Here is a 72089-nt window from a genome sequence, read left to right as displayed (position 1 = left end):
TAAATGATTCTTAACTCATTTCTTTCAATCTTTTACATCTTTTTTCAAATTTCATCCTAGAATCTAGGGTTTTTCATGGTGGAATTGGGTGTTTTTGGGTAGAACTTAAGGATTTCAATATTTGGGGATTTAGACATCAAATTGAGGTCAGATTCCAAAACCAATTGTATATCCGTGCTCGAGGTGAATGGGTAATCGGCTTTTGGTCCAAATTTTGGGTTTTGAGCAAGCGGGGCCGGGGTCAGTTTTTGACTTTTTGGGGAAAATATTGGGAAACTTATAATTATGCATTGGAATTGATTTCTTTAGTGATAATTGATGTTATCAAGTTAATTATGACTAGATACGAGTGGATTGGAGGTGGAATTGAGAGGTAAAACGGTAATTGAGCTTTGAATTACCCTTTGGATTGAGGTAAGCGTTTGGTCTAACCTTGACTCGAGGGATTAGGGATCCCCGACTTAACTGCTATGTGAAATTCTATGTGTGTGGCGTATAAGTGTGATGACGAGTACCTATGCGCCGCCAAATTATCTGTTTAGCATGTTCCCTTCCCCGTTCCTAATATATTTTTTTCCTGTCTTAACTGTTACTTTCTTATTGATGCTTCCATGTCTAATTGCTTCCTCTAAAATGTTGTTTTCTCTATTGGAGGTGTTAATTTTTCCATAGTTTCATTATATTACATTATTGGTTTAAGCTGGTTTATTGGTGCTTCATGGCACACTTTGGTTGGTCTCACTGTGTAGTATTAACTATTGAAGTTGCATAATTGTATAGATTTCCCGTTGTTTTGGTTTGAGGCATACATGTTGTGGAGAATTTTGAGCTAAATTATGGAATACTTGTTCATATTTTGTGATTGGTACTGATGTGGTAGGATCGGTTTGCACGCTGCAATAGAAGGAATAAGGGTGAAATGTTATTGTTTGGTGGGATTGGGTTGCACGCCGCAACAAGATGAATAAGGGTGATATATTAAGGAGTAATAAGGGTGGACTGGTGGGATCGGGTTGCACGCCTCAACAAGAGGAATAAGGGTGAATGTCCAAATTGTTATTGATTACATGGTGGGATCGGGATGTGCACCGCATTATTTGTTGTTTATGTATTTTTCTTCTGTTAAGATTCATTATTGTGGTGTTGAAAACTCTCGTAAGGATTAGCTATAGTTGAGTATATGTCGAACGACTGGGTTCCCTATTTATTTAATGCAAGTTACTGTCCTACTTCATTCTGTATTTTCTTTCTGTCTTATTGTAAATTGTTACAGGATATATATTGTTTATGCCCCGCTGTAGCGTCGTCACTACCTCATCGGGTTTAAGCTCAACACTTACCATTACATGGGTTCGGTTGTACTGATATTGCACTTTGCACTTTCTGTGCAGATTTCAGAGTTGGTAGTGGCTCATCGAGAGGTTGGTTGCTGATACTTCATTCAGGAGACCCAAGGTAGTCCTGCAGGCGTCCGTAGGCCCTGGCGTCCCCTCCTATGTTTTCCTCATTTATGTTTTTTTTCCTTCGAGACAGATCTATTTTTCTTTCAAACCCTTACTTGTAGTATTCATAGAATGTTCATGAGTGGTGACACCAGTTTCTATTTCGGTTTTGTTAATAGTATAAGGATAATCAGCTAATTATGTACTTCTGCTTTTATTTCCACTGGTTTATTTTTGTTTAAATTTTAAATCATAAAAAGGTAAAGGAAAAAATTGATCAATTCTCTAACATTGGCTTGCCTAGCGAGTGCGTTGTTAGGCGCCATCACGGTCCCGACGGTGGGAAATTCGGGTCGTGATAAGTTGGTATCAGAGCACTAGGTTGCCTAGGTCTCACTTCATGAACAAGCTTAGTAGAGTCTGAGGGATCGGTACGGAGACATCTATGCTCATACCCCAGATGCTACAGAGTTAGGAAAAATTTCACTTCTATTCATCTTTGTCGTGTGGTTTGATCTCCCAATGCTAATTGAACTCTCTACTCTATTCTTTTGTAGATGGTGAGAACACGTATCACTTCATCAACTGATCAGCAGCCTGAGCCCCCAGTGGAAGCTCCAACGAGGGGTAGAGGATGAGGCCGAGGCCGTGCTAGAGGCTGAGGCAGGGGCAGGGATTAGCCTAGAGCTCGAGCAGCATCACCAGCGGTAGAGCCTCAGGAAGAGTATGATGATGAGGTTTTGGCCTAGACTGTTCCAGCAGGAAAGGCTCAGGTTCCAGAGGGGTTCATAGCTACCTCGGTACTTCAGGATGCTCTAGTCCGTCTAATGGGCCTTATAAAGAGTGTTACTCAGGCCGGTACATTCCTTGTAGCAACAACCATCTCTTGGGCTGGGGGAGGAGCACAAACTCCCGCTACTCACACTCCGGAGCAGATGGCTCCATAGTTTCAGACTCTAGTAGCTCAGCCAGTTGGGGTAGTTCCACCGAGAGTTGTAGCACAGACCGGTGATGGATCAGTTATGTCTTCTGATGCCTTGTGGAGATTGGATAGGTTTATCAAGCTTTTCACCACTACCTATTGCGGTACATATTTAGAGGATCCCCAGGGCTATTTAGACAGTTATAATGATGTGTTGCGAAACATGGGAATAGTGGAGACCAATGCGGTCGACTTTGCTACCTTTTGTCTATTAGGTTCCGCGAAGAAACGATGGAGGGATTATTGTTTGGCCAGACCAGCTAGGTCGCCAGCTCTCACTTAGGACTAGTTCTCTCAGCTATTATTGGAGAAGTATCTTCCTTTCACTCAGAGAGAGGACTATTGGAGGCAGTTTGAGCGCCTTTAACAGGGTTCTATGACTGTTACTCAATATGAAACCAGATTTGTTGATTTGGCCCGTCATGCTCTTTTTAAACTTCCCACCAAGAAAGAGAGGGTGAGGAGGTTTATTGAGGGACTTGCTCAGCCTATCAGATTGTAGATGGCTAAGAAGATAGGGAGTGAGATTTCTTTCCAAGATGCAGCCAATTTGGCTAGTCGAGTTGAGATGGTTTTAGCCTAGGGGACTGGTCAGGGGTCTGATAAGAGGCCTCGTCACTCTGGTGGATTCAGTGGGGCCTCATCTAGAGGTCGAGGTACTTTTAGTAGACGCCATCATCCCTGGCATTTCATTCAGCACTTCAGACATCCCATGGAGCTTTAGGGGGTCGTGGTCCTTATACCTCCTTCAAGGCAGCCATCTTATAGTGCACTGCCAGCTCTTATCAGAGCACCTACTCTTCAGAGTTATTATCGCAGTCAGCTGGCCCGTCAGAGTCAGTCTCAGTTTCCTCGGTCGTATTATTCAGATGGATGTTTTGAGTGTGGTGAGCATGGGCATGTCCGTAGGACCTTTTCGAGATTAGTAGGTGTTCATTCATAGCAGCAGAGCTCTCGTGCCATGATCCCAGCACCGCCTACCCAGCCAGCTAGAGGTAGGGGTCAAGGATCCAGAGGTAGGGGTCAGCTCGCTAGAGGTGGAGGTTAGGCCGTTAGAGGTGGAGGCCAGACCGTTAGAGATGGAGACCAGCCAGTAGGAGGTCGTCCTGGTGATATGGTTCAGGGTGGTGGGGCCCAGCCCCAATGTTATACTTTCCCAGGGAGTCTTGAGGCTGAGTCCTCCGATGCAATTATCACAGGTACTGTTTTGGTTTGTAGTAGAGACGCTTCAGTTTTATTTGATCCAGGGTCTACATACTCATATGTGTCATCTTATTTTCCTTCATATTTGGTTGTGCCTCGTGATTCTTTGAGTTCTCCTGTATACGTGTCAACACTGGTGGGTGATTATATTGTTGTAGATCGTGTTTATCGCTCGTGTGTGGTTATTATTGGGGGTCTTGAAAGTAATATAGATCTCCTACTTCTTGATATGGTTGATTTCGATGTCATTTTGTGGATGGATTGGCTGTCACCTTATCATGCTATATTGGACTATCATGCAAAGACCGTGACCTTAGCATTTCCAAGGTTGCCTCGATTAGAGTGGAGAGGGACTCTTGGTCATTCTACTAGCAGGGTTATCTCTTATATGAAGGCTCGGTGTATGGTCGAGAAGGGGTTTTTGGCTTACTTGGCTTATGTTCGTGATTCTAGTGCGGAGGTTCCTTTCATGGATTCTGTACCAGTTGTTCGGGAGTTCCCAGAGGTTTTTCGTGCAAACCTGCCAGGGATGCCACCCGACATGGATATCGACTTTTGCATTGATTTGGCTCCAGGCACTCAACCCATTTCTATTTTGCCATACTGTATGCCGCCAGAGTTGAAGGAATTGAAGGACTAGTTGCAAGATTTTCTTGATAAGGGCTTTATTAAACCTAGTGTCTCGCCCTGGGATGCACCGGTATTGTTTGTAAAAAAAAGGATGGGTCGATGAGGATGTGCATATATTATCGGTAGTTGAACAAAGTCACCATCAAGAACAAGTATCCATTGCTGAGGATTGATGATTTGTTTGTTCAGCTTCAGGGTGCCAAAGTGTTTTCGAAGATTGATTTGAGATCTGACTACCATTAATTGAGAATAAGGGCATCCGATGTCTTTAAGACAACTTTTTACACTCGGTATGGGTATTATGAGTTTCTAGTGATGTCATTTGAGTTGACAAATGCCCCAGCAGTATTTATGGATTTGATGAATCGAGTTTTCAATCCCTATCTGGATTCCTTTTTGATTGTTTTCATTGATGATATCTTGATCTCCTCCCGTAGCCGAGAGGAGCATGAGCAACATCTTCGGATCATTCTTCAGACTTTGAGAGATAGCCAGTTATATGCTAAGTTTTCGAAGTGTGCATTTTGGTTGAGTTCAGCTGCTTTCTTGGGTCATATCGTATTAGTAGAGGGTATTCAGGTGGATCTTAAGAAGATTGAGGTAGCCAAGGACTAGCCTACACCCATATCAGCTATAGAGATCCGGAATTTCTTGGGTTTGGCGGGTTATTACCGTCGGTTTGTGGAGGAATTTTCATCTATAGTAGCCCCAATAACCAGGTTGACCCAGAAGGGTGCCCCGTTCAGATGGTCGGGCGAGTGTGAGGTGAGCTTTCGGAAGCTCAAGACAGCTTTGACTACGCTGCCAGTGTTGGTGTTGCCCAAAGGTTCAGGGCCATATACAGTATATTGTGACACATCTCATATTGGACTTGGTACGGTGTTGATGTAGAATGGCAAGGTTATTGCATATGCTTTATGGCAGTTGAAGATTCACGAGAAGAATTATCTAATTCATGACATTGAGCTAGCAGCCATTGTTCATACGCTGATGATTTGGAGGCAGTATTTATATGGCATGTCGTGTGAGGTGTTCACGGATCATAAGAGTTTGCAGTATTTGTTCAAGCAGAAGGATCACAATTTGAGGCAGAGAAGGTGGTTGGAGATTTTGAAAGACTATGATATCACTATCTTGTATCATCTCGGGAAGGCCAATATGGTAGTTGATGCTTTGAGTAGGAAGTCATCTTGTATGGGCAGCCTTACATATATTCCAGTCGGTGAGAGACTGCTTGCATTAGATGTTCAGGCTTTGGCCAATCAGTTCATGAGGTTGGATGTTTCTAAGCCGTGTCGTGTTTTAGCTTGCATAGTCGCTCGGTCTTCCTTGTTTGAGCAAATCAGGGAGAGGCAGTATGATGATTCTCGTTTGCTTATCCTTAGGGATACAGTGCGGCACGAAGATGCTAGCCAGGTTACAGTTGGATATGATGGAGTTTTGACGATGCAAGGTCGTGTTTGTGTGCCTAATGTGAATGGGCTTTGAGAGTTGATTCTAGAGGAGACCCATAGTTGCCGGTATTCTATTCATCCGGGCATCGCTAACATGTATTAGGTATTGCGGTAGCATTATTGGTGGAGAAGGATGAAGAAGGATATTGTTGCATATGTAGCTTGGTGTTTGAATTGTCATCAGGTATAGTACGAGCATCAAAGACCTGGTGGTTTGCTTCAGAATATTGAGATTCTTGAGTGGAAGTGGGAGCGCATCACTATGGATTTCGTTGTTGGGATCCCATGGACTTATAGGAAGTTTAATACAGTATGGGTTATTATGGATAGGCTGACTAAGTCAGCGCATTTCATTCCTGTGGTAGTTTCCTATTCTTCGGAGCGGTTGGCAGAGATCTATATCTGTGAGATCGTTCGTCTTCATGGTGTGCCCGTGTCTATCATTTCTGATCGAGGTACGTAGTTTACCTCGTATTTCTGGAGGGTCATACAGCGCGAGTTGGGTACGCGAGTCGAGTTGAGCACATCATTTCATCCTCAGACGGACGGACAACCTGAGCGTACTATTCAGATCTTGGAGGATATGCTATGCACCTGTGTTATTGACTTTGGAGGTTCTTGGGATCAGTTCAAGCCGTTAGCGGAGTTTGCTGACAACAACAGTTATCAATCGAGCATCTAGATGGCTCCCTATAAGGTGTTGTATGTTAGATGGTGTCAATCGCCGGTTGGGTGATTTGAGCCGGGGGAGGCTCAGTTATTGGGTACAGACTTAGTGCAAGATGTCTTGGATAAGGTTAAGATCATTCAGCATAGACTTCATACAACTTAGTCCAGGAAAAAGAGTTATATATACCGTAAGGTTTGTGATGTGACATTCACGGTCGAAGATAGAGTGTTGCTTCGGGTGTCACCCATAAAGGGTGTGATGAGTTTTGGGAAGAAGGGCAAGCTAAGACCTAGGTTCATCCGGCCTATTGAGATCCTTGATTGAGTGGGAAAGGTGGCTTACAGACTTGCATTGCCGCTAAGGTTATCACCAGTGCATCTAGTGTTTCATGTGTCCATGCTTCGAAAGTATCATGGTGATCCATCCCACGTATTAGATTTCAGCATTGTCCATTTGGACAAGGATTTGACCTACGAGGTGGAGCTAGTAGCTATTCTAGACTAGTAGGTTCGTCAGTTGAGATTGAAGAGTTATCCTTCAGTTCGTGTGCAGTAAAGAGGTTAGCCTGTTAAGGCAGCTACCTCGGAGTTCGAGCCTAATATTGGGAGCAGATATTCCCATCTTTTTACTGGCTTAGGTACTTTTCTATGTCCGTTTGAGGACGAATGGTTGTTTTAGAGGTGGAGAATGTGATGAACAAAAAGGCCATCTTTTGTTTTAGAACTCGAATTTTTGTTTCGAGGCCTTAAAAACCTCATTTTATCTCTCCTCGATTTGCATGCGCATTTTCGGAAAGCTTTTATGTGGAAATTTAAGAAAATAATAATTTTTGCATTTAAAAGTTAATTTTTGTTGACTTCGGTCAACGTTTTGGGTAAATGGACTCGGACCCATGTTCCGACGGTCCAGGAGGGTCCGTAGTAAAATAGGGGACCTGGGCGTATGCCCAGAATAGAATTCCGAGGTCCCTAGCCCGAGGAATGAATTTTTGAAGGAAATTGATAAGACTGAAAATATAATAATTTAAAGGACTTGCTCTTGTTGGTATCGGACCCGTATTTTGGTTCCGGAGCTGATACAGGTCCGTTATGATATTTATACCTTATCTATGAAATTTGGTGAAAAACAGAATTGATTTGACATGATTCGGAACTTTGGTTGAGAAAATAGAAGTTTTGAACTATGTTGAAAATTTCATGCAATTTCGCGCTATATTCATAGTTCTAGGTATTATTTTGGCGATTTGATCACATGAGCAAGTTCGTATGATGTTTTAAGACTTGTGTGCATGTTTGTTTAGAGCCCCGATGGCTCAGGTGAGTTTCTAGTAGGATACAGAGTGATTTGGAACTTAGAAAAATAGCTGGTGTGCTTCAGCTGTGTTGCAGGCCTCAGACCTCGCAAATGCGAGGTCAGGGTTCGCATTTTCGATCACTGTGGGTCGTATTTGTGAGGCCTTCATCACAAATGCGAAGGAAGGCTGGGATAGGCAATTTTTAGAATTGCGAAGATTTCTTCGCATTTGCGAAGTAAAACCAGGGAAGGGCAGGGATTGCAATTGCGATCATTTCATCGCATTTGCGCAGGATCATGTTCGCATTTCCGAACTTAGCTTCGCAATTGCTAAGGCAGTAGAAATGTGGAGGACTTCGCAATTGCGATGGTTCTTTGCATTTGCGAGCTTCGCAATTGCGAAGCTCAGGTCACAAATGCGACATCTGCAGCAGATAACTTTGGACTTTAACGGGATTTTTCATTCATTCTCCCATTTTTCAAAACCTAAGCATCAAGAAGCAATTTTGCAAAGGCTAGTTCTTCCCCAAATCATAGGTAAATGATTCTTAACTCATTTCTTTCAATCTTTTACATCTTTTTACAAGATTTCATCCTAGAATCTAGGGTTTTTCATGGTGGAATTGGGTGTTTTTGGGTAGAACTTAGGGATTTTGAAATTTGGGGATTTAGACCTCAAATTGAGGTCGGATTCCAAAACTAATTGTATATCCGGGCTCAGGGGTGAATGGATAACTGAGGTTTGGTCCGAATTTTGGGTTTTGACTAAGCGGGCCCGAGGTCGGTTTTTGACTTTTTGGCAAAAATGTTGGGAAACTTATAATTATGCATTAGAACTGATTTCTTTAGCGATAATTGATGTTATTAAGTTAATTATGACTAGATACGAGTGGATTGGAGGTGGAATCCATAGGTAAAACGGTAATTGAGCTTTGAATTTCCCGTTGGATTGATGTAAGTGTTTGGTCGAACCTTAACTTGAGGGACTAGGGATCCCCGACTTAACTACTATGTGAAATTTCATGTGTGTGGAATATAGGTGTGGTGACGAGTACCTGTGCGCCGCCAAATTATCTGTTTAGCATGTTCCCTTCCCCGTTCCTAATATATTTTTTTCCTGTCTTAACTGTTACTTCCTTATTGATGCTTCCATGTCTACTTGTTTCCTTTTAAATGTTGTTTTCTCTATTGGAGGTGTTATTTGTTCCGTAGTTTCATTATATTACATTGTTGGTTTAAGCTGGTTTATTGGTGCTTCATGGCATACTTTGGTTGGTCTCGCTGTGTAGTATTAACTATTGAAGTTTCATAATTGTATAGATTTCCTGTTGTTTTTGTTTTGAGGTATACATGTTGTGGAGGGTTTTGAGATAAATTGTGAAATACATGTTCTTATTTTGTGGTTGGTACTGATGTGGTGGGATCGGGTTGCACGCCGCAACGAGAGGAATAAGGGTGAAATGTTATTGTCTGGTGATATCGGGTTGCGCGCTGCAACAAGGAGTAATAAGGGTGGACAGGTAGGATCGGGTTGCACGCCGCAACAGGAGGAATAAGGGTGATATATTGAGGAGTAATAAGGGTGGACTGGTGGGATCAGGTTGCAAGCCGCAACAAGGAGTAATAAGGGTGAACGCCCATATTGTTATTGATTACATGGTGGATCGGGATGCGCGCTGCATCATTTGTTTTTTTTGTATTCTTCTTCTGTTGAGCTTCATTATTGTGGTGTTGGAAACTTTCGTAAGGATTGGTTATAGCTGGGTATTGGTAGAACGACTGGGTTTCGTATTTATTTAATGCAAGTTATTGTCCTACTTCATTCTGCATTTTCTTTCTGTCTTATTATAAGCTGTTGCAGGATATATATTGTTTATGCCCCGACGTAGCCTCATCACTATCTTGTCGGGGTTTGGCTCGGCACTTACCAGTACATGGCGTCGGTTGTACTGATACTGCACTCTACACTTTCTGTGTAGATTTCGGAGCTGGTAGTGGTTGATCGAGAGGTTGGTTGCTGATACTTCATTCAGGAGACCTAAGGTAGTTCTACAAGCGTCCGCAGGCCCTAGCGTCCCCTCCTATGTTTTCCTAGGTGGCCCTAGCTGTGACACCAATTTCTAGGTGGTAACTATTTCGGTTTTGTTAACAGTATAAGGATAATTAGTTATTCATGTAGTTCTGCTTTTATCTCTGCTGATTTAGATTTTGTTAAATTTTAAATCATAAAAAGTTAAAGGAAAAAAGTGATCAATTATTTAATGTTGGCTTGCCTAGCGAGTGCGATGTTAGGCTCCATCACGGTCCCAACAGTGGAAAATTTGGGTCGTGACACATATTAATATATACTTGGCATTGGTGGCACTTTTGAACATATTTGATGTTGTCCGTCTCCATAGTCATCCAAAAATACCCTACCCTTAATATCTTCTTGGCTAGAATGAACTCGTTCATGTCAGGTCCGCATGTTCCGGCGTGTATCTCTTCGAGCAACCCAGATTCCTCCTTGGCATCGACACGTCGCAACAATCCCAAGTCAAGAGTCCTATACAAAATTTCTCGGCTTTGAAAGAAATGGTTGGCCAATCTTCGAAGCATGTGCTTCTGAGTATGTGTAGCATTTCATGGGTATTCTTCATTCTGTAAATATTCCTTGATATCGTGAAACCATGAATTTCCATCGAACTCTTCTTCAACATGAGCACAATAATTTGACTTCTTACGAATCTCTATTGGGATAGGATCAATAAAATTCTTGTCTCGATGCTAATGGAAGACAAGGTAACCAACATATCGATGAGCTTATTCTGAACTCTTGGAACATGTTTGAATTCTATTTTTGTGAATCTCTTGATCAAATCTTGCACATAATGCTGATATGAAAATATGGTAGTGTTCTTGGTGCCCTATTCTATAAGCACTTGATATACTAGTAGATCTGAATCTTTGCTTACCAAAAATTCTTAAATATTCACGTCGAGAGCCAACCCGAGTCCCAATATGCAAGCTTCATATTCTTCCATATTGTTGGTATACGAGAATTTGAGCTTTGCGAATACCAAGTAATGTCGACCGATTTATAATACCAAAACAACTCTGATGCCCACTCCTTTGATGTTTTCGGTTGTGTCAAAAAACATCCTCCAACAATCTTATCCTTTGGCAATATCCTCCCCTACCAATGACACTTCCACATTAGAAAAATACGCCTTCAATGGTTCGCATTCTCCATCTACGAGGTTCTTTGTCAGGTGATCGGCCAATGCTTGCCCCTTGACCGCCTTCCAAGTTACATAGATGATGTCGAACTCACATAGTGTTATTTGCCACTTTGCTAGCTTACCCATAGGCATGTGTTTCTGAAAGATATATTTCAGTGGATCCATCCTTGATATGAGATATGTGGTATATGCATAGAAGTAGTGTCTCAGTTTTTGGGCTATCCATGTCAAGCCACAACAGGTGCGTTCCAACAAAGGGTACCGGGCTTTGTAAAGTCTGAATTTCTTACTCATATCGTATATCGCCTGCTCCTTTCTCCCGGTTTTATCATGTTTCCCTAGGAAGCAACCAAAGGCTTCATCCAACACGGATAGGTACAGCAGTAAAGGTCTTTTAGGCTCTCGTGGGACCAACATGAGCGGCTTGGAGAGGTACTCCTTGATTTTATCAAAAGCCTTTTGACTCTCTTCAGTCCAAATCGTTGCAACATCTTTCCTCAGCATTTTGAAGATCGGCTCACATATTTCCTTTGACTGTGCTATAAAATGACTGATATAATTGAGGCATCCCAGAAAACTCATCACATCCTTCTTGCTCTTTGGCAGTGGAAGGTCCTGAGTTGCTTTGATTTTTGACGGGTCTAATTCAATACCGCGGTGACTGGCGATGAAACCTAGCAACATTCCAGCAGGGACTCCAAAAACACATTTCACAGGATTCAACTTCAGATTGTACCCTCGTAGTTAGTCGAAAAACTTCCTTAGGTATGCTATATGATCCGAACTCCTCTTAGACTTGATGATGATGTCATCCATGTACACCTCTATTTCTTTGTGTGTCATATCATGAAAAAGAGTAGTCATGGCCCTCATGTAGGTAACCTTGGTGTTCTTCAAATAGAATGGCATCATTTGTTAACAATATATTCCCTATGGTATGCTGAACGCTATATTTTCGGCGTCCTCTTCGTCCATCCAAATCTGGTGATATCCTACGAAATAATCCACAAAGGATTGGAGTTCATGCTTGGCGCAATTGTCGATCAGTATGTTTATGTTGCCTAACAAGAAATCATCCGTAGGACTTTCTCTGCTCAGATCTCGATAATCAACGCCTCCCTGACTTTCCCATCATTCTTTGGTACTAGCGCAATGTTGGCTAGTCAGGTTGGGTACTCGACCACCCGAAGGACCTTGTCTTTGATTTGCTTGGTAACCTTCTCTTTTATCTTTAAAATCCCATCTGGCTTGAATTTCCTAAGCTTCTGCTTTACTGGCGGACACGTAAAGTTGGTAGGTAGCTTGTGAGCTACTATGGAAGAGCTTAACCCAGTCATATCGTCGTAGGACCATGCAAAAATATCCTCACATTCCTTTAGAAACCTGATGTATTCTTCTTTCCCTGATGGCGATAGATGAATGCTAGTGCGAGTTTCTTTGACTATTTTAGAATCTCCTAAGTTTACTGCCTGAGTTTCCTCCAAATCGGACTGTGGTTTGTTCTCAAAATTCTCTACTTTTTTGACAATTTCCTTAGGTATTATATCATCTTCCCAATATTTCGAATCACTTTCCTTATGTCGTGTTGTCTTATTACATGTCATAGCCATAGCTTCATCATGATATGTAATAATTATGCTGAAAAATAATGCAGAAAGATAATAATATAAATAAAAGAAAAGCAATGATGCACTAATTAAAATTAAAATTGTCAAACAAGTACGACTCGATGTTTCGAGTAATTATTTCAAAACAAAACACTAAAATTTCCTAAATGACAAAACAATTTAAAAATAAATCCTGCTAGTTCTGCCAGAGCTACCCAGGAGCTCGGTGAGCCCGAGATGGTGCAACAATCTAGCTCCTGAGAACAACTCCTTCTTCCACTGTCTGAATTGTAAGGTCTTCCTTCTCCTCCTACAAGATTGCACTGCAGTCTATATTTTCCTCATCCAAAAACAGCTTCCTCATACCAGCCAAAACATTATCTTCCTTAGATCCTTGAATCACATTAGTCTGGCAGAATGTCTGGTGCAATATTGATATAGGTTGTTCCACTGGATAGTAAAAGTCACACCGTAGTGGTATATAATAATTATATTCATGCACGGTTTATTCATATTCGAGACCAAAGGTTGTGCCATGATACTGTGGTAGTATTGGTTCTATGATCCCTTAAAGCTAGGGCTGAGACCTTGCCTGATTCATATCCTAACCATATCAGTATGCTCTCTATCTTGTTTCTCCACCATCTCCCTTTCTCGATTGTGTTTATCTGATCAATGTTGTGGTATGTTTCTCCTCCCAATTCCCTCCTATTCTCGATAGCTAGCACAGTTTGGTTGGTGCAGATAGGGTTTCTTCCATCTCTGTGGATAATCACCTCTTGATGGTTCCACTCGAACTTCACAACCTAGTGCAGAGTAGAAGAAACTGCCCCAGCTGTGTGTATCCATGGTCGTCCCAGTAACAAGTTATTAGCAGCAGATATATCTAATACCTGGAATTCAACGTCGAATGAAGTCAGGCCCATCTGCAGATCCAAGTTTATCTCTCCGATAGTAGACCTTTGAGACCCATCAAATGACTTTATGTTCATACTTCCTATACGTATCATATGTAGGCCTATACACACTCTTTTCAAATTAGTCAGGGGGGCAAATGTTCAGACTTGAACCCCTGTCTATTAGAACCCTAGCAATGAACATGTCTTCATATTGCACAGTGATGTGCAATGCTTTATTGTCACTCAATCCTTCCGATGGTAGCTCATCTTTGTGAAGAGTAATCTTTTGACTCTCCAGTATATGCCCCACCATATTCACCATTTTCCCCCTAGTGATACTGGTAGGTACATAAGCTTCACTTAACACTTTCATCAAGGCATTCCTGTGCGCATCTGAGTTTTGCAATAGTGATAAAATGGATATTTGGGAGGGTTTTTTTAAGTGATCAACAATAGAGTATTCCCTCGCTTGTCCTTCCTCCAAAGATCATCAGTTCCTATCTCCACGACAGGTGGTTTCGGTACGGTTTCTTTACTTGTTCCTCCAAGATTTTCAGGTGTGTAAGCCCTACCGATTCTGGGCATTCCTTGCGAAACACCTGTCTCTTCCATATTGGCTTTTCCTTTTCTACTTGCCTCCGCCACATAATCACATGGGACAACATCATACTTATAAGATGGTGTTGGAGCTACCATCACAGTGAAGAGCGTAGCTACCTCGACCTCGAATGGCGCTTGTGTTTGCACTAGAATCGGTGAGAGGGTGAAAGGAGATGTTTTGGGAGTGTCTCCCTCTCGGATAGGCCCGATAGATCATTCCTGATCCCATTCTTCACTAGTTTCTATCACGTTCACTCCCTTTCCCCTATGACCGGAAGAGGGTTAATGCGGATATTTGGTGTGGACTCTTTTTCTTGTTTAACTTTTGTGTCATCAGCATCTGGATCTTGTCTTCAGCAAGTGGCATTCCTCAATAGTATGACCTTTCATGCCTGAATGGTACGCACAAGTCTTGTTGGGGTTAACCTATTGGGAAGGATTTTTAATAGCAATAGCAGTGATGGGAGTGACATAACCAACGGCCTATAGCCTCTCAAATAGTTGGGCTATGGGTTCGGCGATAAGGGTGTATTGTTCGGGAGTTCTGCTGTCAAAGTTTGGTATGGCTTTGGGTAATTTTGGCAAGTGGGAGGAGGCAAATGGTAATATGCAGGTTATTATAGGTATGGTAGGTAATGGCAAGGTATGTGTATTTTGGAGGTGAGGGAATGATATGTGGGTGGAGGTTTTTGATAGGTAAGGGGAGACTTAGGGCCCTGAACTGCCATCACGACGCCCACTTCCTTCTTCTTCGAAATACCTCCTGATTGTAAGGCTTTGTTGGTGGCTTGCAGCACCTCAAAATTTGTCACCATATCTCTTTTGATTCCTTCTTTTATCCTTTCTCCCAAATTGATGATGTCAGAGAACTTGTGATTCTCTATAACTATCAATCTTTTATAATACTGTGGATCCTAAGCTCTGACAATGAACTTGTTCATTTGCTCTTCTTCTAGTGGAGTCCTTCAATCTCCAGCGAGTAGCATACTCATGGAAGATTTATGTTTGCTTCTTCTTGAGATTTTTGATATAGAAAACGTATGGCGCATTTTCTGTGTTAAACCTGAATTTATCCATGAAATCGGATGCCATACTTACCCAGTTCTTCCACTTCTTTAGATTCTGGCTAATATACCAAGAAAAGGCATCACCTGTAAGACTTCGCATGAACAACTTTATGCGGATTTGCTCATTCTTGTTCACTCTACAAACTTTTCATAGTAGGTTCTTAAATGCACCTTAGGATCACCGGTGCCATCTAACATTTAGAACTTAGGAAGTTTTGTAACCCTCCGGTCGTTCCACTTCTGGCTGGATACACAAGTCCTTATAATTAGAACCTTCAACACATTTTCCACCCTCAACACTCTGGACTCTTCCTTTGTGTTTCGTTAGTTCGGGTATGTATAAGGTTTACTGCGGGGTATGTGGTAAGGTCTCCACATATATTAGGTTGCATTGGTGTTTTCTTGGGACTTGGGTGTATGGGTGATCATTGATTGAGGTTTAGGGGGATCAGGGGTAAGTTGTGGTGCGTTTTGAGTGGCGTGAACAGTAGTGGTTTACGGATACTGGGTTGGGTGATAGTGTTGTTGTGAGGGGTTTGTACTAGTGGGGGGTTAAGGTTTTGAGGGGTTGTAGGGTTATGATATTGATGCATTGCAGGAGGATTTTGTTGAGCTATAGGTGGGGTGGTGCTTGATCCTGGGTGGTGGTGTTCTGATGGTTGATGTCGGGAAACTCAAAGTAAGGGAGAGGTTTTCGAGATTTCGGGCATGCTCAAGCTCGCCTTGTAGTTCTAAGATCTTTTGTTCCAACCATAGGACCAACTCATTTTGTCCTAGCATACTCCTTCCGTCTGAGGTTTCAACAGTTTTTGTAATGGTAGAGTTGTCCGTTTGATTACCACTTTGATCATCCATCATCCCTTTGCCTTTTACTTTGCCTTTGCTTTTAGGGCCGCTAGGTGGAGAACCTCTGGATCTGGTATGGTATCACTAACCATACTTTGGGAATGCGAATAATCAAACTAAGGAAAAACAAAAGGTAAGCAAGTCAGTAAGACGAATTAAAAGAGTGTTTGCAATATTAAAGAAAGTATCATGTAAGGTCATGCAGTAATTCGTATCCTAATTTAGGAACGTCAGTGTGCCCGATGTAGGCCTAAGCGACATATAGACTTGGAAAAAATTCATGCTAACATTGCCTTATTCCATTAACGCGAAAATAAATCAAATCAACCTTTACTAAATCGAAATAATAATATGAAGTCACTAATGGCATGGAGCCTTATTACATTGAAAGCTAACGAAATCTAATCTAGAAAGCAATAAAGAACATTATCTCTTAGTTTATTTGGTCCCAGAAAGACCTTCTCCATGCTTGGCTCTTTTGACTCCATCAATCACACTTCCCATATCGCGCTTGTCGAGTAACAAGTAAGTCATTGCTTGCTTCCCTCCTTCATCATAGCCCGTACCTTGACAATCCCAAAGCCTCTTTCTCATCTTTCCCTCTAGCTCCATCAATCCTTGCTCTAGGTGCTCCAACCGCTCTATCGACTTATTTGCAATTTCCTTCCATTTTTTGATCGCTTCCATGTCCACCTAATCCTGCTCCAGATACTTAGCTTCATATTCGAACACTCTTTTATGTAACCTCTTATACTTTTCCTATGCCATAGACAACTCATATTATGATTCTATATTTCAAATTGATCCCCGGTTTGACATCCCCCGTTATTTTGTCTTGCAACCATGAGAGTTAGTAGTAAATATGACTTGCGTGATACCTGTCTGGTTCAATAGTCTCCCCATCCATGATGATCTTTTGGTTCCATATGTGTTGGGCCTCAAATTTGAATGGGATAACATCTCACTTGAAGTATTCTTTATATTGAACCATGTTGGAAACCCGAGGTATGACTTGCTTCCTCTCAGCTTGCCTCATTACCCTGTAGGAGCTTAAGGATAGATGCCCCGCAACCTGATCACTACCAAGTGAGTGGTTCCTTTGCACATGATGATCAACTTGCTACTAGAAAACCACTCTAACATCCAATGCACTTGCTCGTCTGTTTGATTACTGAAGAAACGCACCGAGCCTACAACATTTCCAGGCTTCTCAAACCTATCTGGAGCGAATGACATCTTCTTTGGATGATGACTGGCTATTGATGATGTCCACAACACTAAGAGATATGATACAGTCGTATGCATTATAAATTACATAATTATGAGTTGGGGTCGAATCTATATGGAGTTATAAGAGGTGTTAGGAGTATATACTTGAAGAAAGAGAATGGATTAACCGAATTTGCACTCCCACAAAAAGTCCTTATTTCTACTTCTACTATTACTCTATCAATTGTGAGCTAAGGAACATAAAGTAGAAATAAATGATTGTTTTTGGTATTTTTCCAAATAGTTTAAAGCCTAGGGATGTGACCATAACCTAGGTGTTGGCTTAATGAGATAAAGACTTCAAAACATGTTTTGCTGATTGGGGTGTATTATAGCTCTCAACTATACATTATCCACTCAATACCTCTCGATCAAAGAGTGATTTGTCCAATTTGACTTTCTCATGTCCAAATGGATATAAAACAAAACATTTGATATGAGCTCAAGTCGGGCTCTTACTATATCTAGTTTTAACCTTTTACTTAGGCTAATCAAACTCTCAATTACACCAATTCCTTGTTAGCCAAGTTATCCTATACTAGGTCGCTCTTTCTCAAGTAGAGACTAAGTCAAAAAGGCATGAATCACTATTTGCAACCATTAATTCTAAAATTGAAGCATGAATCAAGCTAAATAATCAACACCCAATAATAAACAAGTATTAAATTAAATACCTATAAGGTTTGTACACTAGGGTTGAGTCATAACCCTAGTAAAGATCTAGTTACCCATAATAGGAAATGAAGAAAATAAAGAAGAAAATCAAATTACACTCTTAATCAAAGATTAAAATGATAAAATATAATGTTTAAACACTAAAATAATCACAAACTTCCTAAAATGGAAAAAGGTAACGGCTACAACAACTTTTAACTTCAAAACTGACCTAAAATTATGAAACTCGTCTATTTATAGTGGCCCAAAATTCGTTGACAAGAATTCCCCTCTGGATGTTTTACGGCCACATAATTCCATGTGCGGTCTGCAGATTCTTCAGTTGGCAGGAGATGGGATCTTGCAACCACACATTTCTGGATTGCGGTTGCGAAGCAACTTCTGCGGTCTCGCTATATTGTGCGGTTCGCATTTCACTAAGGCTTTAGGACTTGGACTTTTGCGCACTCTCTGAACATGGAATCATTTGTCAATGTAAACCCTATTTTGCAGCCACACAATTCATGTGTGGTCCGCACATTGGTCAAAATCCTGTTGGGTTCATTCGCTTGGTTTGCGGTCGCAGATGGAATTCTACGGTCCACAATTTTTTCTGTGGACCGCACTTCTTTGCTTTTGTGCCTTTTATTGCCTTGTGCTTCAGAAAACTCCTTTTTGAGTCGAATTTCATCATGGGAGACCAAATTTCCAACCTTCCTACAATTTGAACGATTTCATTAGTTTCGGGAACATAAATCAATACTTTTGGACTAAAACAAAAGCAAAAAGGTGCTAATAAGTAGTCAAAATCCCCACTTATTAGCTATGTAGTAATTCAAAGGCCTATGCAAGAGCTCTAGGAGGTAATTTCCCCTCTGAAAGTGTTCTTGCATCCAAACTTGTAGTAAGAGGTTGCAACCCTCGAAATTCTCAAACACATGCTTGCACCGATCCAAAGCGTGGTACATCTCAGCTAGGATTATAGGTATAGTGGTGTATTTCTGTCATGACCCAAGTTTTCCCTCTGTGAACCATCTTGACGGCACCGAGTCTCTACAACTGGTAAGCATAACATTTGCAAAAAAGGGACGAAAACATGAAAAACTAATAATTTGACATGTAAATTAAATTAAGAAATTTAGATGTCTCTCGATATATGCAATAATCACTCTCGAGCTGAACATAAGAACTCCCAATACCCGGAATATCATGAGTCACAAGGTACAGAAGTAAATAGTGCTTCTAAACTCTAGAAACTTTCAACGAAGAAAAATACATGAAATTATTTAACTTAAGGAAGAGTAGATAGGGACTCCTACGTTTGCGGACGCGGCAGATATACCTTGAAGTCTCTACAGTCATATCGCCTCACTAGAAATGTGGCTGGTAAGAAGTACCTGGATCTGCACACGAAAAACATGTGCAGGAAAAGGCATGAGTACACCACAGCGGTACCAGTAAGTGCCAAGCCTAACCTCGGTCGAGTAGTGACGAGATCAGGTCAAGGCCCTACTGATATATATATATATATAAAATAAAATAAAATAGTATGAAATATCGCAGTAAAGATGAATACTAACATTTAGCGAGAATAAAATCACAGAAAAACCATAACTTAGTACACAAAGATAGTAAATAGGGGATCTCCCGGGATACCGTCCCGTAGTCCCAAACGTAAATGTGCAGAGGACCTCCCGGGATACCGTCCCGTAGTCCCAAATGTAAATGTGAAGGGGGATCTCTCGGAATACCGTTCCATAATCCCAAAATAAATATCCAGTACAGGGGGATCTCTTGGGATACCATCCCGTCGTCCCAAATAGAAACGTGCAGGGGGATCTCTCGGAATACCGTTGAGTACTCCCAAAGTAAATATGCAACTCAATCAACATAAACAACAGTTTCAACAAGGATTTCTACAGTTTAGACGAAGTTCATATCAAGGAAGACAGATAATTTCTCACTAATCATGTTGCACAAAGTTCAGACAGGCATTTAAGGCAGTTAAAACAGTTAAGGCACGTAAGCATGCTCTCCTAAGCTAAACAGGATAGTTACATATACTAGTGTTGCTCAATTAAAGGAAAAACAAATATTTTCTTAATGAAAATGGGGTTTTTAGAAATAGCCCGTGTACGCACTCATCACCTCACGTACATGGCGCTCATATATCAAACAATATCAAATCCTAAGGGAAGTTCGCCCACACAAGGTTAGGCAAGCCACTTACCTCAAACCAATCCGAAATCACGCTCTTGCAACGAGTATCCAACTCTGAGTGACCCCAATCTAGTCAAATCAATTATATAATGTAAATATAGCTACAAACAAGTAATTTAGCTAATGAAATCAAAGCTAAGGTGAGAAAATAGAAACAATTTCAAAATCCTCCCCAGGCCCACGTCTTGGAATAGGGTAAAAGTTACATATGATGAAAACTCATTCACTCACAAGTCTAACCATACAAAATTCACTCAAATCCGATACCAATATCTCAATCAAAATTCCAAAATTCCTCATAGAAACTTTTCTCAAATTTTCCCAATTTTCACCCCAAATCCGAAATTAAATGATGAAATCAAGCTTAGATTAATGAGATATAATAAAAAGGAGTTAGGAATCATTACCCATAAACTTCCTCAGAAATCTCTCCAAATTTTGCCTTCAACCGAGATCTCAATCAAATATGGAGTTATGAACTCAAACCCTCGTTTTTGAACTTTAAAATCTGCCCAGTTACGTCCTTCTTCGCGAATGCGACCACCACCTCGCGTTCGCGTAGAACAAAAGTCCACTGCTCTATTTTGCTCTTTCTCAGACATGAGTTCCTTCCCACGAATGCATAGCTTCAGCTGCCAGAACCTTCGCGAATGCGGCCCCTTATTCTCGAAAGCGTAGAGCAAATTCCTGAGGTCCCAGCTGCTCCACCTTTCCTCTTTGTGAACGCGTTCAGCTCCTCGCATTCGCGATGCTTCCACTGGACAACCTTTGCAAACGCGAGCTCCCCTTAGAGAATGCGAAGAACAATCCCTCTTCCTGACCCAGCTCTTCTTCGCGAACGCGATCTCCACTTCGCGAATGTGAAGAACAAAAGTCTACAACAGAAAAACCAGCAAATCTGCTATCCTTCTAAGTCCAAAAATGACTCGTTGAGCATCCAAAACACACCCGAGGCCCCCAGGACCTCAAACAAACATACCAACCACTACTAAAAACACCATACGAACTTAATCGAGCCCTCAAATCACCTCAAACAATGCTAAGAAACAAATCACCCTCCAATCCAAACATAATGAACTTGAAACTTTAAATTTGCACACTCGATGCTGAAACCTATCAAACCACGTCTGATTGACCCCATGTTTTGCACACAAGTCATATTCAACACTATAGACCTACTTCAACTTCTAGAATCGGATTCCGACCCCGATATCAAAAATTTTACTACCAGCCCAAAACTCCAAAAATTCAACTTTCGCCATTTCAAGCCTAAATGAGCTATGGACCTCAAAAATACAATCCAGACACGCCCTTAAGCCCAAATTACCCAACGGAGCTAACAAAATCGACAGAATTCTATTCCAAGGTCGTCTTCACACTTTTTCGACTGCGATCCAAATTCTAAGACTTAAGCTCTCATTTAGGGACTAAGTGTCCCAAAACACTCTGAAACTCAAAACGGATCATCCCAACAAATCACAACAGTAGAAATAGATGCGGAGGAAGTAGTTAATAGGGGATCGGGGCGTTAATTCTCAAAATAACCAGCCGGGCCGTTACATCCTCCTCCTTTTAAAACTTTCATTCATCCTCGAACGACCATAAAGACATACCTGAAGTGGTAAAAAGATGAAGATAACAACTGTGCATATCTTGCTCGGTCTCCCAAGTTGCCTCCTCGACCGGCTGACCCCGACACTGAACCTTTATTGTTGCAATGCTCTTTGACCTCATCTTTCGAACCTTCCTGTCCAATATAGCCATTGGCTCCTCAACATAAGATAGATCCTTGTCCAACTGGACTGAGCTGAAATCCAACACGTGAGACAGATCACTGTAATACCTCCGGAGCATCAAAACATGAAATACCGGATGAACTCTTGCTAGGCTGGGAGGTAAGGCAAGCTCATAAGCAACCACCCCAACATACCACAATACCTCAAAAGGACCAATAAACTTTGGACTCAACTTGCCCCTCTTTATGAATCTCATAACGCCCTTCATATGAGAAACTCGAAGTAACACTCCCTCTCCAAACATAAATAAAACATCGCGAACCTTCCGGTCTGCATAACACTTTTGTCTGGACTGAGCTGTGCGAAGTCTATCATGAATCACCTTAACCTTCTCCAAAGCGTCCTGAACCAAGTATGTGCCCAATATCCTAGCCTTGCTCGGCTCGTACCAGCCCACTGGGGACCGACACCACCTACCATACAGAGCCTCGTACAATGCCATCTAAATGCTAGACTGATAACTTTTGTTGTAGGCAAACTCCGCTAGTGGTAAGAACTAATTCCAAGAATCTCCAAACTCCATCACACACGCACGAGCATATCCTCAAGAATTTGAATAGTGCGCTCGGACTGTCCGTCCGTGTAGGGTGAAATGTTGTGCTCCACTCCACCCGAGTACCCAACTTATGTTGTACGGCTCTCTAGAACAGTGATGTAAACTGCGTGCCCCAGTCAAAGATGATAGATACCAGCATGCCATAAAGTTTGACATTCTCACAGATATAAACTTGAGCCAGCTGCTCGGAAGAATAGGTAGTCAACACAGGAAGGAAATGAGCCGACTTGGTCAGCCTATCTACAATCACCCAAACTGCATCAAACTTTCGCTGAGTTCGTGGGACTCCAACAACTAAGTCCATAGTGATCCGCTCTCATTACCACCTCAAAATCTCTAACTTCTGAAGCAATCCACTAGGTCGATGATGCTCATACTTCACCTACTGGCAATTTAAACACCGAGAAACATACTCCACTATGTCCTTCCTCATTCTATGCCACCAATAATGCTGCCTCAAGTCCTGATACATCTTCGCGGCACCAGGATGAATAGAGTACCGTGAGCTTTGAGCCTCCTGAAGAATCAAATCTTGCAAAGCATCTACATTAGGCACACATAGCCTGTCTTGCATTCTCAAAGCACCATCATCCCCAATAGTAACCTCCTTAGCATCACTGTGTTGAACCGTGTCCTTAAGAAAAGTAGATGGGGGTCATCATACTAACGCTCCCTAATACGATCAAACAGAGAAGACCGGGAGACCACACAAGCCAATACTGGACTAAGCTCAGAAATATCCTATATCACAAAATGGCTAGCTAAAGCCTGAACATCCAACACCATGGGCCTCTCTACTACAGGTAGATAAGCCAAACTCCCCAATCTCTCTACACGGCGACTTACAGCATCGGCCACCACATTGGCCTTCCTCGTGTGGTAAAAAATAGTGATATCATAATCCTTAAGCATCTCCAACCACCTCCTCTGACACAAATTAAGATCTTTCTTCTTGAACAGATGCAGAATCTGGTGATCAGTATAGATTTCACAAGGGACACTGTACAAATAATGCCTCCAAATCTTCAGGGCATGAACAATAGGTGCTAACGCGAGGTCGTGGACAGGATAGTTCTTTTCATGCACCTGCAGCTATCTGGGTGCGTAGATAATCACCATACGGTCTTGCACAACACCGCGTCGAGGCCAACTCGCGACGTATCACAATAGGCCGTATAAGACCTACGAGCATGTGATTTTTGCCCTAGATGAAATACTCCTATAAAATACCAAAGAAAATAGGTTTTCTATTAATTATTTTGCCATTTAGGAATTTTTGTAGAATTTTCTTAATTATTTGCATTTTTCTGTGCATGTTTAATTTTTATTTAAATCATGAAAAATACAAAAAATAGCATGCATCGCATTTACATTTTTTGTCTTTTAATTTTTAGTTTATTAATTTCAATCTTTTAATTTAGAATTAAGTATTGTTGATAATTTTTCTAATTAGTTAAATAGTTTAATTTCACATTTTAGATAATTTAGGATTTTTTATTAGGATTTATAATTAAAAAAAAAAAGAAAAGGAAATAAAAGGGGAATTAAAGAGTTTGATTTTGCAGATTGGGCTAATTTAACCCAAACCAGTCCCAAATTGCCTCAAACCCATCCAAAATACCCAAGCCCAATCTATTCCAAACCTGGTCCAGCCTTCCCTTGCCCCAAACGACCTCGTTTCATCTTAACCTCATCCTGACGGTTGGATTCCTTTGATCCAACTGCTCTGAACTAGTCACTCACATTAGATATAACTATCCGAATTAAGTACCCCCCCCAAACTAAAAATTCATCTCATTTTCTCTGTATCTCACCCTCACCCAACGTAACCCTAGGAGCCCTCATTTTCTTCACCACCTCCGCGGTAAACTACTACCGGAAATCGCTTTATGGCAGTTCCGACGGTCTAAAGCCATCCAAATATACACCATAGAACCCTTATCCCTTCCTCATTACAGATCTCCAATCAATTTTCCTCGAATCTTTGCCAAATCTTTTGAATATCAAATCGAAAATCCGGCTAAAAAAACCCAAATGTTCCAAACCTCACCATTTTAACACCCCAAACTCCCCTTCCCCTCCTCGTCTTAGATACCCGACTAGTTTTTCCAAAATCATCGCCTAATTGTTTGAGTTGCAGATCTAAGAGTCAAACAAAAAAAACCTAATCTCCCAAAATCAACCCCAAAGCTCCTTTGCTTCTCTTTTCCTTCAAAGTTAAGGTTCCCAGAAGTCTTTTCTTTCAGGGAGATCCAGTCAAAGTCATGCAAGGCCAGATCCCTTGAAGAAAAAGACCTTTGTTGGTCAAGGCGAAGACGGACCTCCAAAGGCTTCTGTCGTTTGTTTCTTCCGGTCCCCATGGTAAGGCATCATTCATTTTTACCACTCCATTTCTTTTCTTATTTCTTTCTTTTTCTTGTCAAGTCAGTAGTCTTCATAATTTGATTTTCAGTTTGATTGTTCTTTGGACATGTTTAGTTAGTAATTTTGTTCTATGATGCATTAGTTTGTTCGTTTTGGTTTTTCTGTTCAAGTTTCACTTGGATTGTTGATTTAGTTTAGCTCGGGATTAATTTAGCTTATAGAATAATCAGTAGTTTCAGTTATCTCTTTTCCGTAGCTTAGTATGAATGCATCGTTTAATTAGCTTTTAGTTTGGTTAATGCATGTTGATTCAGAGTTTATTATGAATTGTTTTCATGTGTCAATTGAAGCCTGTTTGAATATTGTAGTTTAATTGCATTAGACATAGAATAATTAGGGTTAATTTTAGAGGTCTAGATAGCTTGATTGCTCTTTTCTGCTTCATGTTGCTATTTGGTGTTTAATTGATGGAAACATGCTTGAATCTCATAAGTTAGATTAATGTTAAGTTCAAGTCTGTTTAAGGTCTTTTCTTAGCCCATTTTGGTAATTTGGTTTAATTATAAAGGCTTTAGTCATTCTAAATTTAGTTTAGGTTCAATTAAGAGAACATCTCTCCTCATGGATTGATTTAGTCTTAGTTCTAGGTGGCAGCCTCAGCTTTTTCTAGGCCTTTTGACTAAGATTTCTGATGTCTTTAGGTTTTTTTATGTTGGTCCTAATCTAAAAATCATTCTAAACTTTAGAGACCTATTTGAATTGAAAAGGTTTAAGTTAAAGCTGAAATAAGCTGTAATTTGAAGGTTAAAAATGGTTTTCCACATAGACTAAAAATCAAAACTTTCATAGAAAAGGTACAGCTGTCCTAGCTGTTATAAAAAGATGCTGAAATATAGGACAACTGTACCAAGGGCTGTAAAAAAGGACAGTACTATTATTCCCTAGGATAAGGAATATGCTTAAAAGATACCCTCCCCAAGGCAGCCTATATATAGGTGCACACACTCTGAAATTGAGGGGATATACACAATCTTTTAGAATTGATATTCATTTTCTGTTTTTTTGAGCTTGTGTGGTTAGCTGATTATGATGTTAGCCTAGGAATCATAGCTTTTTGGATTTGAAGTTAATTGAACCATGGGTTAGTCTGAATATTTGCTGCATTTGATCATAAAGTCTGTGATGCATATGTGTTAAACCTCAATATGTTTGACTGCTGAATCAGTATACATACACTTATGAAAGATGTGTTCAAAACTCCTCTCTTATAGCTGCACAAAAGGAAAGTGAATCTGACCCTTTAAATGGTCAGATTCATCCCTTAATAGTGCATAATAGTATTGATTTGTTTAGTATATGCCTATGTTATTTCCCCTTCTTCTCTTTCCTCTTTTACTAAAATGAGAGCCATGAAACAAATCATGGTTTAGGAAATCACTGTTTGTCTATAAGGCTGACCTTCAACATGGTTAAACTTACGAACAACATTATTTTTTCCTTTACTCATTTTTTGTATTAAGACTAACTTGGTAATATTGTAGGTCCCTACATTTGAAGATATCTTGTGAATCTGACCCTTATACGTGGTCAAATTCATGAGAATCTTGACTCATTTTAAGCTGGAGCAGCAGCAGCCTAGGAACTCCCTTTCATTTTTTCTATGTAATCTCGTTTAGGGCACTAATGGTCTATATTTGGTACTTTGTTCAATTCTGGAATCTGCAATTAATTGGACTGGACTCTGTAATTTATATACTAGTTAATGTAGTATGTAGCTATATTTTAAAGTGTATTAGTATGCTCTGAAAAAAGGGGGGCAAAACTTGGTTATTGGTTTTAGTTTGGCTATTTGACTCCAGTAATCTCAAAAGCTTGTTCATCCACGTTCAAAAATGGTTTTCTTTTTCTTAGTTTAGGACTCAAGTCTGATTATGTGAAAATGCTTGATAATAAATTAAGGGCTCAATCGAAACTGACTTGCGAAATGAGTTTGAACTTGGGCCATTGGGCTTGGGCCCTAAGCACAAACCCAGGTTTTTACCTCATAGGTCATGGCATGAATGTAATTTTTCTTGCAAATCGTATGTAGTATGATTAACATTCAATTTTGTAGTTGTGAATCTGAATTTCCTTTATTTTGAAAAGAAAGTTCACTTGTAGCTCATGATTTATGTGTATACCATGGCTAAAAATACAAAAAGGGTGGATAGGCCTAGCCGGTGAAACGCACAACTAGGCCCGCCTAAATTTTAAGCCCAACGTGGGCTGGTTGTTTCAGATTCAACAATGTATTTTGAGGCCTTTGAATTTTCGGGCCGAATAGTGAGCCCAATCATGCCTTTCAAGCTGATTTTCTTTAATAGGCCACATCTAGATTTTGTCCAAAAATGATTAAAGTCCCAATACATGTACCCTAACACCCGTTTATAATCTTTAGATCTCAATAAGTTTAAGTTAGTTTTCAAATAAGAATATCCTTAGATGGCTTTAGTTAATTACTTTTCTTTTAAAATCATTTGAGGTGTGCCATGCCAAATAAAACACCAAAGCCCTCATATAGTTAGTTAACTATTGTAGAAAATTTGAGGTGTGTCATTTTCCCTTTAATAACCCATGGCCCTCATGAATTTAATTCAAACCTTTTAAATTGAGGTGTGACATCGATTAAACTCTCATGGCTCTCACAAATGTTGTTAATTTGAACCTTCGTAGTTGCTTTAGGCGTGTTTTTTAATTAATTCAATCATAGCTACGGGTACGGTTCCCGTGATGTAGTTGTGATTTCTTTTAATTTCGGGTGTACATTTCATGTAACCCGAGTTCAATTTCTCAACAATGTTAAATAGAACGTGTTGCGAATCGCGGGTGCATTTCATGTAACGTGGTTCAAGGCATGTTTTAAATAATGTGAATCTCCCTAAAAGTGATTTAATATTATTAAAAGCATTTATAGAAGTTAAAATCCACAATAGGTTTAAAACATGTAGTTAATCAGATAATTAGGCCAATTTTAATAGCTTAAGCGACTATGCTCAAATCACGGAACCCGGGAATGCCTAACACCTTCTCCCGGATTAACAGAATTCCTTATCTAGAATTTCTGGTTCGCGGACCTTTAAATAATGTTGAAAACTTCCTCGGTTTGGGATTTTAAAATAAACCGGTGACTTGGGACACCGATAATTATTCCAAGTGGCGACTCTGATATTTAAATAAAATAATCTCATCTCGAATAATGTCACTTTAATTGGAAAAACTCTCATATACACTCGGGGTGTAAAAAGGAGGTGTGACAACTCTGGCGACTCCGCTGGGGATCCAAACCCAGAATCTCTGGTTAAGGGTTCAAGAATTCGAGCTTAGAATAACTGTTATAGTTGGCTTGTTTTTATAAGATTTTTACATGTTGAGCCTAATGTGCTAAATGCCGCTTTTTATCGCTTTGATATTGTTTGAACTGTATATAAATTTCTACGAAACCCTCTTCTCTCAGAGTCTTCTAAATCATCTGGGAAGTGTGCACTTCGTGTAACTTCTTTTCTGTTAGAGTCATATCCCAATTTTAGAACGAGGTTCGGACAAGTTGCAAAGCTGGTGAAGCTTCTGTATTCCCTGTACGCTGCCCCCCCCCCTCGGCTCGAGCTGTCCGCTCCGGTAAGCCAGGTATAGAACAATACACCCAGGTTTTTAAACCTAGTATAACAAATCCTCATGTTGGATCTCTAGTAGGAACGCTTTCTTGTATCACGTTCATTTGACTTTGGAGACTCAACACAGGGGTTGGGTCTGTCTAGGACAGAAGTACCCGTAATGAAAAAACCATCCTGATGCATTCTACTTGCTACTTGTGCATTTATTTGCTTCGGATTTCATGTTCACCAGCTTACAAATAATAGAGAAAAGTTTGAGAGAGAAAAATCAATTTGAGGGCTGAAAGAGATAATTACCTGTCTTTGAAAAAACCCGGTGTCCAAAAAGTGCCGAAACTCTGCCAAAATTTTGAAAAAAAAAGAAAAGGAATTATTGCTTCAAGAAAATATTTGGTATTGTTTTTGTTATGTCAAAATTGCCCGAACTACGCAAGTTTGATTCTCACCGGATGTGGGATACGTAGGCAACCCCCAACGGGTCCAACTCCATTTTTGCAAAAATAACCCAAAAAGAACAAAAATTTTGTTGTTTTGTCATAAATAAGTTGGGTGATGTCGTTCTTGTCTAAATAGCCAAATGTCCCCAAAAGGGCACCGGAAGACTGATTTTACAAGAATAGCCACCTATGGCTACTTTTTTCAAGTTTTGGCCAATTAGCAAACACAACCCTAAAATCTTCTTTCCTGAGGTGCTGAAGGGCCGTATTTTCGAAGGCGGTTTTTTGTTTTGAAATGGAAATTTGTTTGAAAAAACTGATAACTTTATCTGGAGTCAAAATAAATCATGATTTCTTAATCAATCACTCTAATAAATGTGCAAGATGAGCACAATTGAAAATGAACCCTTCACAGTCCTTGAAGAAATCCAATTAGGACTCCACATGTGGTGGAATGACTTAGGAAAAGTCAGCAGAGATATTGTGGTAAAAGTTTTGGGCGGCCTTATTGGTCTTCTGAAAATCACACCAAGGTTGGATGTAATCGAGGCTTGATACCCTATTGGGACCCGACTCATAATGTGTTCCATTTTTCTGATTTTGAGGTAACCCACACGCTAGAGGAAATAGCGGGCTATGCCAGTCTTAGTGGGAATCTCAGAAGTCGGTACCCATTGTCTCCAAGAACAGTGACTCCTCATAAGTTTTTAGACCTTCTAAGCATCAGTTGGGAGGTTCAAGATGGAAATCTATCTGAAGGGTTTTGCACATTCTACTTCTTGTACCAACGTTATGGCGATCCCCACGATTTTGAGGCACCAGATACTGGCCTAACTCATTCAGGAAACAAAGATAAATGGGAAGCACGGCGGGGACTGGCTTTTATAATAGCATTATTGGGTGTTTTAATTTGTCTAAGAAATGATGGAAACATAGAATTGGGTCTTGTAGGAATGGCCGACGTCATGATTAAGAAAAGCTAATGGCACCCTTGTTCCAATGATCTTAGTGGAGATTTATCGAGCTCTAACTATTTTCCGAGAAGGGGGAAAATTCTTCGAGGGTTGTAACATGCTACTACAACTTTGGATACAAGAACATCTTTGTCACCGCATGGGGTACATGAACTACGGTATGACTGGTTTGAATTGCATTGAAGAGCATGAAAACCGAGTGGTGGGTGGTGAATTTCCATAAGGTACAAAGGCCTGGTTTGCGTATTTGAGTTCCTTAACTTCAGAAAAAATTGAATGGACTTTCGGTTGGCTCCCTATCACAGAGTTATTTACATGTCAGTTGAGGTGTGCTATCTTCTCTTAGTGGGTCTCCAGAGCATTCAGCCATACGCTCCACACAGGGTGCTGCGTCAACTGGGCAGGTTCCAAACTACCCCACATGATGAAGATCTGAGCCGACAAGTCATCAAATTAGGTCCGAAAGTTGTATTCCAAGAAGGAAAAGTTCGTCAGATTTGGAATGAGTGTAGATTTCTAGAGCCAAGGACTTAGGCGCGGGATCTATCTAAAGGCGAGTTAGACCGTAATTACATGACTTGGTTTGGTAAAAGGTTTCAAGTTCATCAGGAGCCCGAACGACCTGCTAAAAGACCCCACGTCCAGCAATTCATTAATGATTCACGAGAGCAATGGGATTGGTTGGCGAAAGAGGCAAGCTACAAGTCTAAGATAAGCAAATTGGGGGGACAAATCAGGGATCTCAAATTTGACAATATTGTACAAGCCGCCGCTGATAAAGGAGAAAAGAAGAAACTGGCTCAAGAAAATAAAGCCCTTCGAGCCCAGATCCAAATAAAGAAGATAGCTGCGGAGAATCAGGAAAGAAGCCGAGCAGATGAAAGGCTCATAAAAGGTCTTAGAAGGAATGTATCTGAGTGTCAGGATGACTTGGAAAAATCCAAGGTTAATCTAGCAAGAGCCCGAGCACAGCTGACAAAGAGCGCAAAGGGACGGGCGGAGTTTGTACGATAGTTGAAAATGAAATATGAGGGAAAAGTCACAGAGTTGAAGAAAAAGCTAACTAACCTCGAAAATGAGATGGCCAAACAAGTTAAGTACTTTAAAGCAGAAAGGGAACATTGATATGCATTAATGTCCCAGCTAGAGGAAGATATGCAACAACTGTAGGGTCAAAACCATCATGACACCCAAGTGCTGGAAGCTAGATCTCAGCAAATAGGGCGTTTGCTCGAGAAAAGGGTATCATCAGGGAGAGGGTTAGAGCAATTGCTGATTACATCGTCATTAAGTGCTATGAATGTGAAGACATGACTATAACCACTTTCTTTGCTGCGGTAATGACCTTCTTTTGTCAAATAATGAGTGACCTGGAGCGTCTTCAAGGGGATCTTGCACGCAGGCCCGTGGCAAGACCGACTGAAGTCCCACGGGCCCCTGGAGTAGAAGCTCTTATGTACTCTTGATTTTCTTTTTTGAGTCTGTACTTCAGTTTTTAGTCTTAAAATATTTTTTGAGTCTGTTTGTATTTTTAAATTCTTAGAAAGAGTATGATGGAGTATTTTGTAATAGAGAACAATATAGTTTTTATTAATTAAAATTGGAAAATCCCAAAAAAAAATTGTTTCCTTATTTTTTGCATTTATTTCTTGAACTACGTAATGATCTGATTCATACGATGTCATGATACGTAGGCAATCCTCATCGGATCCGGTCATGATTTTCGTAAATAACATAAATAAAAGGGAATGTGGAAAAGAGAAAGCCAAATGAAAAACCAAAAAAAAAGAGAAAATGAGAGTGTGCAAAAAGAGCAAGAGAGAAAATCGGGGATATAAACAAAAGCTGGGATGAGACATGCAATCGTTGCAAAACATGTAGAAACACTTTTAACTGCATAGGTGCATCACACCCCTAACGTGCGATTTCCTATGTGTTAATTGCTTCAAACTAACTGGTTTGTTATTTATTGTTGAGTATTAGGTTCTACTTTTAAGGTGGTTGGTTTGTGGTAACCTAGCTTCACACCCGTACTTCACAAGATCAAAGGGCAGCATAGAAATGTCGTCAGAAGGTCATCCACTAACGATTCCCATCTTAGAGGATAGCACATTATCGGGTATCCCAACCTTAGAGTCAGCAGCAGCTGAAGAGAATAGGGCACTGCGCCTCTGCATGTTAGAAATGTGGGATGCCTGGTCCAATGGTAGAGAGCCGCCAAGTGCCATACTCGATTTCCCCGAGTTACTTCCTAGAGCAAGTGGAAATTCCAATGTCCCCGTAAATTACCCAAATACCCCACTTGGATAACCCACCATCTCAACTCACTTTACCGGAACACCTTCTAAGGTTCACCTCCAGGTGGTTTTGGGAGTGGCCTCCAACATATTTACCGCACCACCAACCTCGGCTGCGGTGCAACCCACTTTACCCAGGCCAAGCTTTGATCCATCATCGTTCACTTTCCAAGTACCATCTTTTTCACCAAAACCTACCCAATTCACCACCAATTCTTACCCTCAACAACCCCGATACGAGTTCACCATGGGATAAGAGAAAGCTACAAAGAACCCCGAGCAAGAGGAAATTACCCAGAAAATGAGGAGCATGGAACATAACCTTAAGAATATACAAGGTTTGAGCGGACAAAAGAGCGTATCCTACGTTGATCTATGTATGTTCCCACATGTGCATTTGCCACTGGGTTTCAAGACCCCAAAGTTCGAAAAGTATGACGGGCATGGGGATCCCATAGCCCACCTCAAGAGATATTGCAATCAATTAAGAGGGGCAGGTGGAAATGAAGAGCTCCTAATGGCCTATTTCGGAGAGAGTCTAGTAGGCATCGCATCTGAGTGGTACATGGACCAAGACATGTCTCGTTGGTACATTTGGGATGATCTGGCCGAGATTTTGTCAGGCAGTTTTAGTATAACATAGACATAGCTCCTGACAGGAATTCTCTGTCAAATCTCAAAAAGAAGTCATCAGAAAGTTTTCTAGAATATGCTGTTAAATGGCGCGAACAAGAGACCAGGGTCAAACCTCCCATGGATGAAACGAAAATGGTTAGTGTTTTTCTACAAGCCTAGGAGGCTGACTACTTTTAAAATATGATGTCGACAATGGGGGAAATCGTTTGCTGAGGCCATCAATATTGGTGAGATGGTCGAGAATGGTCTGAAAACAAGGGACAAATTGAGCCAATCTACCATAAAAGCTACATCCCAAGCAATTCAAGGCGGGTCTGGAGGTGTAGCAAGCAGAAAGAAGAAAGAAGAGGTTGCAATGGCAACTTCAAGTCTGAGAAACCCCCGTCCACCCAGAGGTTACTTCCCTCCAAACACCCCACAACATTATTATCCTAATTAGGATGTGGCCTATGCTATGGAACCTCAATCGTATGTGGTGATGAATGCCCAGTCATACGCTCGGCCACAACAACAGTTCACCCAAAACCGAGCTCCATTTCCTAGAAAAAACCCTCCTTACCAAGCTCAGTATAATCCCCGACCTCCACAAAATAACTTCCCCTATAATGCCCATGCTCGAGAGCCACCCAGGAGAACAAACTTCATGCCTATTGGTGAGTCATACTCTAGCCTTTTCCCTAAACTGGTCCAAATGAGTCTGTTGCAACTCGTACCCCAAACTAGGCAAAACCTGGAATCGTCCTCCTACCGAGCCGGTGGTCGATGTGCTTACCATTCGGGAGTGGAAGGGCATGACACTGCAGACTGTTGGACTCTTAAAAGGGCTATTGAAAATCTCATAGAACAAAAGAGGATAGTGCTAAAGGATGAAGAAATTCCTAATGTGACCAACAGCCCATTACCGGCTCACAACAACGGGCCAGTTATTGGAATGATTTACGAAGATAAGGAGTTTGATCCTGCTTTGAAAACCATCATTGCAATTGCTGATGTCGAGAAGAAGCCAAAGGCCAATGCAAATCAAGACAAGGAGGAGGAGAAGAGTAAATCCACCCCTCAAAATACAGAAAAGGCAATGAAACCAAAACTGGGGCAACTCATCCAAAAGATGCCATTCTTTATGTTCCTCGGGGTCACAGGAAAGAACAAATTACATTGAGCCCTCCAAGAAAGTTTGAGTTGAACAAGGGATCTAAGATGTACGTGCCTAAAGGGGCATATGTGGTACGGGGGCCAGTAATTTCACCAAGGCTGAATGAGCCCATGGTTATTGGCCGCACACTGCAGAAGCCCATGACAGACGCTACTGCCATCCCATGGAACTACAATAAGTCGGTAGTAACCTACAAGGGAAAAGAGGTCCTAGGAGAAGCCAATGAAACTAACCCAGCTGAGAAATACCTTAATGTGGGAGAAGTGAACAATGCCAAGCAGAAACGCTTCCCGATCAAAAAGCCAGTTAGTGCCGTAGAAGCAGAAGAGTTCTTCCGAAAAATAAAAACTGCGGACTATGAGATAATTGACCAACTCCGAAAGTCTCCTGCTCAGGTCTCTTTTTTGTCTCTACTAATAAGCTCAACTGAGCATCAAAAAGTGTTGATAAAAACCCTCAATTAAGCTTATGTTCCGATTGAAACCATTGTGGAACAACTGGAAAGGATGGCGGAAAGATTCTTCACAATTAATCAGATTTTCTTTAGGAAGAACGATTTGGCCCCGGAAGGGGCCTCCCACCACAAAGCCCTCCATCTGACAGTTAAGTGTGAGGGTCACTATGTAAAAAGGGTCATGGTGGATGGTGGATCGGGGGTTGATATCTACCCTCTCTCAACTTTGCAAAGAATGGAGATTGGTTCTGAGAGAATCAGGCCTAACAATGTATGTGTGCATGCCTTTGAGAGCATCAAGAGAGACACCATAGGGGAGATCGATTTGATTTTGACTATTGGTCCTATGGATTTCGAGGTGACCTTTCAGGTCCTAGACATGGACACTTCTTATAATTTCCGCTTGGGAAGACCTTGGATTCATGCGACAAGAGCCGTACCTTCCACTCTCCACCAGATGGTGATTTTTAAATATGAAGACCAAGAAATTGTGGTTCATGGAGAAGACGAGCAGTCAATTTACCAAGACCCATCATTCCCATGTCTCGAAGCTAGGAAGGTAGCGAGCATATAGTTTATCAAGCTTTCGAGGTGGTGGTCGCAGATCAAGGTAAGGAGGGAAGCCCTTGTCCTCAGCCTTTTCTATCAAATGCATACATCATGGTCGATGCTAAAATGATCAAGCATGGTTATAAGCCTAGGAAGGGACTCGGGGCATCATTGCAAGGTATCACAGAACCTATCACTTTACCTACCAGCGAGAAGTTCTTCGGTGTGGGTTTTCACACCACAGAAGCTGATGTGACATGGGCAAATGAACAAAAGAGCAATAGTTGGGTTTTACTTCAGCCGGTTCCACATCTCTACAAAACATTCGTTAGGCACAAGTACAATGAAGCAGAAGAAGATGAGGCCTTCACGACCGAGGAAATTGAGGACATATGTGGAGCCATGAGGCAGATGTTGTATATAACCCACATGGTCCAGCCGGGAGAAGGCTCGATCATCGCTGAGGTGCTGTATATGGGGCTCAATGCCATGTTGCAAAACTGGAAGGCTACTCCATTCCCAGTCAGGCGGGAATCCCGGTAGTCCAGTCTTGCCACCTATTCAACATCACAGGTTATTTTAGGGTGTAACTCGGATGTTTCTTTTAGTTTATTGTCTTTAAGTTCCAATGTAAACCCTATTATCTTCAAAATTCAATGAAATAAAATCAATATTTCATCGTTCATCTCTCTTTATTCTTTCTGATTTTTGTTACTTATTCTTATTTCTTCTTTCAGTTCTAATAATGCGGCTTTAGATAATATTACATGCTTGCAGACTTCATGCCCAGATCCAAACATGCTGTCAAATTTTGAAATAATGAACCAAGAACCAAAATACGATGAAGGATAGGCTTTTAGGGAAATAAACCGAGAATTGGAACAGTTTGAGAATAAACCTAAGCCAAACTTAAATGAAACCGAGCCGGTTAATTTGGGTAGTTCTGAAGAGGTCCAAGAAACCATGATAAGCATTCATATGGATGAAAGAACCAGGGATGCATTGATCTAACTTCTGTTCGAATTCAAGGATGTGTTTGCTTTGTCATATGATGATAGTCAGGCCTAAGTGTTGACTTGGTGGTCCACAAGTTGCCGACTTACCCCGATTACCCCCCTGTCCAGCAAAAACAAAGGAAGTTCAAAACTGATATCAGTGACAAGATCAGGGAAGAGGTAACAAAACAGTTGAAGGCTTTGTTGATCCGAGTGGTCCAATACACCACCTAGTTAGCTAATGTGGTTCTCGTGCCAAAGAAAGATGGGAAGACTCGAGTGTGTGTTGACTATCGAGATATGAATAAAGCAAGTCCCAAGGATAACTTCCCTTTGCCAAACATCCACATCCTTGTTGACAATTTTGCCAAACACGAGATACAATCTTTCGTGGATTGTTAAGTAGGATATCATCATATGTTGATGGATGAAGAGGATGCGGAAAAGATAGCCTACACCACACCCTGGGGCACCTATTGTTACAGAGTCATGCCTTTTGGTTTGAAGAATGCCGGGGCAACTTATATGAGGGCCATGACTGCCATTTTTCACGACATGATGCAACAAGAAATCAAGGTGTATGTGGATGTTGTGATCATCAAATCCCGAACACAGGACAATCATGTTCGGGACCTGAGAAAGTTTTTTGAGCGGTTGTGCAAGTATGATTTGAAGTTAAATCTGGCTAAGTGTGCATTTGGGGTTCCATCTGGCAAACTCTTAGGATTTATAGTCAGTTAGAGGGGCATCGAGCTAGATCCAACGAAGATAAAGTCTATTCGGGATTTGCCCCCTCCGAGAACCAAGAAAGAGGTTATGAGCTTGCTAGGGAGGTTGAATTACATCAACCGATTCATTGCTCAGTTGACTTCCATATGTGAGCCCATATTCAAGCTGTTGAAGAAAGATGCGGCGATTAATTGGACGGATGAGTGTCAAGAAGCCTTTAAAAAAATCAAAGAATATCTGTCGAACCCGCCAGTCTTGGTCCCACCTAAACCTGGGAGGCCTTTGTTTTTGTATTTGACAGTCTTGGAGAATTCCTTCGGATGTGTCCTCGAGCAACATGATGTGACCGGAAGGAGAGAGAAAGAAATCTACTATCTGAGCAAGAAGTTTACCAGTTATGAAGCCAAATACAATTTGTTGGAAAGGACTTGTTGCGCTTTAACTTGGATCGCTCAGAAGCTTAGGCATTACTTGTTGGCCTACACCACTTATCTCATCACCCGGTTGGACAGCATGAAGTACATATTCCAGAAGCCGATGCCCACAGGGAGGTTAGCAAAATGGCAGATCCTGCTCACTGAATTTAACATAGTCTATGTCACCCTCATGGCAATGAAAGCCCAGGCTTTAGCAGATCACCTAGCTGAAAACCTTATTGATGATGAATATCAACCTCTAAGTACTTACTTTCCGGATGAGGAGGTGAATTCAATTGAGGTAACATCAGAAGACACCAATGCTTGGAAAATGTTCTTCGATGGAGCTGTAAACGCAAAAAGTGTCGAGATTAGGGCAATTTTGATCTCACCCACTGGTCAACACTATCCAGTCATAACCCGACTTCGATTTTTCTACACAAACAACACGGCCGAATATGAAGCCTGTATTATGGGTATGAATATGGTAATTGACCAAGATGTGGAAGAGTTGTTAATCATGGGAGATTCAGATCTGATTATCCGACAAGCTTAGGGAAAATGGGAAACTCAAGATGTCAAGCTTATTCCCTACAGACAACATGTGGAAGATCTTAGCAAGCAGTTCAAATCAGTCGAGTTCAGGTACATTCCTCGTTTTCACAATGAGTTAGCCGATGCACTCGCTACTTTGGCCTCGATGTTGCTGTATCGAGGCTATCTCCACATTGACCCGTTGGAAATCCAAATCTGAGAGAGGCATGGTTACTGCAATACGGTTGAGGTGGAACCAAATGTTCAACCATGGTATCATGATACCAAGAGATTTCAGAAGACAAAAGAATATCCAGAACAGGCCAATGGAGACCAAAAGAGAACCATTAGATGACTTGCAAGCGGTTTCTTCTTGAGCGATGAGGTCTTGTACAAAAGGACTCTAGATCTCAACTTGTTAAAATGTGTTGACACCGAAGAGGCAGGAAAAATCATGTATGAAGTGCCCGTAGGAGTGTGTGGACCCCACATAAATAGATACGTCCTAGCAAAGAAGATCCTTTGAGCAGGCTATTACTGGATGACTATGGAAAAAGATTTCTTCATTTTTGTCCGGAAATATCATCAGTGTCAGGTGCACGGTGACCTGATTCATGCACCACCTATAGAACTGCATCCTATGTCAGCACCATGTCCATTCGTTGCTTGGGTTATGGATGTCTTTGGGCCAATCGAGCCAAAAGCTTCAAATGGGCATAGATTCACACTGGTTGCCATTGATTACTTCACAAAGTGGGTTGAGGCAATTACTCTCAAAGCTGTCACTAAGAAAGTAGTGGTAGACTTCGTGCACTCCAATATCATCTGTCGTTTTGGTGTTCTTTCAACCATCAGTTCGGCGATGATCCCACCTGAATGGTTCCAAAGTTATAATTCGATCCAAACTCTTTTTACCCTAAATCCTGTTCAAGTCCATCTGATCAAGCGATGAGACGTTCAAAGAATAGGAGAATGTGGCTGCTTAGATCCAATACAACCAAATGAGAGAAATAAAATGAGAGAGTTTTATTGGTGAAAACCCACACGGGCACCGTAAGGCAATGGAAACCAGAGAAATTGAAAAATGAGAGAGTCTTGTTAGTGAAAACTTGAAAAGAGCACTATAAGGTGACGACGAGAAGAGAAATGAGAGAGGTCAATTGAAAAAATCCCGCAAAGGGCGCCGTTGGTCGAAAATAAGAAATCCCTTACAACCTTTGATACTGAAAGAATCCTGGCAAGGTTTCCCGGTTTCAAAACACAGGTCATAATGGGTTCATGAGATAGTTGCACAGATCGGGTATACATTCTAATAAGCATGTCATGTCTACTGAAGTCTACATGCACTCCAGATAAGTCCTTCTTCCCCTCCCTAAAAGGGACACTTCACTTTAAATTCATTTTCCTTTCTTTACTTTTCTTTGAATCCCTTTCGGTTTAATTCTTCTCCGAAACTAATACAAAGAAAAGATGGCAAAATTGGCTTACAGGGTTTTGCTTGACAAGTCCGAATGCAAAGAAAAGCACCCAGCCTCAGCAGGTGCATCAAGTCGATCCTGACTGGCCGTGTTGGCCGATGCTCCAAAGTCAAAACTATTGAAAATGAAAGAAATCCAAAGTCAAGTGCCCACAAAAGCAGAATAAGATGAAAAAGACAAAAGTCCCACACGGGTGAACCGTTATGCAAAATTTTGGAAAGTTAAGGTCCTCGGTTTTAGAAGAGAGATCGATCTCCAGAAAGACGGCAAGCAACAGAGGTGCTCATTAAAAGAGTTGGGCCGAGATCAAGTGATCAAAAACAATCAAGGCCACAAAACCAACCACTGTTTCAAACTAACAATTGTTCTTTGTTTGGAAACCTGAAATAGGTGCAATTCAAAGCAACATTGCAAGAAGCAGGTGCAGCCAAAAGAAACTATTCAACGGCTAAAAACAGCTCTACAACAACGATCCATAAAGGGAAGTCCCCTCCAAATTCTTTCCTCCATTTACTCATTACATGAAATAAAAAGAGAGGAGAAAAAAAAAGTTATGAAGAAAAATTCAAAAAATGGTAGCCTAGGGTCCCCAATCTCTACTTACATTTTTCCAACATAGGGTCTCCATTCCCTGGTTGATTTTATTTTTAGACATAGGGTCACCACTCCCTAGTAGCCTTCCCAACATAGGGTCTCCACTCCCTAGTTGGGTTTATTTTTAGACATAGGGTTCCAACTCCCTAGTCATTTTTCCAACATAGGGTCTCCCTCCCTAGTTGAATTTATTTTAGACATAGGGTCCTCACTCCCTAGTCGTTTTTCCAACATAGGGTCTCCACTCCCTAGTTGAGTTAATTTTTAGACACAGGCTCTCCACTCCATAGTCGCCTTTCCAACATAGGGTCTCCACTCCCTAGTTGAGTTTATTTTTAGACATAGGGTCCCCACTCCTTAGTCATTTTTCCAACATAGGGTCTCCACCCCCTAGTTGAGTTTATTTTAAACATAGGGTCTAAACTCCCTAGTCATCTTTTCAACATAGGGTCTCCATTCCCTAGTTGAGTTTATTTTTAGACATAGGGTCATCATTCCCTAGTCATTTTTCCAACATAGGTTCTCCACTCCTTAGTTGAGTTTGTTTTAGACATAGGGTCTCCACTCCCTAGTCGCCTTTCCAACATAGGGTCTCCACTCCCTAGTTGAGTTTATTTTACGACATAGGGTCCCCACTCCATAGTCGTTTTTCAAAGATAGGGTCTTCACTTACTAGTTGAGTTTATTTTAGACATATGGTCTCCATTCCTTAGTCTCCTTTCCAATATAGGGTCTCCACTCCCTAGTTGAGTTTATTTTTAGACATAGGGTCCCCACTCCCTAGTCGTTTTTCCAACATAGGGTCTCCACTCCCTAGTTGAGTTTATTTTAGATAGAGGGTCTCCACTCCCTAGTTTTGTTTATTTTTAGACATAGGGTTTCCACTCCCAAGTCTTTTTTCCAGCATAGGGTCTCCACTCCCTAGTTGAGTTTATTTTAGACATAGGGTCTCCACTCCCTAGTCGTCTTTCCAACATAGGGTTTCCACTCCCTAATCGCTTTTCCAACATAGAGTCTTCACTTCCTAGTCGCCTTTCCAACATAGGATCTCTACTGCCTAGTTGAGTTTATTTTTAGACATAAGGTCCCCATTCCCTAGTCGTTTTTCCAACATAGGGTCTCTACTCCCTAGTTGAGTTTATTTTTAGACATAGGGTCCCCACTCCCTAGTCGTTTTTCAAACATAGGGTCTCCATTTCCTAGTAGAGTTTATTTTAGACATAGGGTCTCCATTCCTTAGTCACCTTTCCAATATAGGGTCTCCACTCCCAAGTTGAGTTTATTTTAGACATAGGTTCCTTACTTCCTAGTCGTTTTTAAAACATACGGTCTCCACTTCCTAGTTGAGTTTATTTTAGACATAGGGTCTCCACTCCCTAGTTGCCTTTCCAATATAGGGTCTCCACTACCTAGTTGATTTTATTTTTAGACATAGGCTCTCCACTCCCTAGCCGCCTTTCCAACATAGGGTCTCTCCTCCCTAGTTGTGTTTATTTTAGACATAGGGTCTCCACTCCTTAGTCGCGTTTCCACCATAGGGTCTCCACTCTCTGTTTGAGTTTATTTTTAGACATAGGGTCTCCACTCCCTAGTCGTTTTTCCAACATAGGGTGTCCACTCCCTAGTTGAATTTATTTTAGACATAGGGTTTCCACTCCTTAATCACGTTTTCAACATAGGGTCTCAACTCCCTAGTCGCCTTTCCAACATAGGGTCTCCACTCCCTAGTTGAGTTTATTTTTAGACATAGGGTCCCCACTCCCTAGTCGTTTTTCCAACATAGGGTCTCCACTCCCTAGTTGAGGTTATTTTAGACAGAGGGTCTCCACTCCCTAGTTTTGTTTATTTTTAGACATAGGATTTCCACTCCCAAGTCATTTTTCCAGCATAGGGTCTCCACTCCCTAGTTGAGTTTATTTTAGATAAAGGGTCTCCACTCCCTAGTCGTCTTTCCAACATAGGGTCTCTACTCCCTAGTTGAATTTTCCCTAGTTGTTTTTCCAACATAGGGTCTCCACACCCTAGTTGAGTTTATTTTTAGACATAGGGTCTCCACTCCCTAGTCACCTTTCCAACATAGGGTCTCCACTCCCTTGTTGAGTTTATTTTTAGACATAGGGTCACCGCTCCCTAGTCGTTTTTCCAACATAAGGTCTCCACTCCCTAGTTGAGTTTATTTTAGATAAAGGGTCTCTACTCCCTAGTCGTCTTTCCAACATAGGGTCTCCACTCCCTAGTTGTGTTTATTTTAGAACATATGGTCCCCACTCCTTAGTCGTTTTTCCAACATAGGTTCTTCACTCCCTAGTTGAGTTTATTTTACACATAGGGTCTCCACTCCCTAGTCGCCTTTCCAACATAGTGTCTCCACTCCCTAGTTGAGTTTATTTTAGACATAGGGTCCTCACTCCCTAGTCGTTTTTCCAACATAGGGTCTCCACTCCCTAGTTGAGTTTATTTTTAGACATAGGCTCTCCACTCCATAGTCGCCTTTCCAACATACGGTCTCCACTCCCTAGTTGAGTTTATTTTTAGACATAGGGTCCCCACTCCTTAGTCATTTTTCCAACATAGGGTCTGCACTCCCTAGTTGAGTTTATTTTTAGACATAAAGTCCCTATTCCCTAGCCGTTATTCCAACATAGGGTCTCTACTCCCTAGTTGAGTTTATTTTTAGACATAGGGTCATCATTCCCTAGTCGTTTTTCCAACATAGGTTCTCCACTCCTTAGTTGAGTTTGTTTTAGACATAGGGTCTCCACTCCCTAGCCGCCTATCCAACATAGGGTCTCCACTCCCTAGTTGAGTTTATTTTACGACATAGGGTCCCCACTCCATAGTCGTTTTTCAAAGATAAGGTCTTCACTTCCTAGTTGAGTTTATTTTAGACATATGGTCTCCATTCCTTAGTCTCCTTTCTAATATAGGGTCTCCACTCCCTAGTTGAGTTTATTTTCAGACATAGGGTCCCCACTCCCTAGTCGTTTTTCCAACATAGGGTCTCCACTCCCTAGTTGAGTTTATTTTAGACAGAGGGTCTCCACTCCCTAGTTTTGTTTATTTTTAGACATAGGGTTTCCACTCCCAAGTCTTTTTTCCAGCATAGGGTCTGCACTCCCTAGTTGAGTTTATTTTTAGACATAGGCTCTCCACTCCATAGTCGCCTTTCCAACATACGGTCTCCACTCCCTAGTTGAGTTTATTTTTAGACATAGGGTCCCCACTCCTTAGTCATTTTTCCAACATAGGGTCTGCACTCCCTAGTTGAGTTTATTTTTAGACATAAAGTCCCTATTCCCTAGCCGTTATTCCAACATAGGGTCTCTACTCCCTAGTTGAGTTTATTTTTAGACATAGGGTCATCATTCCCTAGTCGTTTTTCCAACATAGGTTCTCCACTCCTTAGTTGAGTTTGTTTTAGACATAGGGTCTCCACTCCCTAGCCGCCTATCCAACATAGGGTCTCCACTCCCTAGTTGAGTTTATTTTACGACATAGGGTCCCCACTCCATAGTCGTTTTTCAAAGATAAGGTCTTCACTTCCTAGTTGAGTTTATTTTAGACATATGGTCTCCATTCCTTAGTCTCCTTTCTAATATAGGGTCTCCACTCCCTAGTTGAGTTTATTTTCAGACATAGGGTCCCCACTCCCTAGTCGTTTTTCCAACATAGGGTCTCCACTCCCTAGTTGAGTTTATTTTAGACAGAGGGTCTCCACTCCCTAGTTTTGTTTATTTTTAGACATAGGGTTTCCACTCCCAAGTCTTTTTTCCAGCATAGGGTCTGCACTCCCTAGTTGAGTTTATTTTAGACATAGGGTCTCCACTCCCTAGTCGTCTTTCCAACATAGGGTTTCCACTCCCTAATCGCTTTTCCAACATAGGGTCTCCACTTTCTAGTCGCCTTTCCAACATAGGATCTCTACTGCCTAGTTGAGTTTATTTTTAGACATAAGGTCCCTATTCCCTAGCCGTTATTCCAACATAGGGTCTCTACTCCCTAGTTGAGTTTATTTTTAGACATAGGGTCCCCACTCCCTAGTCGTTTTTCAAACATAGGGTCTCCACTTCCTAGTAGAGTTTATTTTAGACATAGGGTCTCCATTCCTTAGTCACCTTTCCAATATAGGGTCTCCACTCCCTAGTTGAGTTTATTTTAGACATAGGGTCCCTACTTCCTAGTCGTTTTTAAAACATAGAGTCTCCACTTCCTAGTTGAGTTTATTTTAGACATAGGGTCTCCACTCCCTAGTTGCCTTTCCAATATAGGGTCCACTACCTAGTTGAGTTTATTTTTAGACATACGCTCTCCACTCCCTAGCCGTCTTTCCAACATAGGGTCTCCCCTCCCTAGTTGTGTTTATTTTAGACATAGGGTCTCCACTCCTTAGTCGCCTTTCCAACATAGGGTCTCCACTCTCTGCTTGAGTTTATTTTTAGACATAGGGTCTCCACTCCCTAGTCGTTTTTCCAACATAGGGTGTCCACTCCCTAGTTGAATTTATTTTAGACATAGGGTTTCCACTCCTTAATCACTTTTTCAACATATGGTCTGAACTCCCTAGTCGCCTTTCCAACATAGGGTCTCCACTCCCTAGTTGAGTTTATTTTTAGACATAGGGTCCCCACTCCCTAGTCGTTTTTCCAACATAGGGTCTCCACTCCCTAGTTGAGTTTATTTTAGACAGAGGGTCTCCACTCACTAGTTTTGTTTACTTTTAGACATAGTGTTTCCACTCCCAAGTCATTTTTCCTACATAGGGTCTCCACTCCCTAGTTGAGTTTATTTTAGATAAAGGGTCTCCACTCCCTAGTCGTCTTTCCAACATAGGGTCTCCACTCCCTAGTTGAATTTTCCCTAGTTGTTTTTCCAACATAGGGTCTTCACTCCCTAGTTGAGTTTATTTTTAGACATAGGGTCTCCACTCCCTAGTCACCTTTCCAACATAGGGTCTCCACTCCCTAGTTGAGTTTATTTTTAGACATAGGGTCACCACTCCCTAGTCGTTTTTCCAACATAAGGTCTCCACTCCCGTGTTGAGTTTATTTTAGATAAAGGGTCTCCACTCCCTAGTCATCTTTCCAACATAGGGTCTCCACTCCCTAGTTGTGTTTATTTTAGAACATATGGTCCCCACTCCCTAGTCGTTTTTCCAACATAGGTTCTTCACTCCCTAGTTTAGTTTATTTTACACATAGGGTCTCCACTCCCTAGTCACCTTTCCAACATAGGGTCTCCACTCCCTAGTTGAGTTTATTTTAGACATAGGGTCCTCACTACCAAGTCGTTTTTCCAACATAGGGTCTCCACTCCCTAGTTGAGTATATTTTTAGACCTAGGCTCTCCACTCCATAGTCGCCTTTCCAACATATGGTCTCCACTCCCTAGTTGAGTTTATTTTTAGACATAGGGTCCCCACTCCTTATTCATTTTTCCAACATAGGGTCTCCACCCCGTAGTTGAGTTTATTTTAAACATAGGGTCTCAACTCCCTAGTCATCTTTTCAACATAGGGTCTCCACTCCCTAGTTGAGTTTATTTTTAGACATAGGGTCATCATTCCCTAGTCGTTTTTGCAACATAGGTTCTCCACTCCTTAGTTGAGTTTGTTTTAGACATAGGGTCTCCACTCCCTAGTCGCCTTTCCAACATAGGGTCTCCACTCCCTAGTTGAGTTTATTTTACGACATAGGGTCCTCACTCCATAGTCGTTTTTCAAAGATAGGGTCTTCACTTCCTAGTTGAGTTTATTTTAGACATATGGTCTCCATTCCTTAGTCTCCTTTCCAATATAGGGTCTCCACTCCCTAGTTGAGTTTATTTTAAGACATATGGTCTCCACTCTCTAGCCGCCTTTCCAACATAGGGTCTCCACTCCCTAGTTGTGTTTATTTTAGACATAGGTCTCCACTCCCTAGTCTCCTTTCCAACATAGGGTCTGCACTCCCTGGTTGAGTTTATTTTTAGTCATAAGGTCTCCACTCCCTAGTGGTTTTTCCAACATAGGGTCTCCACTCCCTAGTTAAGTTTATTTTAGACATAGGGTTTCCACTTCCTAATCGATGTTCCAACATAGGGTCTCCACTCCCTAGTCGCCTTTCCAATATAGGGTATCCACTCCCTAGTTGAGTTTATTTTTTGACATAGTGTCCCCACTCCCTAGTCGTTTTTCCAACATAGGGTCTCCACTCCCTAATTCAGTTTATTTTTAGACATAGGGTCTCCACTCCGTAGTCTCCTTTCCAACATAGGGTCTCCACTCCCTAGTTGAGTTTATTTTTAGACATAGGGTCCCCACTCCCTAGTCGTTTTTCCAATATAGGGTCTCCACTCCCTAGTCGTCTTTCCAACATAGGGTCTCTACTCCCTAGTTGAGTTTATTTTTAGACATAGGGTCATCATTCCCTAGTCGTTTTTCCAACATAGGTTCTCCACTCCCTAGTTGAGTTTATTTTAGACATAGGGTCTCCACTCCCAAGTCGCCTCTCCAACATAGGGTCTCCACTCCCTAGTTGAGTTTATTTTTAGACATAGGGTCCCTACTTCCTAGTCGTTTTTAAAACATAGGGTCTCCACTTCCTAGTTAAGTTTATTTTAGACATAGGGTCTCCACTCCCTAGTTGCCTTTCCAATATAGGGTCTCCACTACCTAGTTGAGTTTATTTTTAGACATAGGCTCTCCACTCTCTAGCCGCATTTCCAACATAGGGTCTCCCCTCCCTAGTTGTGTTTATTTTAGATATAGGGTCTCCACTCCCTAGTCGCCTTTCCAACATAGGGTCTCCACTCTCTGGTTGAGTTTATTTTTAGACATAGGGTCTCCACTCCCTCGTCGTTTTTCCAACATAGGGTTTCCACTCCCTAGTTAAATTTATTTTAGACATAGGGTTTCCACTCCTTAATCACTTTTTCAACATAGGGTCTCAACTCCCTAGTCGCCTTTCCAACATAGGGTCTCCATTCCCTAGTTGAGTTTATTTTTTGACATAGGGTCCCCACTCCCTAGTCGTTTTTCCAACATAGGGTCTCCACTACCTAGTTGAGTTTATTTTAGACAAAGGGTCTCCACTCCCTAGTTTTGTTTATTTTGAGACATAGGGTTTCCACTCCCAAGTCTTTTTTCCAGCATAGGATCTCCACTCCCTAGTTGAGTTTATTTTAGACATAGGGTCTCCACTCCCTAGTCGTCTTTCCAACATAGGGTTTCCACTCCCTAAACGCTTTTCCAACATAGGGTCTCCACTTCCTAGTCACCTTTCCAACATAGGATCTCTACTCTCTCGTTGATTTTATTTTTAGACATTAGGTCCCCATTCCCTAGTCGTTTTTCCAACATAGGGTCTCCACTCCCTAGTTGAGTTTATTTTTAGACATAGGGTCTCCACTCCCTAGTCACCTTTCCAACATAGGGTCTCCCCTCCCTAGTTGAGTTTATTTTTAGACATAGGGTCCCCACTCCCTAGTCGTTTTTCCAACATAGGGTCTCCACTCCCTAGTTGAGTTTATTTTAGATAAAGGGTCTCCACTCCCTAGTCGTCTATCCAACATAGCGTCTCCACTCCCTAGTTGAGTTTATTTTTAGACATAAGGTCCACATTCCCTAGTCGTTTTTCCAACAAAGGGTCTCCACTCCCTAGTTGAGTTTATTTTTAGACATAGGGTCTCCACTCCCTAGTCACCTTTCCAACATAGGGTCTTCATTCCCTAGTTGAGTTTATTTTTAGACAAAGGGTCACCACTCCCTAGTCGTTTTTCCAGCATAAGGTCTCCACTCCCTAGTTGAGTTTATTTTAGATAAAGGGTCTCCACTCCCTAGTCGTCTTTCCAACATAGGGTCTCCACTCTCTAGTTGTGTTTATTTTAGAACATAGGGTCCCCACTCCCTAGTCGTTTTTCCAACATAGGGTCTCCACTCCCTAGTTGTGTTTATTTTAGAACATATGGTCCCCACTCCCTAGTCATTTTTCCAACATAGGTTCTTCACTCCCTAGTTGAGTTTATTTTACACATAGGGTCTCCACTCCCTAGTCGCCTTTCCAACATAGGGTCTTCACTCCCTAGTTGAGTTTATTTTAGACATAGGGTCCTCACTCCCTAGTCGTTTTTCCAACATAGGGCCTCCACTCCCTAGTTGAGTTTATTTTCAGATATAGGCTCTCCACTCCATAGTCGCCTTTCCAACATAGGGTCTCCACTCCCTAGTTGAGTTTATTTTTAGACATAGGGTCCCCACTCCATAGTCATTTTTCCAACATAGGGTATCCACCCCCTAGTTGAGTTTATTTTAAACATAGGGTCTAAACTCCCTAGTCATATTTTCAACATAGGGTCTCCACTCCCTAGTTGAGTTTATTTTTAGACATAGGGTCATCATTCCCAAGTCGTTTTTCCAACATAAGTTCTCCACTCCTTAGTTGAGTTTGTTTTAGACATAGGGTCTCCACTCCCTATGTCCTTTCCAACATAGGTTCTCCACTCCCTAGTTGAATTTATTTTACGACATAGGGTCCCCATTCCATAGTCATTTTTCAAAGATAGGGTCTTAACTTCCTAGTTAAGTTTAGTTTAGACATATGGTCTCCATTCCTTAGTCTCCTTTCCAATATAGGGTCTTCACTCCCTAGTTGAGTTTATTTTTAGACATAGGGTCTCCACTCTCTAGCCGTCTTTCCAACATAGGGTCTCCACTCCCGAGTTGTGTTTATTTTAGACATAGGTCTCCACTCCCTAGTCGCCTTTCCAACATAGGGTCTGCACTCCCTGGTTGAGTTTATTTTTAGTCATAAGGTCTCCACTCCCTAGTCGTTTTTCCAACATAGAGTCTCCACCCCCTAGTTGAGTTTAATTTAGACATAGGGTTTCCACTTCCTAATCGATTTTCCAACATAGGGTCTCCACTCCCTAGTAGTCTTTCCAATATAGGGTATCCACTCCCTAGTTGAGTTTATTTTTAGACATAGTGTCCCCACTCCCTAGTCATTTTTCCAACATAGGGTCTCCACTCCCTAATTGAGTTTATTTTTAGACATAGGGTCTCCACTCCGTAGTCGCCTTTCCAATATAGGGTCTACACTTCCTAGTTGAGTTTATTTTTAGACATAGGGTCCCCACTCCCTAGTCGTTTTTCCAATATAGGGTCTCCACTCCCTAGTCGTCTTTCCAACATAGGGTCTCTACTCCCTAGTTGAGTTTATTTTTAGACATATGGTCCCCACTCCCTAATCGTTTTTCCAACATAGGTTCTACACTCCCTAGTTGAGTTTATTTTAGACATAGGGTCTCCACTCCCAAGTCGCCTCTTCAACATAGGGTCTCCACTTCCTAATTGAGTTTATTTTTAGACATAGGGTCCCTACTTCCTAGTCGTTTTTAAAACATAGGTTCTCCACTTCCTAGTTGAGTTTATTTTAGATATAGGGTCTCCACTCCCTAGTTTCCTTTCCAATATAGGGTCTCCACTACCTAGTTGAGTTTATTTTTAGACATAGGCTCTCCACTCCCTAGCCGCCTTTCCAACATAGGGTCTCTCCTCCCTAGTTGTGTTTATTTTAGACATAGGGTCTCCACTCCCTAGTCGCCTTTCCAACATAGGGTCTCCACTCTCTGGTTGAGTTTATTTTTAGACATAGGGTCTCCACTCCCTAGTCGTTTTTCCAACATAGGGTTTCCACTCCCTAGTTGAATTTATTTTAGACATAGGGTTTCCACTCCTTAATCACTTTTTCAACATAGGGTCTCAACTCCCTAGTCGCCTTTCCAACATAGGGGCTCCACTCCCTAGTTGAGTTTATTTTTAGACATAGGGTCCCCACTCCCTAGTCGTTTTTCCAACATAGGGTCTCCACTCCCTAGTTGAGTTTATTTTAGACAGAGGGTCTCCACTCCCTAGTTTTGTTTATTTTTAGACATAGGGTTTCCACTCCCAAGTCATTTTTCCAGCATAGGGTCTCCACTCCCTAGTTGAGTTTATTTTAGACATAGGGTCTCCACTCCCTAGTCATCTTTCCAACATAGGGTTTCCACTCCCTAATCGCTTTTCCAACATAGGGTCTCCACTTCCTAGTCGCCTTTCCAACATAGGATCTCTACTCCCTAGTTGAGTTTATTTTTAGACATAAGGTCCCCATTCCCTAGTCGTTTTTCCTAGGGTCTCCACTCCCTAGTTGAGTTTATTTTTAGACATAGGGTCCCCACTCCCTAGTCGTTTTTCAAACATAGGGTCTCCACTTCCTAGTAGAGTTTATTTTAGACATAGGGTCTCCATTCCTTAGTCACCTTTCCAATATAGGGTCTCCACTCCCTAGTTGAGTTTATTTTAGACATAGGGTCTCCACTCCCTTGCCGCCTTTCCAACATAGGGTCTTTACTCCCTGGTTGAGTTTATTTTTAGACATAGGGTCTCCACTCCCTAGTCGTTTTTCCAACATAGGGTCTCCACTCCCTAGTTGATTTTATTTTAGACATAGGGTTTCCACTCCCTAATTGCTTTTCCTACGTAGGGTCTCCACTCTCTAGTCGCCATTCCAACATAGGGTCTCCACTCCCTAGTTGAGTTTATTTTTAGACATAGGTTCCCTACTCCCTAGTTGAGTTTATTTTAGACATAGGGTCTCCACTCCCTAGTCGTCTTTCCAATATTGAGTCTCCACACCCTAGTTGAGTTTATTTTAGACATAGGGTCTCCACTCCCTAGTAGCCTTTCCAACACAGGGTCTCCACTCCGTAGTTAAGTTTCTTTTTAGACATAGGGTCCCCACTCCCTAGTCGTTTTTTCAACATAGGTTCTCCATTCCATAGTTGAGTTTATTTTAGACATAGGGTTTCCACTCCCTAGTCGCCTTTTCAACACAGGGTCTTCACTCCCTAGTTGAGTTTATTTTTAGTCATACGGTCTCCACTCCCTAGTTGCCTTTCCAACATAGGGTCTCCACTCCCTAGTTGAGTTTATTCTTAGACATAGGGTCCTCACTCCCTCGTCGAGTTTATATTTAGACATAGGGTCCCCACTCCCTAGTCGTTTTTCAAACATAGGGTCTTTCGGTCCCCATAGTAAGGCATCAATCATTTTACCCCTCCATTTCTTTTCTTCTTTCTTTCTTTTTCTTGTCAAATCAGTAGTCTTCATAATTTGATTTTCAGTTTGATTGTTCTTTGGACATGTTTAGTTAGTAATTTTATTCTATGATGCATTAGTTTGTTCGTTTTGGTTTGTCTGTTCAAGTTTCACTTTGATTGTTGATTTAGTTTAGCTCGGGATTAATTTATCTTATAGAATAATCAGTAGTTTCAGTTTTCTCTTTTTCGTAGATTAGTATGAATGCATCGTTTAATTAGCTTTTAGTTTGGTTATATTCATGTTGATTCAGAGTTTATTATGAATTGTTTTCATGTGTCAATTGAAGCTTGTTTAATATTGTAGTTTCATTGCATTAGACTTAGAATAATTAGGGTTAATTTTCGAGGTCTAAATAGCCTGATTGCTCTTTTCTCCTTCATGTTGTTGTTTGGTGTTTAATTTATGAAAACATGCTTGAATCTAATAAGTTAGATTAATGTTAAGTTCAAGTCTGTTTAAGGCATTTTCTTAGCCCATTTTGGTAATTTGGTTTAATTATAAAGGTTTTAGTCATTCTAAATTCGGTTTAGGTTCAATTAAGAAAACATTTCCCCTTATGGATTGATTTAGTCTTAGTTCTAGGTGGCAGCTTCATTCTTTTTCTAAGCCTTTTGACTTAGATTTCTGATGTCTTTAGGTTTGTTTATGTTGGTCCTAATTTGAAAATCATTCTAAAATTTAGGGACCTATTTGAATTGGAAAGGTTTAAGTTAAACCTGAAATAAGCAGTAATTGGAAGGTTAAAAATGGGTTTCCACATAGACTAAAAATCAGAAATTTCCTAGAAAAGGTAAAGTTGTCCTAGCTGTTATAAAAAGATGCTGAAATATAGGACAGTTGTACCAAGGGCTGTAAAAAAGGACAGTACTACTATTCCCTATGTCACGACCCAAACCCCGACCCGGTCGTGATGGCGCCTTTCGTGAAGACAAGGCCAGCCAACTAAACCCAATTCACCTTTTTAAAACAGTTAAACATTACATAAGCAGTCTATACATGATTTAATGGTAATTATTAGCGGAAGTATAACCCGACACAGCCCAAGCCGGGGTGTCACAAGTCACGAGCATCTATTAGAGTATAAACATAACTAAAAGGTCTGAAATATACAAAACAGGACTAATGAACGAAGAGGGAGAAAAGCGGTACTGCGAACGCCGGCAGCCACCTTGCTAAACTCTGATAACTCTGCCTCTGATCAGCCAAAACCCGCTACCGGGTGCATAAATATTTGAATCTGCACACAAGGTGCATGGAGTAAAGTGAGGACTCCAAGTCAGTGAGTAACAAATGTAAATAAAGACTAAAGGCAAGAAATCACGTAAAGCCAATCAAGATGTTGTATAGAAGCAGTTCAAAAACCAGTAAGAAAGTAGTGAAGCTGTAAAATCTCTTAAAAGATTTTAGCTCAGTTTAAACTTCTTTGAAAATGGCTTTTTCAACAGTTACGCAATAGTGCAAAACAATTAGTGCAGATAAGCAAAAACATCCGCCCCTCGGGCACAAATACCATAGTTTAACAGATAAAATGACAAATAAATATGAAAGATAAACATATAAAGGTTCGCCCCTCGGGCTCAATGTCAACAACTCCACCCCTCGGGCAATATCTCAGAACAATACCAGCCCCTCGGGCAATCACATAGAATGGTACCAGCCCCTTGGGCAATCACATAGAACAATACCAGCCCTTCGGGCTATCACATGGAAAAACATCAGCCCCTCGGGCTATATCTCACAACACAATGGGTACCCGCGCTCACTGGGGGCGTACAGTTTCTGGGAGGGGCCCCTTACGGCCCAAGCGCAACATCAAGCCATCTCGTGGCATTAAATCTAGGCCCTCGGCCTCATATCAGTCAAGCCACCTCGTGGCGTATATATCTCAGGCCCTCGGCCTCATAAACAATATCAACAATCCACCTCGTGGCGTACATATCTTAGGCCCTCGGCCTCAAATCAGTATCAGTGTTTCCTCACAACTAGGCCCTCGCCTTACTAAGTCAACAATACTCACAAGCCCCTTAGGCATTAGTAAAACAGTATTTCTCAGCCCAAAACATCATTTAAAATATCATTTAAGTCTAAAAAGGGAGTAAAAATGGCTGAGTAAAACCGTGGAAAATAACATGACTGAGTTCAATTAATAAGTCAAAACAGTGAGGAAATAGTAATAAAAATACTCGAAGGGTTCAAATAGTTGGCACGAAACCCAAATATGGCAATCAGCCCAAATAATGATGATAGCAAATAAGTTTCAGTCAAATACGCAGTAAAATCATCAATCGGGGATTGACCAAGTCACAATCCCCAATAGTGTACTACCCACGCTCGTCATCAAGCATGTGTCTTACCTCAATATAGCACTGCGATGTGCAATACGGGGTTTCAAACCCTTAGAGCATCATTTACAATCATTACTCACCTCGAACCGGCGAAATCTCTAGCTCGCGATGCCTTTGCCCCTCAAATCGCCTCCACGCGCGCCAAATCTATCCAAAATCAGAACGAATACGTCACAATATGCTAAGAGAACCAAGCCCGAGTGAAAATAATTGAAAAATACTGAAAATCCCAAAATTAGCAAAACCCAAGCCCCGGGCCCACTTCTCGAAACTCAGAAATTTTTACATCATTATATTCCTTATCTCTCCACGAGTTCATACATATCAAAAGTTCTCAAATCCGACCACAAATGGTCCTTCAAATCCCAAGTCAAAAGTCCAATTTCTCAAGCCCTAGTTCTTCAATTTTAGGCTTTAGTTTTCATGATTTTCTAGGTGAAATTCACATAATAATCGAGTTTTTAGTCCAAGAATCTTACCTCCAGGTGATTCCCCTTGAATCCCTCTTCAATCCTCTTCAAAAATCTCTCAAAATGAGCAGCTATGGGTGAAAATAGACTCACATTCGCGAACAAGATGACTTAAAAACATTCTGCCCAGGCCTGCTTTTCCTTTATCGCGATCACGGCAATTCCCTCGCGATCGCGAAGAACAAATTTTAAACTCCCCAAAATAACTCTATGCGATCGCATAACACCTATCGCGATCGCGATGATTCTTCAAAATTACCTTTTGCGAATGCGTACCTTCTCCTGCGAATGCGATGAACAAACGCGACCTCAGATCAGTTGACCAAAAGACCCTACGCGATCGCGACCACACGCACGTGAACGCGATACACAACCCTCTCACACTGCGCGATCGCGGGACCTACTTTGCGAACGCGAAGAACACTCAGAAAGCCTCCTCAAATCCCACTGCGTAATCGCGAAACTCCCTACGCGATCGCGAAGGGCAAAAAATCCTGCACAGCTGAACCTGCAATTTTTCTGCAATTTTCCAACTTCAAATGATCCGAAAGACTACCCGAAACTCACCCGAGGCCCCCGGGACCTCAACCAAAATCACCAACACATCCTAAAACATTATTCAAACTTGTTCAAATTATCAAAACACCTCAAATAACATCAAATTAACCAAAACACATCAGATTCAAGCCTAAGCTAAAATCTTCGGAAATACTCTTTCGATCAAAAACCCAACCAAACCATATCCGAATGGCCTAAAATTTTTCACACACATCCCAAATAACACAACAAAGCTACTGCAAATCTCGTAAGTTTATTCCGGTCTCTATATCAAAATCTCACCTATCAACCGAAAAACGCCGAAATCTCAATTTCGTCAATTCAAGCTTAAACCTTCCACGGACTTCCAAAATGCATTACGATCACACTCCTAAGTCCGAAATCACCTAACAGAGCTAACCAAATCATAAAAATTCTGATCCGAGACCATATACAATTAAGTCAAATCTTGGTCAAACCTCTCAAATTTAAAGCTTTAAATTGAGAATTGTTCTTCCAAATTCATTCCAATTTCCCGGAAACCCAAAACCAACGATTTACATAAATCATAATACATCACACGGTGCAAGTCATGCCCGAGAACTAACGATCAAAGTGCAAAAGCTCAAAATGACTGGTTGGGTCATTACACCCTAGGATAAGGAATATGCTTAAAAGATACCCTCTCCAAGGCAGCTTATATATAGCTGTACCCACTCTGAAATTGAGGGGATATACACAATCGTTTAGCATTGATCATCCTTTTACTGCACAAAAGCCTATTTCTTTTTCTGAATAGCTCGGGTTCCAGAAGTCTGGAGAAAACTTCCAAACTTCTCATTTTTTCTGATTCTTTTTCAAGTTTAAAAATATGGTTTGAAGTAGAAGATCTCCATGTTTCATTTGGCTGGTTTCCTGGTTTCAAATTATCTCTATTTGGTCTGGATTTACTGCTATATTGGTTGGTTTCTTGCTGAAGTTTGGGTTTCCTATCCTCTTTTGGTTTTCTTGACCTTTATTTGGTCACTCTTCTGCCATACTTTTAGTTTCAAGGTATGTACAATGTTCAGCTTGAATTAAATCAATTTTTAATTCAAAATGTGTATTTTTGAGCTTGTGTGGTTAGCTGATTTTGATGTTAGCCTAGGAATCATAGCTGTTTGAATTTGAAGTTAATTGAACCATGGGTTAGTCTGAATGTTTGTTGCATTTGATCATAAAGTATGTGATGCATATGTGTTAAAACTCAATATGTTTGACTACTGAATCAGTATACATACACTTATGAAAGATGTGTTCAAAACTCCTCTCTTATAGATGAACAAAAGGAAAGTGAATCTGACCCTTTAAATGGTCAGATTAATCCCTTAATAGTGCATAATAGTATTGATTTGTTCAGTATATGCCTATGTTATTTCCCCTTCCCCTCTTTCCTTTTTTACTAAAATGAGAGCCATGAAACAAATTATGGTTTAGGAAATCACTGTTTGTCTATATGTTTGACCTTCAACATGGTTAGACTTATGAACAACATTATTTTTTTATTTGCTCATTTTTGTATTAAGATTAACTTGGTAATATTGTAGGTCCCTACATTTGAAGATATCTTGTGAATCTGACCCTTCTCCGTGGTCAAATTCTTGAGAATCTTGACTCATTTGAAGCTGGAGCAGTAGAAGCTTAGGAACTCCCTTTTATTTTTTCTATGTAATCTAGTTTAGGGCACTAATGTAGTCCATATTTGGTACTTTGTTCAATTCTAGAATCTGTAATTAATTGGACTGGACTCTGCAAATTTATATACTAGTTAATGTAGTATGTAGCTATATTTTAAAGTGTATTAGTATGCTATGAAAAAAAAAGGGCAAAACTTGATTATTGGTTTTAGTTTGGCTATTTGACTCTAGTAATCTCAAAAGCTTGTTCATCTACGTTCAAAAATGGTTTTTTTTTCTTAGTTTAGGACTCAAGTCTGATTCTGTGAAAATGCTTGATAATAAATTAATGGCCCAATCGAAACTGACTTGCGAAATGAGTTTGAACCTGGGCCATTGGGCCTGGGTCCTAAGCATAAACCCAGGGTTTTACCTCATTGGTCATGGAATGAATGTGATTTTTCATGCAAATCTTATGTAGTATGATTAACATTCAATTTTGTAGTTGTGAATCTGAATTTCCTTTATTTCGAAAAGAAAGTTCACTTGTAGCTCATGATTTATGTGTATACCATGGTTAAAAATGCAAAAAGGGTTGATAGGCCCAGCCGATGCAAATGCACAACTGGGCCCGCCTAAAATTTAAGCCCAACGTGGGCTGGTTGTTTCAGATTCTACAATGTATTTTGAGGCCTTTGAATTTCCGGGCCAAATATTGAGCCCAAGCATGGCTTTCAAGCTGATTTTTTTAATAGGCCACAACTAGCTTTTGTCCAAAAATGATTAAAGTCCCAATGCATGTACCCTAAAACCCGTTTATAATTTTTAGCTCTCGATAAGTTTAAGTTAGTTTTCAAATAAGAATATCGTTAGATGGCTTTAATTAATTATTTTTCTTTTAAAATCATTTGAGGTGTGTCATGCCAAATAAAACCCCAAAGCTTATGGCCCTTATATAATTAGTTAACTCTTGTAGAAAATTTGAGGTGTGTCATTTTCCCTTTAATAACCCATGGTCCTCATGAATTTAATTGAAACCTTTTAAATTGAGGTGTGCCATCGATTAAACTCTTCATGGCCCTCACAAATGTTGTTAATTTGAACCTTCGTAGCTGCTTTAGGCGCGTTTTTTAATTAATTCAATCATAGCTACGGGTACGGTTCCCGTGACGTAGTTGTGATTTCTTTTAATTTCGGGTTTACATTTCATGTAATCCAAGTTCAATTTCTCAACAATGTTAAATAGAACGTGTTGCGAATCGCGGGTGCATTTCATGTAGCGTGGTTCAAGGCATGTTTTAAATAACGTTGCATCTCCCTAAAAGCAATTTAATATTATTAAAAGCGTTTATAAAAGTTAAAATGCACAATATGTTTAAAAATGTAGTTAATCAGATAATTAGGCCAATTTTAATAGTTTAAGCGACCGTGCTCAACTCACGGAACCCGGGAATGCCTATCACCTTCTCCCGGGTTAACAAAATTCCTTATCTAAAATTTCTGGTTCGCAGACTTTTAAATAAAGTCGAAAACTTCCTCAATTTGGAATTTTAAAATAAACTGGTGACTTGGGACACCGATAATTATTCCAAGTGGCGACTCTGATATTTAAATAAAATAATCTCATCTCAAATAATGTCACTTTAATTGAAAAAACTCACATATATCCTCGGGGTGTAAAAAGGAGGTGTGACAAGACCCCGAACCTGTAGGCAATATAAATACTGGGGTTGTAGTCATGGCTGTCTTGAGCTTTTGAAAGCTCTCCTCTCACTCTCTTGTCCACCTGAACGCACTCTTCTAGGTCAGCCTGGTCATATGTGCTGCAATAGATGAGAATCCATCAACAAATTATGAACACACATTCAATCACAAGTCTAACCATACAAAATTCACTCAAATCAGATACCAAAATCTCGATCAAAATTCCAAAATTCCGCCTAGGAAGTTTTCCAAGTTTTCACCCCAAATCCGAAATTAAATGATGAAATCAAGCTTAGATTAATGGGATACAATAAAAAAGGAGTTAGGAATCATTACCAATAAACTTCCTCTGAAAATATCTTGAAATTTCGCCTTCTACCGAGCTCTCAATCAAATTTGGAGTTATGAACTCAAACCCTCATTTTTGAACTTTAAAATCTGCCCAGTTACGTCCTTCTTCGCGAACGCGACCACCACCTCGCGTTCCCGTAGAACAAAAGTCCGTTGCTCTATTTTGCCCTTTCGCGAACGTGAGTTCCTTCCCGCGAATGCAAAGCTTCAGATGACAGGACCTTTGTGAATGTGACCCCTTAGTCGCGAACCCATAGAGCAAATTCATGAGGTCCAAGTTGCTCCACCTTTCCTCTTCGCGAACACGTTTAGCTCCTCGCGTTCGCGATGCTTCTACTGGCCAACCTTTGCGAACGTGAGCTCCCCTTCACGAACGCGAAGAACAATCCCTCTTCCTGACTCAGCACTTCTCCGTGAACATAAGCTCCACTTTGCGAACATGAAGAACAAAAGTCTGCAACAGAAAAACCAGCAAATCTGCTATCCTCCTAAGTCCAAAAATGACCCGTTGAGCATCCAAAACACACCCGAGGCCCCCGGGACCTCAAACAAACATACCAACCAATCCTAAAACACCATACGAACTTAGTCGAGCCCTCAAATGACCTCAAACAATGCTAAAACACAAATCACCCTCCAATCCAAACTTAATAAACTTGAAACTTTAAATTTCCTCACCCGATGCCGAAACCTATCAAACTACGTCTCATTGACCCCATGTTTTGCACACAAGTCATATTCAACAATACGGACCTACTCCAACTTCCAAAATTGGATTCCGACGCCGATATCAAAATTTCACTATCGGCCCGAAGCTCCAAAAATTCAACTTTTGCCATTTCAAGCCTAAATGAGCTACGAACCTCAAAAATACAATCCGGACATGCCCTTAAGCCCAAAATTATCCAATGGAGCTAACGGAATCGACAAAACTCCATTCTGGAGTCATCTTCATGCTGTTCCGATTACAATCTAAATTCTAAGACTTAATCTCTTATTTAGGGACTAAGTGACCCGAAATACTCCGAAACTCAAAATGGATCATCCCGACAAATCACAATAGTAGAAATAACTATGGGGAAGTAGTTAATAGGGGATCGGATCATTAATTCTCAAAGCGACCGACCAGGTCATTACATCTTCCACCTCTTAAAACTTTTGTTCGTCCTCGAACGAGCATAGAGACATACCTGAAGTGGTGAAAAGATGAGGATAACAACGGTGCATATTTTGCTCGGTCTCCCATGTTGCCTCCTCGACCAGCTAACCCCACCACTGAACCTTTACTGATGCAATGCTCTTTGACCTCATCTTTCGAACCTGGCTGTCCAGTATAGCCACTGGCTCCTCAACATAAGATAGATCCTTGGGCTGAGCTGAACTCCAACACATGAGACAAATCACCGCGATACCTCCGGAGCATCGAAACAGGAAATACCGGATGAATTCTTGCTAGGATGGGAGGTAAGGCAGGCTCATAAGAAACCTCCCTAACATTCCACAACACCTCAAAGGGACCAATAAACCTTGGACTCAACCTGCCCCTCTTTCTAAATCTCATAACGTCCTTCATTGGAGAAACTCCAATAATGTGAGATTTTTGTGTTTCAAAAACATGAGCTTTCAAGAGATCCAATAATCTGACCTTTCAATCTTTCAAAAAATGTAAGCTTTCAAGAGATCTAGTAGCGTGAACTTTCATGGATCTTCAACCATTCAAAACCATGAGATTTCATACAAAGTTATACTACGTAATAGCAACGGGATTTTGCGATTCTAAAGGAGTACGGAGCAATCCCTTTTAAAAATAACATACGGATTTTTCCCTACTTCAATCCATCATTACATGTTCGTCACACAACACATGTGTTGGAGGAACTGTCAAGAGAATCGGTCCAGGTATGTTAAGGCTTTCCCTTCTTTCTTTTTGGCATGATCCAAATAATACAAATGAAATGAGCAAAATACGCAACTTTCATAAATGACTCTATTCATAGAAATAATAGGGGTTTCTAAATTCTTGATTCCCCATGTGAATTATTATTATTATATCTTCTGTTCATGGGTCTCAAAAATACGTATTTGATAAAGTTTATCTGAAAGGCATATTTATTTTTACGGTATTTCGAGAAAATCATATTAACGTATTTCTTATGCATTTCATGCATTTATACATGTGCATTGACCCATAACCAGATGACATTATATACACATATATATGTATATTATATTTATATAGTATATGGGAAAAGGTTACGACTTTATATATGCACCACCACCTGATCAACTGGTATACGTTGATGATTTGCCCACAGTGGCCGAGATGATATGATGGGATGCTCTCAAAGGCTTGATGATTTTATTAACACATATACCCATGCATGGTATGACATTTATATGTATGTGCATGACATTATAAAAATGAAATGATTTACAGAGCTATGCAAACGTACATGCCGAGTCTCTTACTCCATGTCTCTCTCATGTCTATTATTTACTAATTTTCATTCCTTACATACTCGGTACATTATTTGTATTGACGTCCCTTTTGCCTGGGGACGTTGCGTTTCATGCCCGCAGGTCCCGATAGACTTGTCTAGAGGCCTCCAAGCAGGCTATCAGCTCAACGGAAAATGTTGGTGTGCTCTATTTACTTTGGAGTTTCTTGTTTGGTTAGTGTGATTTAAATGTGTATTCTTAGAGGCTTGTATTCAAATGTTATGTATGTAAAAGATTGTATGGCCTTGCCGGCCCATATTTCGAGTTTACAAATGATCATGTTGGCCTTATAGGCCCATAGGTCACATGTACAATTTTTTTATATCATGTTAAGTCGTCATATATTGAGTATTCCCCTATGTCTATTTTGGCTATCCCATGACGACCGATTGTTCCATTTGCCAATGAAAGTACAATAAGAAAGACACGTTATGTTGGTACTCGGTTGAGTAAGGTACCGTGTACCCGTTGCGGCCCATCGGTTCGGGTCGTGACAAAAGTGGTATCAAAGCGGTTCTGTCCTAGGGAGTCTACAAGCCGTGTCTAGCAGAGTCTTGTTTATGGGTGTAGCATGCACTACACTTATAATCAGGAGGCTACAAGGAATTTAGGACTATCACTCTTTCTTCTTACTCTAGATCATGTGGTAAAGCTCACTTATAAGAATTCAAATTCCAAACTTCTATTTTATTTGTAATAAGATGATGTCTACAATCAGAAAGACGATCGATAAGATATATAGTTGTGGAAGTGTTGTGTTAGAGGATCTCGATTTTGCATCTTGCTTATGATGAGTAAATGTGAGGTCTTCAGCAGATCATGTGTCTACTAAAATATGTAAGGTTCTTGATAAGGAGCTTTTAGGAAAAAATACTTATCCACTATTACGGTAAAAAGGAATAACGGAATCGGAAGTTAGACACAAGTTTCAGCAAGTAAAAGAAGCAAGGCGAAGAAGGGTATGAGGTACCCAGTTAATAAAGATTATCATTATTAACCATTCAGGAAGGGAGATATAAGTATTTTGTGTCACCTTTAGCAGTAACAGATGTACGTACAATCAGCCCACCTATCTCAATCATGCCATGTAGGAGCTAACGGATATGGTCTAAAAGAAGGATATGATAGCAGAATCTGGCTGGGGTTGGAGTAACCCAAAATGATGGATGGATGATTTGCGTTAGTTGACATTTCCGAAGGATATTACAAAGGTGCTAATAGATCTCCTTGTAAGATACCTAGATGGTACACTCTAAAATAGTACAGCTAGATATGAGTACTACAAAGACATGCACTGGAATCCTGGAAGGGGTAAATATTACCTTAGTGTAACTCCCGTCCCTAGTAGAGAAAGAATCTTTGGAAATTCGAAGAGCCAATAGATGGAGCAAATGGAAGCTAAAAAGCAAAAGAATATCTTGTTGAAGTTTTCAGAAAAAAAGTGATAGACAGAAATATTAGCAGGAAATAAGAAGAGAGTTAATGAAGCATTATGAGTAAGATGTGATACATGGATAACAACGATAGATCAAAAAATGATAGTATTACAGAGTCTATAGTCAAGTGGAGGAAAATATGAGAGGTGACAGGCCTTGAGGCAACAAAAGAGTATAGGCGATAAACTCATATCCTCATTTCAAGAAATAAGATCGTGACTCCAACACGACTATCAGAAAGGAGAGTTAAACCCCAGAGTAATAGAAATCGGTATGGGCTGGTGAACAAGATAAACTAAACATGAATTAGGGACTGAATGATTTGATAATGGTCGACATTATGAGAATTTCAGGTTTCGTTCCGGCAATAATAGAATGGACAATAGAAGAAAATTCATGAGAAATTCAGAGGATGGTCATTCAGGAAGATGCTTCTCTAAAGCAAGACATGTAAGCAAATTTAAGCTTAAGGGACTGTATGTGCCAATTATACTAAATATCGCCCTCGCGGGTAAGGAATTTTTTTATCCTTAGTATAAAAGAATTATCGTGAAGAGAGTAAGGGTCATCGACGATGTGAAAAGATGCCAAAGATGAAGAAGTAAAACATCTATACATAGTTCATTGTAGTATTAAATCTTAGTGCTCCCCTAAAGGGGGGAATATGGAGTGATGTTGTATTAAGTTAGAATTAAGTGGTTCTAGTAATTATGGAATGGTAAAGGAAGACTGTGAAAAAAAAATGAGAAAGGGATGAGATTGCACTTATTCAAATCCTACAGATATGCTACGATTCCTGAACATTATGCAAACATGATGTCAAAGAAAGGAAGTAAGGGTTCCTGCCCGAGATGTTATTGATAAATAAAGAGCCAGCGCAAAATATAAGTTAAGACAAAAGAAATAACCCAAGAAACATTATGTGGAGTATTGATATGAGAGTTGGCCAATGAGTAGTTAGTAGTTGTTTCAAGAAGAGCCTAGTTATGGCTAGCTAGGAGGACACACACAAATCAGCAGGTCGTGCAAGATAAATATAGTAAAACCCAATATAGTGAATTTAGCCCCCCAGTTATGACATTGTAATACTTGAGAAATATTAAGACAGGAATCGGGGTAATTAAAGGTACCATATGAGTGTTTCATAAAAAAAAGAGTGACAATGGGAAGATGGTCAAAATATCAAGTTCAGAAGCAACCCTACAAGAACAAGAGCGTGTAGGTAAGTAACCACGGATAATTATAGGTGAGAAAGAACATCAAAAATTTCGTTGAGTATACGATGTAATAAGCTCATCGCTTTACAAGAGTCAGAGGGTCCTCCCTAAATACCACAATGAAAGAGTAGCTGAGGAAGTAAGGAAGAAGGCTTCAATCTAAGCTCGGTAACCTAAGGAGGAAATGGTCCTATAACAACAGTCTCGCAACAACATTGTATTCAGTCCATAAGAAAGTGGCACTTATCATGGTTAATGAACGAGGAAAAAAAACAAAAGGGTGATATTCAAGGTCATATGGGTCGTATGGAATTTCAATATGTGTGGGCACTAAGATAAGCCATGTATTCATGCAACATGTGGCATAGCGACCATGCAAAGTAATTACTTACATTTAAAGAAAGCTGAGAACGAACGGAAGAAATTATTCGATCAATAACCCAAAGTTAGTTACATTATGAATGCACTCAAGATTTTAGAGTATTATCCATGCAGCATATATGTTGGCAATCGTACAGCCGTAGAAGACTCTGGTGTAAGTTAAAAGAAAGAATTAAGTTCAGGTCATAGACAAAGGATTGCATTGTTAGATGATGGCATCATGGATATTCCATAGCGTCCATGAAAGGCTAAAGTAACACCATGAGCCGCAGATCGAAAGATAACTTAAGCATAAAGGCTGATCAAAAGAAGAAGGAAACTAAAGAGTTACATCAACAAAGTAAATTAGGAATTTGATTAATAGACCTAGAAAATTATAGACCTCGTGATTGAGAATATTGCGGTATTACTATTAAATATCAGAGGTACAAGAGAGATAGTACAATAGCCATATTCTATAATGGCTCTACGATAAAGCCCGTTAGAAAAGTACTAGCCTTATAATAAGTCAGTATAAAGCTCTTACCAGAGTTGTAGATGTGAGTTATACCTGTGTGGAAGGGAGGTCATGAAAGAGATAGAAGATGTGATGCGAAATTTAAGTTAAGTAAAGTAAAGATGAAGACGTACGAAATACTCAAATGCAGAAGGTTGTGAATAGTCCATACGGCGGATAGAAGGCTAGAAGCGTAGGGATTCAGTATCCAAGAATGACAGCGGCGTCTTCAGTGGTATATCTTCCAGCCTATGATTTCTAGGTACTGAGAGGTCTAGTTGAGAGAGTAAAAAAGAGTTAGAGATGTTGTGATGTCTCGGATGATGTTCCAGAATAACACAAGGAAACCTATGATGCAAGTAAGTTGAAGGAAGGTTGCGAGTAATATAAATAGATATGTGTAGGTCGCAAGCTAAAGTATGGTAAAGAGACAAGGTTTTAGGAAGATAGGAGTAAGGATAAGAAAGGGAAAGTGAGAAGGTGACGAGAATGGATAAGTCCTCGAAATTAATCCCGTGGAAACAAGAGAGGTGATGGTTTCTCTAAGTTATAGCAATTTCAGCATAGCCTAAATGAACTCAAAGGAGTCTAAGACTAATAGCGCTTGAAACAGATGGAATGTTGCCTAGTAGTAGAATGAGGTTGTGATTGTGATAGATAAAGGATGACGTTTGGCCCTTTGATTGAGTAATAACTCGAAGAGGATTTCATGAATTGTACAAGATTAAAATACCCATGTACGGTGAGTCATATTGGGATGCTATAAAATGCGATTATAGGAGTATAGTATCCCCCTAGGTGGATCAATCTAATTATTTCAAATGTTCCACGATGAGACGTGAGCCCTAGCGGAAGTATTACATAAGAGATAAAGTTATCAGTGATAGATGATACATCTACATTAAGGAAAATCAACAATGGATGGACAAAAGTCACAAAGTATGAGGTGCGATTAGGCCGCCATTCTTAAGACGAAGAGTAACGAAGAAGCATTAAAGGACATAGATTTATACATATAGGACATAGATATATACATATAGGATAAGCAACGAGAGCAACCTGGAGTTGGTTGCAGACCATAGTAACGATAAATCGAAGTATGAGTTATGGTATACTATAACCTACCTAGATGCATTAAAGTCATACGAATGGATAAATGGATATATGAAATAAGGTATAACAATATTCATAAGTTCAAAAAAGTATCGAGCGGAGAACTTCAATATAACTATAGATATCCAGAGGGACATCTTACTAAGCTCTATATATGTTTACAAAGTAAGGCCTAAAAATTGGCTAAAAGCTGGAGGAAAAAGGAAAGAAAAGACACATAAGCGCACTTACAAGGTCAGAGTCATATAGGCTGCATGATAGAAGGTAGAAAAAGTTACAAGACTCGAAAGATTCCGACCACAAGTCGTGGTGTGAGAAAGAGGACTAAAGTGGGGAATGCCTTGGACTTTGGATTTAATCACAAAACAATTGCCTAGATGGCAAGGAGAGCAATAAAGTATTCTCAACACATAGGCTATGAAAATGATAAGAGCACCAGTCAACATTCGAGGACGAATGTTCCAAAGGGGGGAATAATGTTACATCCTGCATTTTTGTATGTTAAAGTTTCGTCGTAAGTTAATCGACGTAAGTTCGGGGATGAGATTATTTTGAGATTTTAAGCATTATGCTATTTCAAACACGTGATGAGTAAATTCGTGAAGGAGAAAGGGTAAGCAACTCAAAGGAAACGAATTTCATTAAAGTTTGACATTTTGGGATAAAATACGGCCCAAGCTAAAATACCCGGTATTTATGGACTAGTACCATACAAGGTACCACATGGCCATGATAGTAAGATGTATAAGGTGGGTTAAAAGTGAATAGTATTATAAGTAATTTGAGATAATTCTTAATTATGTGAGTAACTGATTAATTAGTGGGGGATTAATAAGTTTATTAACGAGAAGAGGTGAAAATTTGGATAAGTTTAAATGTTGTAACGTGACAGCAAAAGGATAAAAGGATTGTGACTCTTAAGTTATCATGTTATGTGTCAAGATTATAAAAGTATGATTTGGCAAGTCTTAAGATCATGAGTAATCATATTCATTTAATCAAAGAGAGCCATTTTATGTCATAAACAAATGGGTCACATATTCAAGAGATCCAATAATATGAGCTTTCTATCTTTCAAAAATATGAGCTTTCAAGAGATCCAATAATGTGAGCTTTCTATCTTTCAAAAACGTAAGCTTTCAAGAGATCCAGTAACGTGAACTTTCATGAATCTTCAACAATTCAAAAACGTGAGATTTCATACAAAGTTATACTACGTAATAGCAACGGGATTTTGCGATTCTAAGGGAGTACGGAGCAATCTTTTTCAAGAATATCATATAGATTTTTTCCTACATCAATCCGTCGTTACATGTTTGTCACACAAGACGCATGTTAGAGGAATTGTCAAGAGAATCGGTCCAGGTATGTTAAGGCTATCCCTTCTTTCTTTTTGGCATGATCCAAATAATACAAATAAAACGAGCAAAATACGCAACTTTCATAAATGACTCTATTAATAAAAATAATAGGGGTGTCTATATTCTTAATTCCCCATGTAAATTATTATTATTATATATTCAATTCATGGGTCTCAAAAAAATACATATTTGATAAAGTTTATCCGAAAGGCATATTGATTTTTAAGGCATTCCGAGAAAATCTTATTAACATATTTCTTATGCATTCCATGCATTTATACATGTACATTGACCCATGACTAGATGGCATTATATACACACACATATATATATATATATATATATATATGTATAATATATTTATATGGGATATGGGAAAAGTTTACAGTGTTATATATGCACTACCATCTAATCAGCTGGTATATGTTGATGATTTGCCCACAGTGGCCGAGATGATATGATGGGATGCCCTCAGAGGCTTGATGATGTTATGAACAAATATACCCATGCATGGTAAGACATTTATACGCATGTGCATGATATTATAAAAATGAAATTATTTACAGAGCTATGCAAACATACATGTTGAGTCTCTTACTCCATGTCTCTCTCATGTCTATTATTTACTGATTTTCATTCCTTACATACTCGGTACATTATTGTACTGATGTCCCTTTTGCCTGGAGATGTTGCATTTCATGCCCGAAGGTCCCCATAGACAGGTCGAGAGCCCTCCAAGTAGGCTATCCGCTCAACGAAAGATGTTGGTGCGCTCCATTTACTTTGGAGTTGCTTGTTTATTTAGTATGATTTAGATGTGTATTCTTAGAGGCTTGTAGAAAAATATTATGTACGCAAAAGATTGTATGGCCTTGTCGGCCCATATTTCGAGTTACAAATGATCATATTGGCCTTATAAGCCCGTATGTCACATGTACAATTTTTTTTATATCAGGTTGGGTCGTCCTATATTGAGTATTCCCCTATGTCTATTCTGGCTAGCCCATGACTGCCCGTTTGGCCCATTTGCCAATGAAAGTACAATAAGAAATATATGTTATGTTGGTATTCGGTTGAGTAAGGTACCGTGTGCCCGTTGTGGCCCATCAGTTCGGGTCGTGACATTCTCTCTCCGTGAACCGTCGTAATGGCACTTAGTCTCGACGACTAGGTAAGCCTACCGTTTGCGGAAAAAAGACGAAAACATGAAAAACTAACAATTTGACAGGTAAATTAAATTAAGAAATTTATATGCCGCTCGACATATACAATAATCACTCTCGAGCTGAACATAAGCACTCCCAAAACTTGGAATATCATGAGTCACAAGCTACAATAGTAAATAGTGCTTCTAAACTCTTGAACTATCAACGAAGAAGAATACATGAAGACTTTAAATAAAGGAAGATTAGATAGGGACTCCTAGGTCTGCGGAAGAGGGAGATATACCTCGAAGTCTCTACAGTCATCTCGCCTCACTGGAAATGTGGCTGGTAAGAAGTACCTGGATTCGCACACGAAAAACATGTGTAGGAAAAGGCATGAGTACACCACAGCGGTACCCAATAAGTACAAAGCCTAACCTCGGTCGAGTAGTGATGAAATTAGGTTAAGGCCCTACTAGTATATATATATATAATAAAATAAAACAGTATAAAATATCATAGTAAAGATAAATACTAACATTTAATGAGAATGAAATCACAGAAAAATCACAACTCAGTACACAGAGATAGCAAACGGGGATCTCTCGGTATACTGTCCCATGGTCCTAAACGTAAATGTGCAGGGGATCTCCCGGGATACTGTCTCGTAGTCCCAAACGTAAATGTGCAGGGGGATCTCCCGGAATACTGTTCCGTAGTCCCAAAGTAAATATCCAATACAGGGAGATCTCCTAGGATACCGTCCCGTAGTCCCAAACATAAATGTGCAGGGGGATCTCCCGGTAAATATGCAACTCAATCAACATAGACAATAGTTTCAACAGGGAATTCTATAGTTTAGACTAAGTTCATAACAAGGAAGACAGATAATGTTTCGCTAAACATGCTGCACAGCGTTAAGATAGGCAGCTAAGGCAGTTAAAACAGTTAAGGCACGTAGGCATGCTCTCCTAATCTAAACAAGATAGTTACATATACTAGTGTTGCTAAATTAAAGGAAAAACATATATTTTCTTAATGAAAATGGGGTGTTTCAACAAATAGCCCGTGTACGCACTCCTCACCTCACGTACACGGTGCTCATATATCAAACAGTACAAAATCCTAAGGGGAGTTCCCCCGTACAAGGTAGGCAAGTCACTTACCTTGAACCAAGCTCAAATTAATCCGAAATCGCACTCTTTCCACGAGTATCCAACTCCGAGTGGCCCCAATCTAATCAAATCAATACATAACGTAAATATAGCTACAAACAATTAATTTACCTAATGAAATCAAAGTTGTGAGAAAATAGAAAAATGCCCAAAAATCCTCCCGGGACCACCTCTCGGAATCGGGTAAAAGTCATAAATTATGAACACCCATTCACTCACAATTCTAACCATACCAAATTCACTCAAATTCGATACCAAAATATCGATCAAAATCCCAAAATTCGGCCTAGGAACGTTTCTCAAATTTTCCAAATTTTCACCCCAAATCTGAAATTAAAAGATGAAATCAAGCTTTGATTAATGAGATATAATCAAAAAGGAGTTAGGAATCATTACCCATAAAATTCCTCCGAAAATCTCTCCAAATTTTGCCTTCTACCGAGCTCTCAATCAAATTTTGGAGAACTCAAACCCTCATTTTTGAACTTTAAAATCTGCCCAGTTACGTTTTTCTTCGCAAACGCGACCACCACCTCGCGTTCGCGTAGAACATAAGCCCACTGCTCCATTTTCCTCTTTCGTGAACACGAGTTCCCTCCCGTAAACGTGTAGCTTCAGCTGCCAGGAACTTTTTGAGCTCGACCCCTTATTCGCGAACGCGTAGAGAAAATTCTTGAGGTCTCAGTTGCTCCACCTTTCCTCTTCGCGAACGCATTCAGCTCCTTGTGTTCGCGATGCTTCCACTGGAAACCCTTCATGAATGCGAGCTCGCCTTCATGAATGCAAAGAACAATCCCTCTTCCTGACCCAACTCTTCTCTGTGAACGCGAGCTCCACTTCGCGAACGCAATGTACAATAATCTGCAATAGAAAAACCAGCAAATCTGCTATCCTTCTAAGTCAAAACACACTCGAGGCTCTCGGTACCTCAACCAAACATACCAACCAATCCTAAAATACCATACGAACTTAGTCCAGCCCTCAAATCACCTCAAACAACACTAAAAACACAAATCACCCTCTAATCTAAACTTAATGAACTTGAAATTTTAAATTTCCACACCCGATGTTGATAACCTATTAAACCACGTCCGATTGACCCCAAATTTTGCACACTAGTCATATCAACACTACGAACCTACTCCAACTTTTGGAATCAGATTCTAACCCCAATAACAAAAATTCCACAACCGGCCCAAAACTCCAAAAATTCAACTTTCGACATTTCAAGCCTAAATGAGCTACGGGCCTCAAAAACACAATCCGGACATGCCCCTAAGCCCAAAATCACCTAACGGAGCTAACGGGATAGACGAAAATCCATTTCAGAGTCGTCTTCATACTGTTTCGACTATAGTACAAATTCTAAAACTTATGTTATCATTTAGGGACCAAGTGTCCTAAAACACTCCGAAACTCAAAACGGATCATCCCGACAAATCACAATAGCAGAAATAGATACGGGTGAAGCAGTTAATAGGGGACCGGGGCATTAATTCTAAAAATTATCGGTCGGGTCATTACAATTTCTGCCCCTCGATACCCTCAATCACGGTCCTGGCGACCATGCCTAAGCGAGTGTGAATTCTCCCTCCTGGCATCAGAAAGATCAACAAACCCAAGAAATAAACTATGAGACATAAACTCGGTGGTGTACTCATCCCAAAGAGGTAATGGCTAGCTCCTCATGATGCAAGCGATATGATTTGTTGTGCCCAAACTCAAAGGGGATATAGGATTTCTTTAGGCAAACTAGTTCGTCGTCTTCTAAATCCCTAGCATTTTCAGAAAACCATGTTGGGTGAGATTTTTTGGCACCAATAGCCTTGGCGAAGCCCCCTATTTCTTCCAGAAGAGGAGTCATTTCTATGTTGCCAAATCAGAAAGCAACTCTCTTTTCATCTTAGAATTATGGCTGCCTTAATTAATTCCTTGTTTGGTTAAATATTAAGCAAAGCTGGCAAGTTACCCAGTACTCTCCTCACGTGATTTCTGTCACATGGTACAAGGTCATTCCACCAGTCAATAAGCAGAGGCGGGATATTCTAGACCATACCGAACCTGGGGATTCTTGCTTGGTTTTCTGCAAACCAATAAAAGTTGGCCCTTTCCCCCTCCAGATTCGACTATTTATGCATTAATGGTCAGCATGTCAGCACATTGTTTCTCCAGGTAATGATATGATGGTGTCCTTTTGGATTATGGAAATTCCTTTGGACTTTGGACAAGGTTTATCTAAGTGGGTTAATGTGTCAATGACGTCTCAGTCCATACTAGGTTTAGCATGATGCATGTACATTTCAAATCAAAGTGTGGTTTCTAGAAGGGTCTAGACTGGTACTCTTAAGTGGAGACTTGAGAGGGAAAGTCATGGGACCGTCGACTGCACCGTTGATCGACTAGTGTACCGTTAATATGCCTTTCTGATTTAAAAGGGTGTTGTTTAGGAAAGCCCAGACACTCGTCAAACACCGTTATGTTAATAATAGGCATGAGTAGAGTATGATGTGAAAAGCATGCTTTATAAAAAAATTGTAACACGTTGATAGATATTTGCATGATGAAAGCATGTAAAAAAAAGAAAATAATATGATAAAGATGGACAGGAGAAGGAAAAGAAAAAAGTAAAGACAAAGGAGATAAGTTAGCATAAACCATGAAAAAGTGCCAGAACATAATTAAATAAAGCAAATAGGGGAGATAGGGACAGGAGACATGCGATATAGTAATTTTAAACAAATAAGGGAAATATAGAGGGGATGTACATGATAAAGGAAATAGGGAGGGGATGTGCATGATATAGCAATTTTAAACAAACAAAAGAAATAAGGAGGGGATGACATCAAATAATCTATTAATCCACATAAACGAAACTTCATTATGGTAAGAGCCTAAGTATATCCCCAGCAGAGTCGTCATGCTGTCTCGCCTCGTTTTCTCGGGAAAGTAGGTTTCGACATGTGACAACTATTTTAAATGGGTATTAAAAGAGAAGAGTCGCCACCTAATGATTTTACAGTGCGTTAGGGCACCTATTTACAAATAACTCTATTTTAACTAGTTTGTGCAACCAAAGATCGGGTAAGGTCTCAAATAACCTCAGAGAGAAGGTGTTAGGCACTCTTTGAGGTCCACAACTATGGGTCTCGGTCGAAACTAACTCTATATGGGATTATTGGATTATAATTGTCCAGTATGATCATGTAAATTAAAGGAAGATAAGGAATTTAAATATTCGACTATGATATAAAACAAATGTAAAGAAGATGGCATAGGAAGGAATTAGACTATACATTAATAGATGATTAGTACAAACCTTTGGAGATTACAAGGTACAACCTAATTTGTTCTAAAGCAGAAGAAACAAAGGTGCAAGTAATAGACATGTGGGGGGAGGGTCCTAAGTTTTTTAACCTGAA

At 40.4% G+C, this 72089-nt stretch overlaps 3 protein-coding genes across 3 annotated transcripts; all 3 read left to right on the top strand.

Annotated features, from left to right (window-relative positions):
• The first annotated feature begins 34426 nt into the window (after window positions 1-34426).
• On the top strand, window positions 34427-34948 carry LOC138883546 (uncharacterized). The gene has a single exon (XM_070164239.1). It carries the CDS (start codon window positions 34427-34429, stop codon window positions 34946-34948), a length of 522 nt encoding a protein of 173 aa, XP_070020340.1.
• A 2212-nt stretch (window positions 34949-37160) lies between these two features.
• On the top strand, window positions 37161-37619 carry LOC138883545 (uncharacterized). Its single transcript, XM_070164238.1, has one exon. The coding sequence runs from the start codon at window positions 37161-37163 to the stop codon at window positions 37617-37619; it is 459 nt and encodes a 152-aa protein (XP_070020339.1).
• A 525-nt stretch (window positions 37620-38144) lies between these two features.
• On the top strand, window positions 38145-38549 carry LOC138883544 (uncharacterized). The gene has a single exon (XM_070164237.1). The coding sequence runs from the start codon at window positions 38145-38147 to the stop codon at window positions 38547-38549; it is 405 nt and encodes a 134-aa protein (XP_070020338.1).
• Window positions 38550-72089: the final 33540 nt, after the last annotated feature.

This window comes from Nicotiana sylvestris, chromosome 12 (genome assembly GCF_000393655.2).
Source record: "Nicotiana sylvestris chromosome 12, ASM39365v2, whole genome shotgun sequence".
NCBI lineage: Eukaryota > Viridiplantae > Streptophyta > Magnoliopsida > Solanales > Solanaceae > Nicotiana > Nicotiana sylvestris.
The sequence above is the reverse complement of the archived record's forward strand: the minus strand, read 5'-3'. Positions and strand labels throughout refer to the sequence as shown.

Excerpts from the sequence above, each read along its gene's own strand:
- LOC138883546 (XM_070164239.1), top strand. The coding sequence starts at position 34,427 with ATGGCGGAAAGATTCTTCACAATTAATCAGATTTTCTTTAGGAAGAAC.
- LOC138883544 (XM_070164237.1), top strand. The coding sequence starts at position 38,145 with ATGGAAAAAGATTTCTTCATTTTTGTCCGGAAATATCATCAGTGTCAG.
- LOC138883545 (XM_070164238.1), top strand. The coding sequence starts at position 37,161 with ATGAAGTACATATTCCAGAAGCCGATGCCCACAGGGAGGTTAGCAAAA.